Raw genomic sequence first — 67229 nt, 5'->3', positions numbered from 1 at the left:
TAAGATGTTGTATGTCTTCATTGCTGTGTTGATGATGTTATGTGTGGTCAGTGGATGCAACATTTGTTCCTCCCAGTTGGAGGTGGACTGAGGCCTTATGAGGCCTTCCATGCTTTTCTAACCTGTATCCTCAAACCTGAAGGACTTGAACTCCAACCTGAAGGTGCTTCTCCTATATGTGGGCTCTTGCCTACTGCACTGGTCTGCATGAGTACAGGTCAGTGCAGGATCCTGCAGGTGGACCAGGAGGGGGAAAAGTGTCTGTGGAGGTTGCTGCTCTAAGTTCCTGATTACTATGCTTCATTTCAATGCCAGGCTCCTGGTGGTACAGCCTGGACCCTTTTGACTCAGTTCAAGGTGGGGGCATGAAACCTGTGCTGATCTGCCCTTTTCCACGCAACACCATACATGCTGAGGATGCCACTCCATGAGCATCTGTGCATTGCAGATACATGCAAATTTGCCCCCTGGAAGCATCAGAGATGTGCAAATATATCCTATACTACAGCCAAAACGTCCTAGAGAAAGTGAGAACAAAAACCCATCCCCAGCAATTGTTGCTTCTGGCCGTAAGCTACTCAGCGACAGCCTTGTGGGATTGTGCTCGCCCTCCGATTCTTCTGTGAGGCAAACAGATGCCAGAACAGATTAGTGATTAACTTGGCATTGTTGCCATATCATAGCTAATTTACAGCTTTGCTTTACAGTTTGAAAGGAACTGAGCAATGAAACAGGAAGCCTGAAAGAGCTGCTCCACCCACCTCTGAAGAATGCTGAGGCCAGATTCTCGGGAGAGCAAACATCTGGGCATAATAACTATATTATTCTTGTGGCATTTACAACTGGGCAATTTTCCACTAATAAGCTCAATTCATAGTTTACATTGGCAATACAATAGCTGCCAAATATGAAACTTGGGCAAATCCCATATGGGGTTCCATTTTTCATAAGTCTGCTATAAATATCGGACCTTCCTCGAGGCACAGAAATAAGGATTTTATTAGAAAGGAGGACAATAACATTCCATCGGTGTGCTTGAAGTATATGTAATAGAGTGAACTGTTATAATAAAGACCATTGCCTTAAGAAGACTTGTGCACTTAGTGCTTGAAAAAAGATGGATTATGAGAAATCGCTAAGCATAACTTATGAAATGCCTGCCTATAAGAAAATGTTGAGGACATACTGGCAGAGGTTGTTCAGTATGTTAAAGCATGTCCGAAGAGTAGCTTTTGCATTTCAGATAACAAGATTTGGGTTCAAGCTGTGAAGGGCAAAGAAAGCAGACTCAGCTATCAAGTCTGTGAAGCAATTTCCTCGCTAAGTGACATGAATGTCTGTCTGAGCAGAAGAGGCTTGAGAGGATGGGTATTTTCAAATACTGAGTTGACTGTCCAAGTTGTCACAGTGGAAACCAACAGCTGCACAACATCTGTATGTGTTAGTTTCCTTTTCCAGATTTTCTTCTACAGATTCCCTGAAAGTGTGCACAGAGGAATGGAATGCAGCCCACTGGCCCTGCTACTCCTTGGCTTCCAGTAGAAGGTCTGAAGGAGATGTCTACAGTTACATGCGTATAAGGTCTTCCAGGAAATTGGCTTTACTTATACAGGATTCCCAAACGCGTGGACAACGCTTGCAGCTTTCAGATGTACATGCTTGATAGCCTCTAACTGACTGCTACAGGGGAGCAGGGAGGAGCAGTGTGGATGGAATTACACCTCTTCCACATGTTCAGTATATATCTAAAAAGGGCTTGTACCTAGGATCTTGGAATGCTGATTAATACTGTCAGGTTATTCCATGTGGATGGGGATGGATGTGCATCCATGTGTGCATATGTGTGTGTGAATGCACATAAATAGTCTTTGGAAAACTGACCTTTTGACAGATCAATTAATTTGCTGGACTGTATTAAAGATTTTACAGTGTTAACAAGTTAGCATTGTCTTAGATAGATGAGGTATTTAAGGAAAATGTCTCATGAAAAACATTTTGGGTTCACAGAAGAAACTGTCTACATGGAAAATATTGTAGATTCAAGATCTAGGGAAGCCAGAATCTAAGAAATCAGCCACCAGGTTGGGGAAAGATACTTTAAGAAGCAGGTATATAGGACATGATCTTCTCTAAGGACATTTTTGAAAAAATGCAGGATGGTGCTATTCATATGACTTGATCCTAGATATGTAAATGCTGTATTGTACCAGACATATGGATAGGTCCTTACATGCCTATAACATACCAAACACTATGGCAGCCTTCCTCAACCAGTCATTTTGACTTCGGCATCAGCCCCAGTTAGCATAACTAGTAGCAGGAATTTGGGGAGTTGTAGTTAAAAACTGGAAGGCTTCAGGTTGGAGAAGGCTTCTCCTAGCTTACACACAGAACACACTGTAAAACCCATTGTCTGCAACTTAAGTTTTATAGTACAACTGTATCCTAGACCTACCAGACAAAGATAATAATCAGGCATTTCTTAGACTACACTATCCACACGGTGAAACAAAATAAACAATAATGTTTATTGTTTATTTAGTACCGGTGAAGAATGTGTCTACTACAATACAGATGCAAAATAGAAAAGAACAGAATTTGTTGCCACCGCAGTTTTCAGCTAAAACTACTCAAACATTTTGCCAGTGATCTACAGCTCATCCTGGAAAATACCACTTCCCTTTCACAGGCCTGGGTGATAATTCTGGACTTGCTTAAAGACCAAGTCCAGAACAGTGACTTCCAGCAGCAGATCATGTAACAGGTATGGAGGTACAGGAACCAGACTCTATTCAGAGTCAGATGCCTGCACTGTTTCCATATCAATTCTATCTACTCTACTCTATCAACACTATTACAAGGATCTAATAACATTACCCAGAACAACAGGGGTTCATCTTCCAATGACAACTGGTGATCACAATATAAGAATTACTAACATATCCTTCTGTACTCTACATATAACAAAGACACCAGTCTCTACATTATAAATGAATGAACACAAATCTGACCTGAGACATAGCAGTATTTTAAAACCATAAGGAATATTTTAGCTTCCCAGGATAATACCACTGACATGTTGGAGACCTAAACAAGAATTCACTAGGAATCTTATCTTCTGGTCTTGAATAGGGACAAAGGCTTTTTTTAATCACACTACATGAGTTACTCTAAGCAATGCAAGGATATCAGTGGTGCCACCTAATGCTGTTAAAGTAATCATCACTGTTTTTACTCTCTGGACAGTGTTTGTGTTTCCAGAAATGTGGATCAGCCATTGCTTCTTCGTCTGAGAATGCAAGATGTTTTCTGAAAACTGCAATCCCAACCAGTGATTAATTCAGACTGCAGTTGATTTAGCATGTGTTAATCCATCACATAACAAAAGCTATATGAGCAAATTACAAAAACTAGAAGAATAAAATACAATGCAAAACAACAAACAGCCCATTCATACAGCATATACAAGAACAGCCATAAAATCTAAAATGCCCGAGAGAAAAGAAGCCCTTTTCATGCACTGAAATATACAAATGCAGATGGCGAGTGAGTTTACCTAAGGGTTAGAGTGACCCTAAATGAAATGCCACAACTGAAAAGACGGCCTCTCATAGGCACCTGCCAAACTCCCTATGGTTGTAGCATCCCTGAAGGGGCTAGGCAGATACATGAGGGAGGAGACACCCCATTAGAACAGGAATGGGCAACATCAGAAGACCAGGGTACCAAAAATGGGTAAACATTTCAATTCCCTCTGCCTTCCCTAAAATCACCACCATATACCTGTATTGGCCACTGAGGGTAACACTGCATGGCTCTGATGAAGTGGGTAGGGTCACCTCTCTGGAAGACATCTGAAAAGCTGTCTGGGAAGGCCAAATGTTTGAACTCATCATGCATCTAGAATGTACATTCTCCCAAATGTACATTCGCCAGAGAATGAGAATGATTTGAGGTGCATGAACTTAAAACTGAGCAGGTGTCAGGCAAGCACGTGCCTGGATAGAAAATGATTAAGCCGTCCTGAGAAATAGTGGGATATAAGCATATTAAGTAAATAAAATAAAACAGAATGCCCACAGCTGCTCTAACTGTGGCTGTAATTCCCAAGCTAGTACAGCAGCATAACTCCATTTATTCAGTAACGTTGCTGCTAGCAGAGCACTTTGATGAGCCTACTAGCTTTTATTTCTCCAAAGATATATTTCATAGTTTTAATATATTTCACTCATGTATAAACATACAAAAGAAATATAGAGCAATTTGCTTTCCGCCAGTCTACAGCTAGACAGCTCTAGAGTGCCATCACCTGCTAAACACCAGCATCAGCATCTCAGAAATAAATGACAGACACCGCCATGACATGCAGGCGTATTTGTGCTCAACAGGATTTGCTCACAGGGAAGTTTGTATGGGTTGCAGTCACAGTCAAGCTAGGCTGATTCAGTACAGACTGCTGCTTTTCCAAATGGCAAATCCATCTTATGCCTCTTGCATGAATGTATATTGAACTAAAATAAGTTAGATTTACATCCCAGTAACTATGTTTAGGATGCAGCAATGAAGATACAACAATAAAAACAATTTGTTAGTTCTTAAAAATTCTAAAGTTGGCTTCATGACATTTTGGAGAGCTTGCGACCAGCTTGGTATGGTTAGTGATATAGATTTTGTCACTCTTGTTCCAAGGTCTAAAACAGGCAATGCCAAATCTTTTATACTACTTCCTAATAGGGAACAGGGAATATACAAATTGTGCTATATAAGGCGGGACATATTTCCAAGTTAGATAACTATAGGACAGGGCCACATGCTCCCAGTTATTAACAATGATCTTGTCTACTCAGCTGGAGGAAAAGTCACATCAATCATGATTAAGAAGCATTTAGCCAATATAAGAAAGTTTGTAGAAGGAATTACAGGGCATGGGTGATGTTTTGGCATCTTTGACAATACCATTTCTGCCTGAAAGATACAAGCAATAGTACATATCTGAAGAACACAGAATCCTGAAACTGAAAAAGGAATAAAAAAGTCTGGTGTATTTCCTGCAACATGTCTTTCCAGACCTGGGAGTTTAAAGACAAAGATAGGCATGCTTTGTACCTATGTGCATGGGATATATGAACTTTTTTGCTAGGTCAGACAGATTGCCATTAAATATTCAAAGTATAAATTTCAAAGAATAGCTCCTAAGAGTTACTCTGCTGCAGCAAAAGCAAAAGTGACCATTTTAGTCATTGGGTCCTCCCCATTCCGGAACAAAACACTGCTGGGTTCAGACAACACATTAAACCATCATAGCTTCTGAATCCAGTACTTTTCCATTGGAGTGGTTTATAAGCCACCCCAGCATGGTTTATATACCACCCCAGTTACCCATAGCTTGTAGGTTTTAACAAGTCCAGCATGGCTTAACGTGTCATCAAGATTCAGACAACTGCTAAGCCATAGTCAAGGAAAGTTAAGGAGTCCCTGGGCCAGGAGCAGAAAAAGGTGTTGCTGGTTGACGTTCCTGGGCTCCTATCAATACCAGAGGGATTGGCATCGGCAATCAGCAGAAGCCCAGCAGAAATTCCTGGGTTCTCTTCAGTGCCTGGGGAGGTGGCATTCAGTGGAAGCAGCAGTTGCTTGTTGAATTCCCTTGTGCGGAAGTGAAGCCAAGGAACTGGATCCCAGCTACTGCCCCTGCAGTAGCAGTGATAGGAAGAAACGAGCTGCTTTGCTTGTCTTCCTTGAGAGCATCCCTTGCCCAATTTCCCCTTCTCTCCAGTAGATCAAATTCCCCTTCTTTTCCCTCCTTCCTCCTAATCATCTGTGAGGCACATGGGGATTGTTTCCCGCAATGCACAAACAGAATACCCTGGACTGGGGACAGTTAACTTTCTTGGAGGCAAACCTCCCAGTCTGAACTGATACTTATGCTACTGCAAGACTTATAGCCATCTGTGGTTTTCAATTTTTACTTGACTTTTTCAGGTTATACATCATCCACAGAGATCAGTTTTCAATTCTTTAATCTCACCTGCCTGCATCAACTTATCTAGCGTGGAATTGAGAAAAGTCCATAGAAATCAGCGGGCAAATCCAAGACTAGAACATGAGAAGGGGCATGATAGATCAGATGAAGGGTTCACCTAGTCCAGCTTTCTGTTTTCATAGGCTCTCACAAGCAGGACATGAGTGAGACATGCCCAAGTTGCCCAGCACTTGGTGTACACAGAGATAATTCCCCTGATACTAAAGGTAGTATATAGTAATCAAGACTATCAAGAAATTGATAGCCATATTCTCTACAAATTTGTTCAATCCCCTTTTAAAGTCATCCAGACTGGTGGCCATCACTACATCTTGTAGAAGTCAATTCTATCGTCTAATGAAGTAAAAAAAGTATTTCCTTTTCTCTGTTCTGAAGCTCCTTCTAATCAGCTTCATGGAATAGTTCCAAGATCTAGAATTATAGCAGAGGAAGAAAAATGTATTCCATTTTCTCCACACCATGCATAAATTTGTACACCTCTATCATGTCTCATTTTACTTGCCTTTTTTCTAAGCCAAAGAATCCCAGATATTGCAACCTTTCCTCAAAGGGAAGTTGTTGTTGTTATCAGTATTACACTGCATGTAATTCCAGCTGTTTTTCCTCTTGTGAAGGCTAGAGAAGACAATGCTAGAAAGGTTGAAGGTAGAAGAAGAGGAAGACCAACTATGAAATTCATTGATTCCATAAAGAAAGTCACAGCCTTGGGTTTACAAGGGCTGAACAGGGCTGTGAAGGTCAAGATATTTTGGAGGACATTCCTCCATAGGGTCAACCTAAGATGGAGAGAACTTGTGACATATAACATAAAATCCCTTTCCACATGTTTATTGAAACTTTCAAAAAATGTCTAAGGGAACAGTGAGACAAGACTTACCTTTGCAGAAGCTATGTTGATGTTTCCTGTAAGTTTGCCCTATTATGTACTTATTAATTTTATCTTTAATAATACTTTCTGCCTACTTACCTAGAACAAACAATAAACTAACCAGGCTGTAGTCTCCCCAATTCCCACCCTCATCCCTTTTAAAAAAAGGATTATACCCTGTCATGATGTCCATTAGCAAAAGATAACAAAAAAAAATAGGACTTCCTGCTCTTCTTGACTCAGTTTTTATTGTGTGAAGGGGGGGGGTGTCTGATTTTTAAACATTTAAAAGAGCAGTTGCTTCTGAATGCAACTGATCTTTGGCTTTGGATTGGAAGTGGATGGCAGAGAGTGGGGAGATTTTAATTTTTTGCTGCACAATTACTTTCCTCTGATACTTTTGGGCTGGAAACTTGAATCCACTCTAGTTTTATTGCTAACCTGAAATATTCACAGCAAACTCTCACTTTGGGCTGTTGGAAGTTGCATCTCCCAGTGAAAGTCCATTCTCCACTCACTACTTTGTTGGGATTGTTGGGATTAGTAAGGCATTAGAAAGAACAAAACCAACAAAGAAAACAAGATCTGAATTAGAAAGAGTACAAACAGCTTCAGCACCCTTGCTGGTACCTTTTGTTTCTGGGTAGGGATGTTATCAGACCTGGGCTACATGAATATTTCTCCATGTATTTCTAGAGAGCCTCCACCTCCACTTCGGACAACAAACTTGTGGCTTGCAGTGCTACTAGGTTCTATTTGGTTATCATTTCTATTTTTATACTGTAGTTGTGAACTTGTAATTCATATATGTATCTTATATTGTTTTATTGTTTGAATCGTTGTGAAAGGCCCAGAAAACTGGCAGTTAGGCAAGATAGCAATGCAAAATCAGATACAAAGGTTCCCTGTCCATCTGATTTAACGGTTTAACTTCAGTTTCTCTAAAAAGCAAAGGAGGCCTGGCAGATCCCACAGGTTGTGGCACTGGGGATTTGATTGCCAATGTGGTGTAGTGCTTAAGGCGTTGGACTGGGGCTGCAGAGATCCGTGATCGAGATCCCGCTCAGTCATGAAGCTCCCCAGCTGACTTTGGGATAGTCGCTCTCAGCCTAACCTACTTCGCAGGACTGTTGTTGCGAGGAATCGAGACGGGAAGAAAGGCAGGATACAAATCCCGAATAAAAATAGGTTTGGGATGGGCCTAAGAAAAGTCCTGACTGTAGATTTCAACCGTCCCCTCTGTAGTGCCATCCCTACCGCTCTTGCCACGTTCTCGCTACTAGCCTGTTTCTCTGAAGGCGCTCTCACGTGATCGCCTGGGAGTGGGAAAGGTGTGGGTGAATGACACATCACGTGATCACTCATGTGACCGCTTGCTCGCTTTCGCTATTCCGGGAAAGGGGCCAGGAGAGCCCGTCAAGATGGCGGTGCTGGACGCGGACGAGGCGGCGGCTTTGCTGGACGAAGGCGCGCCTGCGGAGGAGCATGGCCGTCCCGCGCGGAAGCCGCTGTCGGCGTGCTGCGACCCGGAGCACCTGGCTCATCGGCTGCTGGTGCTGGCGCTCATGTGCTTCCTGGGCTTCGGTGAGCGAGCGCGGAAGGAGCGGATCCCGCCCTGGACTCATTCGCAGCTGTCATAGGCGGACTCGGGAGATAGAGTGGGGAAGCACTGCGCTGTCCTGCCCCCGATAGCTTTGCGGCTGTGTGGCCCGAGGAGGGGGCGGTGCAGACGTGCTTCGGGATTAATTGTCCTGGCTGTTCAGTGGTCGGGGGATTATGCCAGAAAAGATGTGCTCTCCCCTTCTGTGTTTGCTCTCGGTGGTTTCAGGGCTCTATTGAACTCTCTTCAGGCAGTGCTCCAACCAGTGCGATGCTTTTCATTTTCGATGAAGGAAAGATGCGCTCCTATGCAAGTTTAAGCAGAAAAAAGGCCTGCAATTCCGATCATAGAATGCTGCAGGGTGCGCATACAAGTCCTTCAGATTCCATCATTAAGGAGAAGTCAAATGGCAGCCCCAAATGAACTTTAAAAAAACTTTCCAGCTTTTAAATGTATTTGGGTGCAATTATGGACATATAGAGATGGAACAAAGCCTGGGTGGCTGAGCATTTTGGCCCTTTCTTCTGTCTAAACTTGCATGGGATTGTGCCCTAAGCTGTGCTTTTGTGAGGTTTGGGGGTTTATGTATTTCATTTCTACACCATCCCATAGCCAGAGCTCTTTCACACAGTTCTTTCTCTCTGGGGAAGAGGAATTAAGTTGCTGTGAAAGTATTAGAATGGAGAAGCATCAAAATGTGGGTGGGGAGTCAAACCGGGAAGTAAAACTGAATGATGCTGACTTACTGGTTAATGGAATTAGAACTTTTCTTCCTTTCCCTCTTGCAAATCAAGACTTGTACAGCATTTACAAAGGAAGTGGTGCTGTAAAGTGCACCAGTAGGCTGTGGAAAGCTGCCTTATACTATACCAGATCTGTCTGCATGCAGACCTGTCTGGTTCCTTATTAGCTGATGTTACAGTGCGTGGCACCTGCATTCCAGGGTTTTGGTTGCTGTTTATTTTTTTCTTTGCCATACCTGCCTGTCTGGATCTGAGATCCTGGGACCTTCTCATGCTAAACATACGTTCTACCAATGGGCTTCTCCGGTGAGAATCAGTAACTACTCTGTATACATTCATGGATATGGGGAGTGGTTTTCAAGTGAAGTGACTTCTGGTAGGTCTATGCACTTGGTTAGATCCTGTTGTCAACAGGCTACACTGGAAAGAGCTGCTACTGCGGCAAGGTTGTAAGGGTTTGGGTTGATTGGGGAAGGAAAGAGACAGATGGAGCCTATAGATTCTCCTTCTGTCCATCTGACTCTATTTCCTTATGGTCAGATAATGAGACTGGCAGGTGTCTTTCTCTTGCCTATTTTAACTCTCTAGATGTGGTGTTTTTGTAAAATCTGAATTGTTATTAGCGATACTATAAGCATTTTCAGAACACATGTTTGTTTGTTTGTTTTTACAGTTCCTGATGTATTTCTTAATGTTTTTGTGTAGGCAGCTGTTTTTGCTATGACAATCCAGCTGCTCTGCAGACTCAAGTTCAAAGGGTGAGTGAATGCTATCATCTTTTCCCACTAAAGGGATTATCTTTTAATACGATTAACTTTTCAATAACTTGGTTCATAATCAATGATAATCTAGAATATCAGTTATTGACTCCATAGCCATGACTGTGTGCAAACCTGGAACCATGGATTTTAAAGCAAAAACTACCAAGAAAGGGAACCACTGGTTTGTTGTGGTTGTAAATTATGGATTGTTTTAATATGGGTTGTCATTATGCATTAATCCACAACCGTGGCTTATGCATGGATTGTTTTGCCAGTCTACAGAGGTAGAAGGCAAGAGTGGTTAAAAAAAACAAAACCCTGACTGCTCTTGTATGCCTGTACTGTAGCATCGCAAAGGTATTTGGAATACAGGCAAAAGCAGAGAGACACAAGCAACCCAGGAATTGGAAGAGCAACCTGTATTTTGTATGATCACATGACTGCCATCTTCAGAGGCACATATGGTGGTGAGAGAGGGCCTTTTTCATGGTTGCTACCAGGCTGTGGCAGTCCCAAGGTTTGCTCCCTCTCTGCTGGCCTTCTGCGGACAAGCAAATCCCACTTTATTCAAGAAGGTCTTTGGCATGAACATGACTCTGTTGGGTTGGGAGCTGGATTTTTTTTCTGTGTTAAATCTGTGTTAACTGTATTTGTATTGTTTTAATGAACTATAATTGTGTTTGCAAGTACATTGAGTGCCATGTTCTGGTTAGAAAGGTGGGGTAAAAATGAAGTAAATAAATACTGAAACATATTGTATTCTGTGAAGATTTCATCCATGTCTCCTGGGGGTGTTTAAAGCTGATGTTCCCATGTTCAATCTCTCAGAAATTCCTAATGGTTTAATGCGGAAATCAACCTGGCTCTTTACTGACAACTAGGGAAAGACAATCTTGTCCAGGAATCTTCTTTCTGGTCCCAGTGCCATCACTTCAGGGGCAAGCGATACACCTTTGAGAATGTTTGTCTGCTGTTGTAATGAGAGGCATTTCATTGGATGGATGCTTCTGCTTATGGGTTTGATAACTACAGTAGCACTAAAAGACTGTGGTTCTTAGAAGTGTGTGCTCTTCCTTTTCAGGATATGAAAATAAACACAGCTAATTTCATGCAACTGTATGCCTGGTATTCCTGGCCAAATGTGGTTCTCTGTTTCTTTGGAGGCTTTATGATAGACAGAGTATTTGGAATAAGGTAAATTGATCTGTCTTGAAAATAACTTGATTAAATGTTTTACTTGATTAAATGTTTTATTAATGACTGAACAGTTATGAAATCTGCTTGATACTTCCCCTCTTGTCAAGTAATATGTTCTTGTTAATGTCCATTTAGTTGACTTGGAAAATATACTGGGACAAATGGGACCTCTGCAACAAAATCTTGCAATATAGACTGATTCTATCGAGGTTCCAAGCTGCGTTCTGTCCCTGCTGTTTTTATGCCTCTTACCCCAGCAGTCAGACTTTTTTTTTCCCTCAGAGGCGAGGTGAAGTGAATATTCTGGTGTGTCTTAGTTACTTAAAGATCTCAGAATTTCTGCATAGATTTCTCTGGTTAGCCTTTATTCTTGGGACATATAAAAATAGCTTTTCAATGTGAAATAAGTCATGACCTATCCAGTCAATAAGATTATCTCTAACTTATCTGTGCATCTCTTCCTCCTTTTCTAGCTATTTGATTTTCTTCCCCTCCATTCCAGTTTTCCTGGTGTCTTTGGATTCATTATTGCATTGTCATGAAGCACATTTAGTCCTCATTAGACTATTTTGCTTGGTTGTCCCCCTCATTATAATGCTTGCAAAGGTGTTCTGGGTTTTCTACAAATCTCTTCTACAAGTCCCCTTTGTGAATTGATTATATACACAATAGTGCTCAGAACTGAATCAGAAATGCACTATTGGATTTTCAATCTAGTCTGCTTGAATCCAAAGGAGAATTTCATTTTAGTCAATTTTTATAGTGGGTTTTTTGCAAATTGGCTATTCTTTATCATCTTGGCTATTCTTTATTATTGGCTTCAAGTCTAAACTTTCTTGCAGGTTGGGCACAATAATATTCAGCAGTTTCGTCTGTGTTGGACAGGTAAGTGAAGTAGGTTATATATAAGTAGTTAAAGAAACAATCCTGTGAGTTGTGCCTTGGACAATTTTTTGCACCTGAACTCAGAGTTTTATGGACATCCTATGCATGCTGTAATGAGCAGTAGCGTGAATCTTTGCCTACTTGGCCTAACTTCCCACATTTTTTGTGGTACAGCCTTTTTTGCTATCTTGAACATTGGAATACAGAATCTGGTGGCCCCTCAGATGCTGTCTATGAGTTTTAGGGTTGTTTGTACCATGTGCAAACTCCTGAGAACATTCAGATCAATCTGCTTTAATCAAACAACTATCTAAAATACTTGCCTGTGATATGGCTACAATACTTAAATGTGATGCATATTCTTTTGCAGGTGATTTTTGCAGTGGGAGCAATATGTAATACTTTTTGGTTGATGGAATTTGGCAGATTTGTATTTGGGTAAGTTCCTGTTAATTATACGTATAGATTTGCAACCTTCTCTCTTCTTTAAGAAAGCACAATCCAAATGAGGTCCTTATGGTAAAAAAGGAAGTATTGCAGTTCTTTTATATTTCAATTGGAGTAAGCAGTTTTCATTTGATTTTGTAGAGTCTCTCTTAAGGTAAAGCATGCATCCCGACACACTAAAGTCCAAGTCAAGGTTGTGTTGTTTCAAATACTTCTGTTGTGTCTTGGTTCATTTAGGATTGGTGGAGAATCCTTAGCAGTGGCACAAAATACATATGCTGTCAGTTGGTTTAAAGGGAAAGAATTAAACCTTGTGTTTGGACTACAGCTCAGCATGGCTAGAATCGTAAGTCTAGCAATCCACTTTTGTTTTTCATATAACTAGTAGCACAGATGTAGTGGAGATATTTCCCCCTATTTATTCCTGCTGTGCACATTAAAATGGAAAGAACAATTATTAATTAAATGCAACTGATAACTTTCCCTCATAGTTTTCTTTACAACAGCACTGCACTATATTACAAACAGGTGTTTAATAAGGAATAAATCTAACATTTATATGCTGCCTTTAAAGGGTAGAACTCTCATATCTTGAATAAGGTATGTGCTTTAAAGTTCATGCCTAGGTAGGAGTAACTCCACAAAGGAAGCAACAGCTTTGGATTTACAGGAGCTGGGAACAGCTGTCATGGATAGGAATTTTATATAAACTGAATATTAAATGTAAATCTTATTTAGAAGAGATCTTGTGGATCAGTTGTTCATCTATATCAGGAACAGGCAGTGTGTGACACGCAGGCAATATTATGTCCTCAGACATTGCCCTTGGTACCAGCCAAGGTGTCCTACTCTCCTGCTTATAGAAACATGGTTATTTTGTTTTAATGACAGCTGAGATCACTTTAGAGCAAATTGAGGGCCTCAAAGTGCTTCAGTCTTTTCCCACGAATGAGATCTGGTCCATGCTTGGGACTCAGAGGTGGTACTAAGACACGAAGATGCCAGGTGGCTAGAGGCAGATGTTCTCATCTGCATCATGTCTAACCACCAAAACGTGGTACCCAGGATAGTTTGTTAAATTTCCAAATAAGCCTAGGAGCCCCAACAGGTTGCTTACCCCATTCTATTGAAAATATATTGTTACAATTTTAGATAATCTCTCTTCCTAGGGGAGCACTGTGAATATGAATATTATGGGATGGGTGTACTCCAGAGTTCAAGATCTTCTTGGTTCGGCAGGTTACACCACTCTTGGTATAGCACTGTTGATAGGTCAGTAAATGCTTTCACAATTAACATTACATGAATATTTTAGGATTTCTTATGACATTGGAAGGTTATGGTGAGAGGTTCAGTCTCTAGCTCTGTTGGAACTCAAACTGTAGCTGAATGATGTGGGAAAGCAAAGTGGAGACTTTTACTTGAGACTTCATTCTTGTCACTGATTTGCTGTGATTCACTGTGGACTTATATTGTTGCTATCAGAAGAGTTGCCACCTTGGAACTATTTGAATCATTGTTCTTTCAGTGCAAGAATGTACTTTCTCTGTTTGTCCAAGATAACAGGGCAGGGCAAAATATGTCTTAAGAAAAATATTGCATATGCAAATCTGACCACCATGCACAAACTAGGTATCTGACAGTGTCTGACTTGCACATAGTACAAATTGATTGTGGGCTTTCGAATCTTGTGTCATTACTCCACGTGAACCCTGCATGCAGAGCATGCAGTTAAATTGTAGAGCACAGTTCTCGTGTACCAAGGACCCACAATACAACAGCAGGCTCTAATTCTAATTACTGTCACATGCAAAATGTCCAGAAGAACAAATTAGCTGTAGGACAGCGGCATATTTATAGTCTATGCAAATATAACACATGCAATGACCATTCTGAAGTCCGTTTTAACATTAACAAGTCACTGTTAAAACACAAAAACTGAAGCAGGGTAATGCTAAGAGGAGGGACTGTGTCAAACAATATTGTACTATACTCCCGCCCCCCCCCCCCAATATTCCAGTATGGAAATTCTGGAATGGTGACTTAAGTGCAATAATCTTTTATATGCACTTAACTCCAGAGCAGTGCACACTCCATATCTTTCTTAGCTCAGCCTTCGCCAACCTGAACCCCTTGAGATGTTTCGGTCTGCAGCTTCAGTCAGCCTCAGGCACCATGACCTGCGGACAGAGATGATGGGGAGTTGTAGGCCAAAGCATCTGGAGGGATTCAGGTTGGAGACGGCTGCTCTAAGCTGTTTCCATATCCAGCAACTTGCCACTGTGCCAGTTTTGAACAATTAATACATAAACCCAACATTGAATTGCATGACATTTTAGTAAAACTGAACCTCTAATTAGTGCCTCTAATTTGGCAAAAGCCTGCTTTGGTATGCACAATAACACTGAATGATGTCATTGCTCATCCTGAGAATGGATTTATTTCTATGCCACCATTATAATAGAGAGTTGTCACTGTTGTATTCTCTAGCAAAAGACTGATTCACGCTTACATGGATATAGCTCAGTGGCAGAATAGCAGAATTTCTGTACTCTCTTTATTTTCTAAAAAACCATGTTGAAATCCTTCTTGGATGATAGTAAGTGATCAGCAGTTAATGGTATTGGAAGCTGACTGTGTTCCCCATATATGTACTCATATAATACAGTGAATGGGAAATTTGTGAAATTATGAATTAAGTTTTGCTAATGGAATAGCTTTTGCTATTACACAGACCTTTTCCTTCCGCACTTGCAGGTGGTGTGACGTGTATCTTTTCACTAGTGAGTGCTCTTATTCTTGGGTATCTGGATAAAAGAGCAGAGAAGATTCTTTGCAAAGAGCAGAAGAAAACTGGTAAGTGGGTGATAGTTTTCACTAATAGTACCTCTGATTCTGAAAGTGCACACTGAAAGAGAGAGACTTCAAACTATCCGTCATCATCTTTCTTTGCCAGGATACATGTAAAAGTTTCTCATATTTTAGTAGGAAAGCTAATTATATTGAAATTACCTAATCTTGTTTCTCTCATGGTCCTAGAACTGTCCTAGGACTGTTTCCTGTTACATTAGATGAGAAATTGTAGAACCTGCTTCTTTTTAATAAGACATGCTTAGACTGAGCTAGTGACTTCACTTACATGACACTGTGGGTTGACCTCCTTGTTTGTTTTGGGGTGTCTTGTTGTATCGTCCAAGTTTTGTAGGATGGCTTAAGTGTGGGTTGTTAACTCACACAAGCCACCCTGAAAGGCCATGGCTTATTGTTGGGCTGTTCAGGGTGCCATGTTTTCATGATGGCTTGTTGTGATGTGCCAACCTGTGTGTGGTTCTGCACAGCTTGTTAGAAAACCTGTTCACTGTCCTCCTGCAGCTTAGTGATTCATTTGACAGTGAGTGGCTTTATCTCCCTCTGAGTTGGATTAGCATGTATGCATGATTGAGTTACCTCTGTGTAAATGTGTATGGGCTCAATTTGGGATCATGACGTCAGGTTTCTCCTCTGATGATTTCATGATAAAATTCCTCCTCCCCAGTATCAGGGAGATGCGTGAAAAAAGTTGTCTCAGTTTTTTGCTTTTCATTGCTACGCCCCCACTCCTGCCCCACCATTTCAGTAGGAAAACATGAGGGGATAATGCTTAAATTTTCCCAACTGAATTTCCATGGTTCCAAATTAAAACTGCATATGAGGTATGTCACTCATGCATACACGCACATCAGATCCTTCTCTGCAAGGGGCAGGTGAGGAAACTTTTTAAGTGTGAAAGAAAACAGAAAAGTCCCTCAGCCTCATCATCCCAAAAAGTACAGTAAGCCCATCCTTTCCACTCTGAAGAAATGCCAAGCACATGGTACTGTACATGGTTTGCAGGGCAAGAGGACGGGTGGAGAATCGCATCCCTGCAGGAGGTAGAAGCAGAGAAGTTGTGCTTCAAAGGCCCCTGGGATACATGCATGACAACCTGGCAAGGGCTTGATTCCATCAGAATTTTATGTTGTGAGCCGCCCCAAGGCTTCGGCGAATGGGGCGGCATAGAAATGTTTTAAATAAATAAATAAATAAATAAATAAATAAATAAATAAATAAATAATCAGCGTGGCTTTGTGAACAATCGACTAATCTGGCTTGTTTTCATCATGGCCTTTCATGATATGTGAATCAGCCTAATGACTCAGTTCAGACAGTGTAATATTTCACAGTTAACAAACTGTGGATTCAGAAGAGTGTTTTAGCCATGGGTTAAAACTCTGGGTTTTTTGTTCTTCAGCAACCCAGAATTCCAGATTTGGAAATCATGGTAGATGAAATCATGGTAAACAAACGAGGGGCAGAGCATCCCTGAGTTGTTTATAGCAGTGGAAGTTGGCATGCACTCAGGAACTATCTTGTTCACATTTTTCAACAGCATGGTTAACAGACATTGTGACAACTCAGATTTGAACTGTGGATTGTCTTTACATGTGAACCCTAGAGCATAGTTTAACTATGGGATTTTAGCCTTAACTCAGAATTCAGAACCCAACAACAAATGACCTTTCTTCCTGGGTTGTTCATGCTTAATGAGCCATAGTTAAACCATAGTGCAAGGTTTGCATGTAGTAGCAAACAACAGTTCTATAACAACCTGAACTGAGCCCATACTCCTGGTGTTTATGTGCAAGCCAGTTCAATGGGTAATTGACTATATGTGAATTGGCTTACTGATAGGGCTGTTCTTGGGAGTGGGAATCTCTGTATAAAGTTGAACTTTGTGACAATCTTCTCTGAATCAGTCTTTTTAAAAATGTAGCTTGTAGAAACTGATGCTGATGTTTCTCTTTTCTCAAGGTGAAGTGATTAAATTAACTGATGTGAAAGACTTCTCATTGTCCTTATGGCTGATATTTATTATCTGTGTTTGTTACTATGTGGCCATCTTCCCTTTCATTGGACTTGGAAAGTAAGTGCATGTTTAATAGAGTTGTCACTTTATATCAAAATATTTGATTCACCTGCTGTTTGGCAAAATGTTCTCCATTGTCCATTATGCAAGCAAGTTTGTCAGTTGGCATGGATACAGTAAAGAATCGTTGCATGGAGAAAGTGTAAAGCATCTTTCTCCAACCTGCTGATTCTCCCCGATGGATACCATAGCCTTAGGCGGTACATGCGACATTCAGAACTCCATTATTGCTTTGAAGCCTGCAGGATCTCCCTTATTTTGGACTGCAGTGCCCATTGTAGTGTGATGATGGCTGTGGAACATGGTACTCCACCATTTTAGTAAGTTATGTCATGACTTGGTTTCTAAAGCAGTAGATGCTCGCAGGACACCTTTTAACAGAAAAAAAATCCCACAATTGCAAAATGCCCCAGTTAGCCATGCATGTTGGGAGTTGTTGGACTCTCTCTCACTTTTGGTCTAAATATGCAGAGGACTGTGTCCTTAAGTACAGTGCTCTGTGGCATGCTGACATCCTTATTGCTTTCTGAAATGGTTCATCCCATTAATCAGTACCATGATAGCTGAATATTGCTGGACTTCAGGATATGCCCTAATACAAGTTCATAAGAAGCAATGTAGGTCAAGTTAGTGACTACCTAACTATATGACTGTGCAGGTACCTTTTTAAGGTAAGTTTTCTAATATGTCTCCTGGGGTGTGTTCTTACATTTGTGTACTCTTGCTATGAAAACCTTGAGTTGCCTATGTTTGCTCTTATTGCATCATAGATTTAGCCAACCATAAGTTGGGAATGGCTTTCCAAATCATGGCATTTAAACAAATGATTTCAGACTGTATTTCTGCCTAGCAACAGCCCTAGAGCGGTCCCTGTGCTGTGAATCTTACAGAGCTTTTGCCCAAAGAGAAGTCTGGCAGTGTCTGAATGCTATGTGATCAAGCAAAACTAAAATACATGCAGAGCTCAGTTCTGTAACTGGCATTAATTTTGCTGATGCGCGCTTTTAGTGGCAGCTCCCCTCCAACAGACTCAGAGGTCATCTTACCAAGACTGTGTAATCAGGGTACAGAGTTTGTTGTATAGCTGTTACTATTACCAAGATCCACATTTTCTCCAGGCAATGTTTGACACTTTGGGGTTAAGCTTGTGAAGACTAAAAGATGCGATCCATCTTGCCAGAATTTGTATCCTGTCTTCCCCCTGCCCCACCAACACATACTTCTGTGCCTCTTGACTCTGTAAGAGGTCAAAATGATACCCTGGTTTGCCTGACCAGAGTATCTTTTTCTACCAGAGCTCTCTGCATATCCAGCTACATTGCAATCACATCCTAATTACTTTCTTGCTTCCTTCTCTGGAGGTCATTAGCCTGTGTTAGTTGTATACAGTACAGAATGGATTCTTCTTGCACCTTACTTTAATTGGCAGTCTTCTTCAATAGCGTCTCATTGAACTTTCCCTCTATTATGAGCTAATGACAGGCTAGTACTATTATTGTCAAAGACTAGTTGTTCTATTTTTATTTTTGAAGTAATTCTAAGCTGGTATTGGATTATAAAACTTCATGTATATTTTTGACAGGGTTTTCTTCATTGAGAAATTCAAGTTTTCTTCTCAAGAAGCAAGTGCAATCAACAGGTAAGCATTGCAGCTCTTTGTGTTTTGTCTTGGCCCTTGACCATGATGTCTTCCTGAGAATAATGTGCCTGAAATATGCACCAAATAGAAGAACTATTCCAAAGGGAACTTTCAAACACTCTTTGAGACACATTTATGCAGTGTGTTAGATACTTGCAGCCTCTTTTTTGTAACCTTCATCCTCTCGCCTTTCTTTAAGAAGGTAGACCTCTAGCTGAGCCACCCTCAGACTGGCGCCTTCCATAGCTTTTGGGACTGCAACTCTCATAATTCTCAACTAGTACACTAATTGCTGGGAATTGATGTCCAAATCTGGAAGGCAAACATGTTGGAGTGTTCTAGTTCTAGCTTCCTTGTAGACTCCTAGACTGGGATCCAAAGAAACACACGATGGCTCCGCATGTGTGAAGAGGGATTGGGCTTGTTTCTTGAATAGTAGCTGCTGGTTCCACATGTGGTACTATTTTGAAATCCAGGGAGCTGATCTCTCAAAACCAGTCTGGTGTGGAAGTGGGCTTTGTGGTTCAGAGGTGGTGGAATGTGGGGTAGATTAAAATCCAGCCGGGGCCATACACAGAGTCCGTCTTCAAAGAGGAGTCACATGTCAATCCCAAGTACACTTTAAAGCTGTTTCCCTGTTTTTAAGCCTCTTGGGGCACAATCATATGCATGTTTGCCAGAGTAAAGTTCCTGGCTTTTAGCTGGATTCAGCTGGGAGTTATAGGACTTTTCTGTGTAAACATGCATGAGATTGTTCCCTTAAGTCTTTTTTGGTGCTGGAAGTTTTCTTATAGAGGATAAGCAATGTTGGAGCCCCGTGAGTGTGTTACAGTCTCTGACCACTGCTTAATACCATAGATTCAAAAAAAAGGTATGCTGATTATATTAGTTGCATATGGTACAACCTTTCAGATTAACTACTGCCTTCTGGTGAATGGCCTGTTTGTGGTGTGATCTTCATTCAGAAAGACCACATATAATCCTGAGCTGCTTCTGCATTATTCTGCCAAGACTACATCTTTAACTACCTGAAAATGGTGGCTATATTTCAAAGTTACCATTGCTAGAATCCAGCCATCACTGTAACATGCACTTGCTTTGTCAGTTGTGGATTTTTAGACCTGGGTTTCTGAGTATGATTTGCATGATTATTCAAAGGTAACAAAAGTAAGGGAAAGCCTCCTCTAAGAGCTATTTATTTATTTATCAATTTATATCCTGCCTTTTTCCTACAAAGGGCTCAAGGCAGCTTACATTCTCCTCCTCCTCCATCTTATCCCCACAACCACAACCCTGTGAGGTAGGTTGGGCTGAGAGTCTGTGACTGGCCCAAAGTTGGCTCCATGGCTGATTGGGGTCAAGAACCCAGATCGTCTGAGTCCCAGTCCCATGCTCTTAACCACTACACCACACTGGCTCTCACTTATCCAGCTACAGCATCATCAGTTGAATGGCAAGGGGATGCAATGATTATACCTGCTATCATAATGTATAGCATCTGAGATCAAGAATAATTAAAGAACTGAATTTGATGGGGGTAGGCCAAGCAAAGAAGTTAAGTTGGTTCATGATGGGAAACCTAAAGCAGTTAACCTCATTGTATCTTGATTGCTCAGCTATTTTGAAATAACTGTTTTATTTGTATTCTTCCAGCATTGTGTACGTCATATCAGCACCCATGTCCCCTGTCTTTGGATTGCTAGTAGACAAAGTTGGAAGGAATATTACCTGGGTTCTATGTGCTGTGGTGACCACTCTCGTTTCTCACAACATGCTGGCCTTTACTTACTGGAACCCTTGGGTTGCCATGGTAGGTCTTTCCCCCCAGCTTTATTTCCCCCAGTGCATATTCAGTTAATTGTCTCACACAATAGGCTTTGTTTTATGGCGTAAAGCTTTTTGTATGAATGAGGTTGAGAAGCAGAATAATGGATGCGTACATAGAACCCCGGTTTCTGTCCTTTCCGATATCCAGCAGATATCCGGAAACAAGGTCTAAAGAGGGTTTCCCCCTATAGACTAGGCTACTTCGGGTCATTGATGTCAGTGTGAATAGCAGGGCTTCTCGGCTGGGCGTCTGTACTTGGTGTTCTCTTATCTCAGTTAACCAGCCGGTTTACATGTGTGCGTTTTATTTCAATATCAGAACAAACAAGTCAGAATGGCTTCTTATCATTTGGCAACTGAGTAGAAATGTGACAAAGTGTGTTAATCCCATATGATGTGCTCTCTCTCGGGCTGTTGGCAAGTAATACTTAACTGTGTTTTATTTTAAATCTGTTTTCCACAGTCTTTGCTGGGAGTATCGTATTCTTTGCTTGCCTGTGCCTTATGGCCCATGGTAGCTTTTGTTGTCCCTGAACACCAGCTGGGAACTGCTTATGGCTTGTAAGTAACTGATATTTGTATCTTGGTGCTTTGTGGTGTGCATTTGTCTTTACATGGCAGGATTACTAGCACCATCACTGCTCACGGTTTCCTTGTTGTTCTTTTAAAAATGTTTCTTATCCTTTGGTTGCAAGAGATTAATTTAGCTACATTTCTTTAAAAAAAATAAATCTCATTTTGTTTCATCTAGGGGACTACACTGTGCATGTTTAGACAGAAAAAAGGCCTACATCTTCCAGCATGCCTTAGCCTGCCATGCTGGAACTTGCAGGACCTTATTTCTTGAACATACATAAGATTGCACCTTAAATGAGGAGAGTCTTGATGTACAATATGCTCAAGATAGATGACCTCTTGACCTGTATGAACAATCCACCCATAAGTGAAATCTAAAAAACATTTTCCCTTACATGGGTTACACTATTTGCACTATCCTCCACCTTTTTAGTGATGCTCCCAAAAATAATTTCAATCATTGAAATCAGTCATTTCAATGATTTTTAATCTTGAACTCTCCTGGGTCCTAAAGGCATTGGACATTGGGCAAAAGGCATTAGACTCTAGCGTCAAACAAGCATTATGTATTTCAGAGGTTTTATTTGTTTATACAACTCTTTTTTCCATAACTTTCATTACTCCTTGCCCTCCAAAATGTCTTTTCCTGGACAGCTGAGCTGAGCTGTTGTAAACCCAAGGTTGCAGCTTCCCTTATGGAATCAATCCATCTCTTATTTGGTCTGCCTTCAACTTTGCTTAGTCTGATCATCTTGTCCAGTGATCATAGACTATACTAAAGGAACAAGCTGCTGTGAAGATTAGCTCCAGATGATCATGGCTTTTCCAGACCTCTGGCCTATGGATTAAAGGAACCATATGTGCATCACACAAACATGTGTGCAGATATGTCAGTTCCTAAGCAAGAGAAGGACAGTGGCTCTGTGGCAGAGCACATGCAGAAGGTCACTGGCTCAGTCCTCAGCATCCCCAGGCAGGATTAGAAAAATTTCTGCTGAAAACCTTGCAGAACTACTGCCAGTTCATGGTGACAGTACTGGGCTAGATAGATGGGCTAGACTGGTGGTCTGACTCAGCATATGGCAGCTTCCTACATTCCTAAGTTACATTCCTCTTCTCTGCATCTATTGCCACCATGCCTCCCGGCCCATCACAAAAGGCTTTTAACCCAGCCCTGGCACAGACATAGCAGAGAGTATGTTGCCTGGCCCATGTACCTCTCACTCCTGCTCTTTATGTACCTTCTTGAGAGTGATTCTTGCTACCCTTGTGCTGATAATTGGGCTGTAAATCACTCTGCTTCAAAATACTATTGCCTGGAAGGTCTGTGATGGCCTTTCTGTCTTTAAAGGTAGAGCTTCTCTTTATTTGTTTATTCCTATTTGATAAATGAGTTGAGCTTTATAACCAAATGATCCTAATGTTTTTCAGCATGCAGTCAATCCAGAACTTGGGTCTAGGAGTCATTTCTATTGCAGCTGGTATGATACTGGATTCCCGAGGATACCTAATTCTAGAAATCTTCTTCAGTGCTTGTGTGTGTTGTAAGTATCTGTGCCTTACATGGGCATTTTTCTAACGAGACAAATTCTGGGCTCAGAGAAAAGAGTACTCACATGCAAGGCCTGAGTATGCATTGGGTGCATGTTTTAGTTAAACAGTGGATTGCTGAAATGAGGGTAATCGTTTTGTCTGAATCCAGCCACACTAACAGACCATGGTTTATTAAGTATGAGCAACCCCTGTAAGAAACAGAGGCTTTGCACATTCTGGTATCCTTTGCTTGCATGAAGAGAGTTTTCATATAAGATAAATATCTTATTTCAAACTCTGTGACTTGTTTTTTATCTATTTCCAATAAGATGTTTCTTTTATGCCCAAATGTTCTGTAACTCCATACCTTTGCCTTTTAGTGTCACTCATAGCTGTAGTCATGCTGTACTTTGTGAATTTGCTCAGAGGTAAGCATCTTCATTTTTTACTCCCTTTAGTTGACATGTCAGTTTGAGCTAGTGATATGTACAGATGATAATCTCAGTTTGAACCAACATCACACAAGTGGCAAAACTTGCATCCAGAATTAACTTTGCACTTCTTAATAGTCTAATTGTAAATCCCCTTTGTTACTCTTATCTATTCTTAGTTTCATGTTGTTAGACTGTACACTGCATCCAATACATTTATTTAAAATGTATAGATAACTATGTTCTCCACTACCAAATGGCTCCTGAAATGGTGTTCACTCATCTTAAAGTCTATAAATCTGCAAAGGTTTAGTAGGTAAAAACTTCATAATAAGGTGGGGTTAAAAACCAGCATAGCTAAATTGAAAGTGAGCAAAGAATCAGAAGAAACATAGGGACAGAGCGAGTCAGAAGCGGCCTCCCGAGCCATCTAGTCTGACCTCTGGCACCAGCCAGCTCTGCTCTCGACATGCCTACCAATTTTTAAGTACAAAATTAAGTTCGATGCGCTGGCTGTACTGCAGCTGGGAATACAAGAAGCTAGTGCCATGTGGATTGGGCCAGACCCTTATGTCAAGAGAAGTAGCCATAGACGGCTCATGCACCGTCCTCTGTACTTCTGATCAGAAGTAAATCTCATTGGATTTAATGTAGGAGGGTACAGCATTGCAGCATCAGCTAGTGAGAGACATTCAGTTAGTGGTTGCTACTTTGGCATCCAGCGGTACATGGGAGCACACTTGGGGTTGTAGCCACTGTTTCCACAGCACGAATCCTGATGCTGTAGTGCTGACAGCACCATTAGAACTTGCAAGGCAAAGGGGACAAGCAGCGACTTGCCCCCAGAATTCAGTGCTGATGCACTGCTGTTTCCCATTAAATGAGTAGTAATAATGATGCTGCACTAGTGTTGTGCTAAAAAGTCAGAACCACTAGTTTGGATTGTGACAGTTTGGATTCTGCCCACTCGCTCCATGTCTTGTGCTTCCTGTGGAGTCTAGCCCCACCCAGGGTAGGCAGAGCATACAGACTTCCAGCCACGTGTTTACCCACCACCATAAACTTTGTCTTTCTAAGAAGTTGCTCTTGTCAAGGTGTGTGTTGGAGCTGGTCAAGAAAGTGCTGAGTAGAATGTTGACATTGATGATATTGTCCCAGGGGATTAGATTAAATTAAAGTTGCAAAGCTTTGCTTCATGTTGAATTATGAAGATACTCACCTTGTGGTTCACATTGAACATCCACCTACTTCTAACAGCTGTTGCCAGCAATGATTGGCTATGTGATTTTAGAAGCTAGTAAGAAGGATGTGAAGGCTTGTGCCTACCTTTGCTGAGCTCCATCATCATTCAGAAGTTTTACTTTATCTGAACCTGGAGGTGCAAAGGACACTTATCCTTTTGCGAAATGGCATTTGGTGAACTAGGCATTACTTGCAAAGTAATATTTCTGGTAGTTGTCTTGACTTCTGAAATGTAGTAGTCAGGATTTATTTTGAAATCTGATTTAATCTAAATTATGAAATACTTTTACACTTCAAAAACTACTTGTAATTCTTAAATTGTATGATTGTGATTAATTATAGATTTGTTAATTCCCAAGAAAAACTGGATTTTCTAAAAGTAACTGATAGGTGGTGCAGAAGAGCTAATTTTAGTAAGCAAAATTTCAGGCTAATGCCAAGGAGTACATGACAAGATACCAGATTGGAGACATTTTGTTACTAATTTCTAAATCATTAAACTTGAATATTGTACATAATACATTATGTTTAACCTTGGCCAAAGGTAGACTGAAAGTAAATCCCCAGTTATATTTGACTTCTGCCCCCAGCATTCTGGACCACTACCCATGCTTGGCAGTCTTCTGGGAGTTAGTCCAAAACACATGGAGAGCCATCTTCTGCCTAACTCTTGCCTAGGCAATAGGAAATATATTGGGTTATGTGCATGTGTGTGTATTCAGTTGTCTACTGGCTTGATTTTCATTACATCCATAGATGTAGTTTCTATTGTTTTGCATTTGTTGTCTTTGTGCTGCTGCTGGCTGACCTAGCACCTAAACAGACTGAGGCCCACACAAGCTTGTGCCAGTCTTTAAAGCGCTCCTTGTAAAATATTTCTGTGATCTATTAAAAAGATGCGTATTTTCTCCACCATAGGAGGTGACCTTAACTGGTCTGCAAAGAAAAGAAATAAACTTCAGAAGCTGGCTCTGGCTGAGTAAGTATGTAGCATGATGTGCTAACCTAGAGCATGGGTTATGTATCACGTAATTGGCGCATCAGTTCCCTTGTTTGCTTCAGCAGTCAAAACTGCATATGGGCTGATTTGCTCACAGTTGCCAGCACCCCTTTCCTTAGCTGTAAATTTGTAATTGAGGAAAAGAGGAATATAGGAACACCAAAATAGGTGGCAACTGCATAGCAAGGTAATCTTCTTGATTTTAATTGTACTGACAGTTTTTAGTAAGCTCCATCATCTTAATGGTTTTCCACATCTCTGGCTGTACCAGGAAGGAGAGTAGGTGGTCACTGTTTAGAAGGCTCCCTTTTAGAGCTCTTCCTGCTGCAGTTACTGTGGTTCCCTGACAGTTCTAAAAAGCCCTGCAGCAGTATTGGCCAACTCAATGGTTGGGAAATAAATGGAAGAGAAATGTGTGCACCCGCAGTAAACAGGGACAGTAGAGGAAGTTAGCATTTCCCCTTTGTTAGAGTAGCTGCAGAATTGGGAAGTGTCAAAAAGGTGGAGGCTACTGAGAACTGTCGGTTCAAATTTAAAACCAAGAGGATTACATTGCCAAGGGGTGATAATGTTCCAACTGTCTTTTAACGCACCTTTTAATGCACCTTCTTTCTCTGCTTTTTGGCTGTTCACATTTTCATTGACAGCTAGACACTTGGTCCCTGGCAACTTGTACAAGTTAGCCTATATAAGTATGTAAAGTGCTTTCTGTTTTAAAGTATAACTTCCTTGTTAAAGGCGAAGTTTAAAGTCTGGCCATGATGAAATTCACAGTTTTGCTTTGGAATGTTGGTTTGTATAAATAAACACTGGAGAAGGGTGTCCGTCTTTACTGTTTGGCACATTTGTTTGTCTTAACATGTCTTCCTATAGCTAACAAGTGCATCCAACATTATTTAGAAAGAAGAAACAATTAATGTACAGCTTGCAGGGGGCTGAATGCCCTGCCCTGCCCTGCCCTGCAGGCAAATTTGGTCTCTCCCTCTCTCCCTCTCTCCCTCTCTCCCTCTCTCTCTCTCTCTCTCTGGGAGGCTCAAAAGAACAAAAACAGAGAAATGAGAGATGGTCCTTCTAAACTTGCAAAAACAAGCAACGGTGGTAGGAAAGGGTTGCTACTTTTGGCAGGCGGCTCCATAGCCATTCTCAGGAACCCATAATAAAATCACTGTACTAGGTTAGGGCAACAAATAATCCATTGTGGACTGAATGTATCACAGATTATTAGTTTGAATTTTTGTGAAAATTATGCCACCCTGCAGCAACTGTGCCAGATTCTGACAGCACAGCAACCCACTGCAGCTGTTACCCATGCTGGGTTGTGTCATGTGAACCAGGCCAGTGACTCAAGGCCCTTCCCAGCTTGAGAAGTTTAACATTTATTAGCTTAATTAGTCCTGTGTGTAGACCAGAGTATTCTTCAGAAAGAAAGAAGAGAGAAGGAAGAGGGTCGAGCAGCTCAAAGCCAGAGCCCTGCTTCTCTCCAGCCAGCTGCTAAAACTGTTTTGGGGTGGGGAAGAGGGGGAAAAGAGGATGTTACGGCCCAGTAAGCATGAGGAACTGGGGAGAGCAATGGGGAGTGTGTTTGAGGCACAGTTGGGAGGCGTTGTGGAAGTTTCCAGAGGGGGCCGTGCTGCATTGGGTGATGGAGAACATGTGCATGTGAGTAGACGTGTCTGCAGAAAAGTGGTGTATACGTATACTCAACAAATACATAAATGTTGTGTAGTGCTGTGATATCCAGTGAAAAATGAAAAAGATGAATAACTGGTGTATGAGTGTCTGGTGTGCTGGCTTTGTGGGGTCTGAGTCACTTTGGGTTGGTGGGTGAACCTGCTTGAAAGATGTGTGTGTGTGTGTGTGTGTGTGTGTGTACGCTTTGGAGCTCAGCCCCCATTTCTCACATGTTCAGGTTCTTGGGCGGGTTGTGTACTCTAGCAATGCTAATTTGCTTTTCTGTGAAATGTGTGTTTCGTGCATGGCCTTGCCCACCACTTTAACCATTTTGTGTTGGCATCCATGACGCTTCCACAAGATTTCAAATGTACTCTCAGCCTGTTAAGAATGAATACTGTTAAGACTCACCTGGATACCCACTGAATTGCTTGTAAACTGATCAGTTTCTTCATAGATTCACATATAAACCTATGCCCTGATATGGTAACATTCAGTGACTTTCAGTGTTCTTCAAGGAAGCCTTTCTCAGAAATGTTTCATCAGCTGTCCTGGTCCTCACCATTGTTCCACATGAACCGTAACAGCAGTCCATAATATCAGACATGTATGGCAGAATTTGCAGATGAGGCTAAGCTCTCTTTCAAGGAAACCTCTCAGATATTGAAGATATCCTGAAAAATTTCTGAGGAAGTCTGGGGGTCTTCAGAACAGTAAGAAAATCTGAGAAATCAAGCTGACATAAAGGTTACTTCAAATGAGACAAGATTCCCATACAGAAAACACTTTCATAAAGGACATAATCCAGATGTAACTAAATATACCTTGAGAGGAAATATTTTCAGCTGGGATGGCTTAACCCTGAATCACCCAGAGCAGCAACAGTCCTATGACTCTTTTTACATGTATCCCCATGTGATTCCTTCTCAAAGCAATGGCAGCCATGTGCCCCATTTGTTGCAAACGTTTCTTTTGGGTGCATGGGGTTGTGGAAGGCACACTTTGGTGGAAACAGCCAAATGCATGTGTTTGGCTTCACTGCAGTGAAATGTCTTGCCACATGGAGCACTCTCTCCTACTCTGTATAAAAACAAGCTTTGGTGCACTTAAATATATTATTATTATTATTATTATTATTATTATTATTATTATTATTATTATTATAACATTTCTACAATTATCATTTGTCTGCTGAAGTCATTTTATAACTCCAAAATGTAGAGGAAAGGGGAACCATGTAACATTTGACATTTCCAAGCAATGGGAAATCAGTCTTTTATTATTTTTTTACAAGTCAAATCTTGCAAACAGACACATAGAATTCAGGTTAGTTCAAGTCATTTCAAGTCACTAGTCATTTCCTTAGAGACTGACATGAAGTGCAATCTCATGTCTACTCAGACTCAAGTTCCATTGAGTTCAATGGACCTTGCTTGGTAAGTGTATATAAGATTGCAGCCTTAAACTCTGTCCTAAATATACCCTTCTTGAAGGCTGTGCACTATTTATATTTTTGGGGTTTTTATACTTTCTGATGAACTTCTGGGAAATCCTTATCTTGCTTTGAAAATGTGTTGAATAAAATGCATATTTGCTTTCTTGCCCGAACTTCTTTCCCTGGACTTGTTGGCAGTGTAAGCAGAGGCTCTGCTGAGTGGAATTCTAGCTTTCTGTTCAGTGCTATACAGGCATAATAGTGCGTACATGCAAATGTTTCTTTGAATGTGTAATAAGGAGTTACCATCAGCAGGGGGTGGTGCTGCACCCCCTCACGATGGCTCTAAAGCGAAAGCCACTGGCCATGTCTCTCACACAGGCGCCCCTGAAAGGAACTGTGTGTGTACAACCACGCAGTTCATTTCAGCATTTATTTCTGAGGGCTTCCCATTAATTTCAGTGGACTGTGGTATGGGAAAGGTTCCTCGTGCATTATGCCTTATGCCAGAATGAACATCCCAGTCTAAAAGCAGTGTCTTGTTTACATCTGAAGCTTAAATGCTGCTTTCTCAATTTAGCACATCACCTCTGTGATACTGCTTAGCATGCCCTTAGTATCCCAGTAATTGCTCAGTACGGCACTGTGACATTTCTGAGAAGCAGAAAAGAACTTGTGAACAACCTGTTAGAATAACCTATCACTACAATATTTTTTACAGAAAAGAAACCTGAATAGGAAATATCTTCCAGAAGTGGGGAGCACTTGATCAACATGTCCAGTTGAAGAATGTTCTGTGTCTTCCCCAAGTGATAAGCAGCAAGCTGTTCAAAGTAGTTGATTTGGAAAACGTAGGATCAGGCCTTGAACTTCTTAAATGACTCTAACTTATATCCATAGTCAAACCCTCATCTTTATCAAAGCATTTGGACTGCAATCTGAACAAAGCTGTGGTGTTTGTGTATCTACACATCAATGAAGAGTTTATTCCGATTGAACTGAAGTCAGCTTCTTCAACTTGTTGGTGCAGATCTTTTTTGGTTATGGGCAGCTCATTAATCTGTTTCATCTTTCTGTTGTAGAAAAATGGTGCTTCACCTGACCATAACTGTATAACTTATCTTGTGTTCAGAAGGGACAGCTGTTTTACAAAATGTGGTGTTATTGTTGCTTAGTTTCTCATTGCGAATTATGGCTTCCTAATAAAAACCATGTTATGACTGGGGATCATGAGACTTTAAATGAAATCCTGGTGAGATATCTGGTTGAGTGATTGGGCTACTCCTGTGTAATCACAAGCCATGTCTCTAGGATAGCCAAATTTTTCTAACAGGCTGCTAAGTAGTCTCTTGGGTTAGGGAAGTTTATCTCCCCCCACTGTTTTTTTACTGGAACTGTATTCCAGAGGTCAGACTAGATGGCCTGGGAGGTCTCTTCTGACTTGCTCTGTTTCTATTCTCTTTTAAAGCATACATTTCTGGTTAAAAGCCTAGTTTAAACTTTGTGATAAAACTCGCACCTTACACTAGAATTTTGTCCTTTATGAATAAATCCTGGAGAAGAGTGCTTTTCTTTATTGTTTATCACATTTGTTTGCCTTAATCCACCTTCCTGACAGCTACATTCAGTCAATCTTGATCTAGGAATAACATCCAACAGAGACTCTAGCACATCTTATTATCACATATGTTTTAATAGCATTCCCTTTGTTTTTACAGAGCGAAAAGACGGGAAATGATCAGACGTCAGAATGAAGATGACTTAGCCAAATTACAACCAAACAGTGACTTTAGTTTGAGGAATAGGTATCTCTCCAGATTAGGTGCTCAGGTACTGCTAACCAAAATGCTTCTTTCTAAAAGACTGCAATATGAAAAAGACTTTTTATAGTGGACTTAAATACTCTTAAGCGATTAAAAGCTATAGGCTACTATTCCAGCACATGATTTGCATGCAGAAGTTTCCAGTAAAAAGGTTTTTGGTAGCAGGGACAAAGTCAACATTTGATAGTGCCAGTCAAAGCAGACAGAATTGGACTAGACAGATTAGTGGCCTGATACCATTTGATGCAAAAACTTACGTTCAGAGGTCACTGTAATGTAGCAGTCCACACAGAGTAAAAAGGAAGTATGCCAAAGTTGCATCGTTTTGTTTGAGAAGTGGGCTAGTACCGTTCCCATATCACTCCTGCACTCTTGAATATTGTTGATTTTCCTGATGTACTGATTAGCCTCTGCTGAAAAGTATTATAGCTGAATGGGTCTGAAAGTCTGTTTGTGGCAGATCTGTATTGGCACGTGCAAGGTACAGCTTTTTTATGCAGTAGTTACTTTCTGGCAAATATGCATGTGTGAACCTGTCTGTCATACCTGAACTTAGCTGAAACACTGGTAATATTTGTTCATGACATGCTTTGCCTTTTCTTACTTTTGCAGCTGCCAGACAACTGTGTTTCCCACTTACCTGCACTGGCACACAGAAGTGTGCTGAAATAGCAAACTTGTGTCAAAGCGTGGACTTGCAATGTGTGGAATATTATGCAACACAGGACCTCAATTGTCCATAGCAGAGAGCGGCATTATAGAATGAGAATGGAACAATATTCAAAAGACTTCTGCCAACCAAAGCAGTAGCTGGTCTCTTGAAAAGTTTTAAGATGCTACATTGAGCTCTGTGCCAAAGTGGGTGGGTAGGAATGACTCAGAAGATGCCATGGATTTGTGTCTCTGTGCTGCTGTTGCAGCCTTCTGCTTTCTTCAAAATCCATATCTGTTTATAATTATTGGCAGTTTGGATTTGGAGTAGAATTATATGAATCAATTTAAATTTACAACATTAGCTGTGGGTTGATCTAGGCATCAATATAACAGTGCTCTAATCTGTGGACAACTTTATTCTTTTGTTAGATTTCTTTCCATGGAAGAAAGGGAAGCAACAGTGCTCAGTCCATCAGACTGTTAATTTCTGTGAAATTTTTACTTTTATCAAAAACTATTGGAACTTTTAAACGCTTAAAAAGTAGCTGTCTTGAAAATAGCATTAAAGTATTTTCATTTTTTGTCTTGATGAAAAGCAGAAGGTTGACATTTCCTATGGAAATAGCTCAGTATGTATTTTTTTTATTAAAGCAAATGTAGCGATTTTATGAAAACTAAAGCTAACTAGATCCCATTCATTGCAACAAGAAATACTGATATTGCTTTTGTGTCTATAAATGCAATGGATTAAAATTCAATGAGAAAAAGATCTAGGGAGTCTACTTAAGGTTTCATAGCAGCAGCAATTTTTTAATAGAAAGCTGACCTTATTAAACTTGAATCCAAACCTGCCCTTCCACAGCTGGCACATTCTCTCTGTGGAAGGACTGAGATCCAGTGAAAATAGGAGCTTCTTACAGTCTGCCTCCTCATCTCCCATGTGGTTCTGGAGTATTCCCTAAGTCCTTGGAGCAGGTTTTCACTAGGCATACAGCTCCAGAGGAAAGAAGAAACTGGCAAAAAGTATCTCTTCCATTCAGTTTCTTCAGAAAGAGGGTTTGTAAGTGGCACTCCACTTAAATCCTTTCAGGATCCAACCCACAGTGGTACACTATTAATACAGTAATCTGCATTCAGTTCACATTGACTCTTGCTGGTGTTTTTAACTTACATATTTTGAACCAAGATAATGCACAAATACAGTACTGGGGTGGAATCTTCAATTTTTCTGAGAGTTCTAATGCTGCCTAAATTGTGAATAAGCAGCAGTATTCTCAGGGTTTTGAACATGTGTCTCTGTTCAGTGCTCCTCAACAGAGAAGTGTTTGATACCCATATAGGAAGACTGTGTGTGCTAAAGTCAGTTATATACCCCAAACCAATAGAATGCTGTTGGTTACCAGCAAGAATTTCATTGGAAAAGTAAAGTGAAAAATGATAGGGGTGGGCTATCAATTATAAATTGATGGGCTATTCACTTATTTGTAAATGTAATTTTCCCCCCATTCCCATTAATAAAGCCAGAAAAGTTCAGTAAAATGTTGCTTTTTAATACTGATTCTCTCTTATTTATAACTGGTATTGCTCTGGGGAGCTGGGAGATCTAGGTTGTAGATTATGAAGCCTACTGAATGATTTCAGAATAGTCAAGGACTCTCAGTCTGACCTGCCTCGCAGGGTTCTTGTTGTGAAATAAAATGGGGTGGAGCAGAACTATGTAAGCTGCTTTGGATTATTCACAAAGGAAAAAAAGGCAGAGTATACATGTGAAGTAAAGCATTGCAGCATCCTTCATTGCAAGGACCCACTGGTAGCTTCCTGTTACCTCAAATATGGTTCTCTACCCTTCCCCCTTCTCTGCTTGCTTCCTCTCAACAAACCAAGGTGTGTGTTACTCTAACTTGGATTTAGGAGACTTAGTACATCATTAGTTCTCTATATTTCATGAGCATGTTCCCCCCACCACCAATTTTTTTTCTTTTCCAACAGATGAAAACCAAAAGCTTATAAAATGCAGTCCTTTATTGGAGCTTAAGAGGTTTTGCTTAATACGGGGGTGGTTTCTATGAGAGCTGTTAACAAATTGCATAAAACACAGTAATGATCGCTCTGCTCGGTGGTGGTAGCTTCTGCCCATGTGCACAGTTAATTCCAAACTGGATTGGCTCCCTCCTCCCTCCCTTTTCCCCAGAATCCTGACTTTGCCTTCAGGGTCAGTCATACTGCTTGTAGGACAAATGGTGGGAATGCCTGATTTTATGTGATTGGTCTACCTGCTTGGCCTGGCAGTGCCTCACCAGGTCTGGGAATTCACTCTCCTCCTCCTCCCCTTGTTCTTCAGTGTCTTTCACCATGCCCAGTAGAGTTTGATTCTCAGTCACAGCCTGATGAACCTCCCTGGTCAGCTGTGACTGTGCAGTCAGCTGCCAACTTCTCTGCCCCTCCTCGCCCATGTACGTATCTCACATGATGAATCTGAACTTTCAAGCTGGGAATGCTGCCTGGTGAGAAAGCTGAGCCCCTTCTACACACTGTGTGTGCTGACTTGGTGAGATCAGGGTGGAGATTATGAAGGAGTGATGTGTGTTTGTGTGTGTGTGCCAGCTTGATGAGCTGTGATCTTTGGACTGCAACCTCCCCGTTTCTTTTCCAGTGCCTTTCTGTTTGTGCTGTTTAGAAACTACCATCACAGAGCTGGTTATTAAGGCTATGCTATTGCACACAGCAGAAGCAAATGGGAAAACATTCTGCTCAATACAAATTACTCAATATGAATGTTATTGTTTCATTCTTTCTCAATGAACCATTTATCCTTCAACTCTGGCTTGAGTTGAAAGGCATTTATCTGAAACCCCTTCAGTGCCTTGCATAGAATTGTTCTGTTCCATTTGTTTTATGCATTTTTACACCGCCTTTCCATAACAATTGCAGTGCACAACATTGTTATTTTCCCAGAGTAACAGGTTTACATCCTGGGCTAAAGACTCAGTCATAAAATGTATGACTCGGCCTCTTGGATTTTGATTTGCAAAACTAATGAGCCAGATACTGCTAGGAAGCTCCCAAAGCAGGCGTGATGGTAGGTCATTTGTCCTCCAGTGCATGGTATTCACAGGTCAATTACCCCTGAACGTGGATGTTATATTTAGCTGTTATGGTTCACAGCTTATCAGCCCCTTGCCCCACCATTTTGCAGTGGGCAATGTTGTGATCTTTGCCTGCTCAAAGAGTTTTTGAAGTTTCCACATGGCCTCATCTCTTGCTTCCTGGATGCCCTGCTCAGTTTGTGCAATTAATTCTGTCTTCACTCTGAAATGCTCAAAGAAGTATGTATGCCAGCCTCCCTTAGCCTGATGCCCTCTGGACTGCAACTCCCATTAGCCCCAGTCAGCATTAGGCAGTGCTGAAGAATCCAGAGAGTTGTAGTGAGAAACATCGGGAGGGCACCAGGGTGAGGTATGCTGGCTTACACGCTAATGCTATGTCCCGTCTGAAGGCTGACTTCCATGGAGTAACTAAGCAACTAAGCATCCTACAAGAGAACATGTTTTGTCCCAACTCTCATTCTGACATTGGTCAACCTAAATTGTGGAGCAGGATCTTTGGATACTTATGTGCGCATGTGCAAGACTATATGTATACATATATATTATCTATCAGTAATATTCTCTACACCAGTTCAATGTACCTCTGATCATTATTGTGTGACTAGATGATGTTTTGTTGTGCTTTGTTAAATGTATATTTTTTTAAAACACAAAAGCCAGCATCTTGGCATTCTGACACAATGCAGCAACAGCAGCTAGTTTGGTAAACAAAGGTCTTCTTTTAAACTGCTAGAATAGGCATGTGTCCTAATTTCCATTGACATAATGCAGCTTTCTTTATACCTTCTCCAAAGCAGCTGATAAAAATCTGTTTTCAGAGTTGTGGGCCCCTCTTAAACAGGATAGTGTAAAGTGCCAGGAACTGTTACTCAATGAAAGCTCAAGATACCCCCTTGCTGGTAAATAAGAAAGGGCTGATTTGGTAACTCCAGGTGGAAGTATTTCTCAACCTGTAAATAGGATTCAATTACTAAACGGGGGAGATTTTCCTGTGGCACAGAGGCATTGGTTTGCTCCAGCCTAGGGAGATGGAGAGCAGAAGCTTTGTGCATACAGTCAAAGAGGCACCTTACGAATTTCTGTTTCTGAACTTCCTTTCTGCACACCACCTTCTTCATAAGTGTTCAGGTCTAGTTAAGGAAGATTATAGAAGATGTATTTAGCGCTCAGGTCCTTCATGTCATATTGTAGCAAGTAGGACTCCTAATGATCCAGGAGACAAAAGATGTTAATCTTCATAGGTTCATTTTTTAAAAAACAAAATCAAGCCAGGCCATAACATAGCAAATGAATCATGGGGGAATTAATCATCTTACAAGTTTGGGGGTACATTAAGGTGCAGCAGAACTTCTTAAGTTTGGCTATTTTATATATAGGAAGCACACTGGTGAGTTTGCTAAGTACTTTGGGGATAAAGTTGCTCAGATCCATTGTGGATTGGACTGTACATTGGATATGGTCTTGGAGGTGGAGTTGTCCAGTGCACCATCTTGTTCTGTTTCTCTGGATGAGTTTTGATCGTTGCAGCCTGAAGGTATGGACAAAGTGCTTGGAAGGGTCTGTTCAACCACCTGTGTCCTTGACACTTGCCCTTCATTGGTCATTAAACAAATCAGGGAAGGAATGTGCCTCTGGATCTTGGAAACTCTCAACACCTCTCTGAAGGAGGGAATGATCAGACCTCTTCTGAAGAAGGCACACCTTGATTTGGGGGGATGTTGGTAACTTGAGTGGTGGCCAATTTCATTTTTTGGACAAGTTACTCAAACTGTTTTAAACTGTTGATCATTATTGATTGACCCATTTTTATTTAGATTTTTTCTTTTTTAATGACCCTGTGCAGCAGGTTCAGTTACAGTTATGGTTACAGTTATGGTTATGGTGATGGTTGTTGTTTTGACTGTGCTATGACTATAGCTGTTACAAGTATTATTTTATTTTGAGTAAATAATTATTACTCTTGCTTTTTGTTTATCATAATTTAGTATACATTTATTTTTGTTGATTTATTATTAAATTTATTTATAAACATTTTAGCATTGTAAGCCACCCAGAGAACCTTTGGGTTATGAGGTGGCATAGAAATGGACTTAAACAATGCATGCATAATATTATTTTTGCTATTATAGTACTTAGTCAACATGTTATATTTATTGGCGAAGGTGATGAGATGATGGATTATGTTGGAGGGGTCCCTGGGTACATTCTCTGCGGCCTGTGCTAATGTTTTTGTGTTTTTATGTTGTAAATCATTCAAAAAGCTCATGATATGTGGACTGTATATAAAACTTGTTAAATAAATAATTAAAGTGTGTACTATTTGAGTTTGTGGAATGGCCCCATTGGATACTATAGAACAGTGTGAAAATTAACCCTTTTAACCATCCAAAAATAGGAACATAATGATGCAGACAGCAGTCTACCCTTACAACTTGGTATTATCCAGATATTCCGGATTGCAACTCTCATTAGCCAGAATGGAGAATGGTCAGGACTGTTGGGAACTGTAGTTCTAACAGTTGGACTTTCCTGGGCTGCAGGAAGCTGCCTATGGTTGAAAGAACCGCATTAAGCAGTTATGAACATAGACAGTATTACAACCTTGGCCAGAACACCAACAATTTTTAACCAGGATTGCCAACTTTGTTCCCTTTCATGCTCCGGTGTCTTTCACGGTGCATGGCAGGAAACAACCCATCAGGGGACCAGCTCCCCATCATTGCAACTGCATGCTGTGGAGCATGCTAGGAACCTGGCTGAATTTCTTCTCATTTCCCAGCAGCTAAAAATACAGTAACCCTCCCAGGAAAATTGCTGGGAACCCTATAAATAATATGGTTTCCTTATATTCTAGCTGTAGGGCAATAAAGAATGTCAATGTACTTGCTTTTCAAAGAACAGTATTGTTATTATCAGCTGCTTAATACCCTAATAAATAGATGCCTGCACAATAAAGTGTGTAATGGAAATCAATATTGCATACTCCAGTTCTGACACCCTCGTGAGAGTCCTCTCAAACTTGTTTCAATAATCCCGGAGATTGAAAGTGTGCGCACTGCTTCATCTTTCATCTGTTGGATCAATGCTTTGCAGTGGCCAGTTCTAAGAGCCTGATTCATCATGAAATACTTTCTGGATAATCACAAAATTCCCTTGCTGCCATCTCTGTCAATGCAGCACCAAACCAGTAGTTTGGGCTGCGGATCAGATGGAGCACATTGCCTCCACCTGCACAGTAAAGATTTTCTTCCTTCACTAGCAGATTTAAGACGTCTATAAATCTTTTAAGCAGTCTCCTGTTTTGTTTTTTTAAATATTGTTAGGGTCCCCTTGGTGCATAGCTGTAGCTTCGTGCAAACTGCTTCTCTATGGCATTACGATATGTGACCATGGAATGTGTACAAATATCTGTTACGCAGCTGAGTGTGATTGCACATGTGAGTTCTGTAGCTGCATTATAATTTAATATGTCTTTACTGATCTTCAATAGAAATTTCCAAGGTAATTTTCATAGTAAGAAAGTACAAAACAGTTAAGATGCAGATAAAATAATCTGGAGCAACCCCAAGACACAATGGCTTGGTCCAGGCAATCATATCTAGCCATGTTAAGCTGTGATATGCCTGAGCTTTCTGCCTGCACGTGCCACCTTTACGCCTCTCTGTGTAGCATGCTGAAATCAGACCCCAAAATATCTAATGAACTGTGGTTTTCCAATGTAGTCCAAAGAGGGAAATTTAGGAACGGACTTTGGAACGAATCAAGACCTTAAGTCACAGTCCAAAGTTTTACATTCCTGGCATGTCGTGAAATTGAGAGAGTTTTGCAGTTATGGGAAACTCTGGATTTTACCCAATGTTAGTCCGACTTAAGAGCAACTCATTTGGAATGAATGGGGCTTCAGTTAGACTGACATTGGATGCAACTTTCTGGCTTATTAGAGATTGCCTGAGGTTACTGCTGATCTTCATGCATGGGTTACATGTGCAAGCAAAAGGCACGTGCTCATCTCAATCTTCCAGCGTGCTCCTGGGTACAGCCAAAGACTAAATGCAAAGTCTTAATGTAAACATGAAAGAATGGCTCTCAAAGTATAGTAGTGTGTATTGCTGGTATTACCACTTATATGTTGCTCTGCGCAACAGTGGGCCTTTTGGTAGGCAAAAAGTTGCATTTCTATATTTGTCCCCCGCATCTTCCCATCACAGTTTCTGCATACCACCAGTTAACATCAAAATGATAGCATTCCTCCAGAATCGCCAGGTGTTTCTTCTTTAACAGGGGTTAAAGTGGGGTAGGCAAACTCTTGGACCCAGGAGAACATTTGGAAATTAGAGAATTCTTTGTGGACAAAGCTAGAAAATGGCAGCCAGGCACACGGTTAGTCACAAAGGACATGGAAGCTGCTTAGTGGCATTAATGGGAAATTAAGATGGCAGCAGCTGGGGGCTACCACTCTGCCTTGAAGCAATCCTCTCTGCCAGTAAGAAAACATGGAAATGCTTTAAAAAGTAAAAATTAGGAAGAGCCAGATGTCTCAGAGGGCACCATGAGAGATATTTGGGTGTGCCTGTGAGCACTGCATTGCCTCCCATCTTAAGGCATAACTTGTATTTTCAACGGCACATCCTTTCCTCAGTACATACTTTCTCTTCTCTGTATTGAGTAAAAATACACACTTTTGGCTTACACGGTCTACTAATTTGCCTTAAGATTATTGCTTGATCAAAAGTTGAAATGTGAATGGGCCTTTATGTCAAAAATATCGCTTCAATGCTGTTAAAATTGGGTTGCCATAAGTCGGAGACAACTTGATGGCGCATAACAACAACAAATAGTTAAAATTATCCAGAGTTTTATTAATTTATTATTATGTATTATTGAGCTTATGTACTGCACTAATAGTCTCATAGGACTCTCTAGGCAATTTACAACATACCAAATAACCACAAGGAAATAACAAAATAAAAATCACACTATACCAATAAAATGGCAACTATAAACAACAGTAATGTACTGCAATATAGCAACTATAAAACAACAATATACAGCTGAGAGTTAAAGCATGATAAATTAAAACATAAGTTAAAATCCTGTAACTACATACAATTAATTTCTTTAAAATCACACACAATAAAATCAATTATTAAAAAGTCTGGAAAATAAGGGTATTGTTATGAAGACGGAAGCCACCTTGGGTTTACAAGAAGAAAATTATAGGATATAAATGCAATGTAATATGATGATGATGATGATGATGATGATGATGATGGTATAGAGGTAAAACCCCAGCAATTCTTGCACTAGAAATATGTAATTAATCTAACACTATGTGTTATCAGCTAACCACTAGATGCCACCAGTGATCCATTAATATAATTCAGCTAAGCTGGGTTTTGTACAGAGAAGTGACAGCTTGCATAACAATTCCTGCAGATGTAATCACTGCGGTGGATAGCATCTCCTGGGTTTACTTCAGATTATCACTTTATTTAGTCAGTATCAGAGTTGGCTCCAAAGCTTAAAGCTGAATATGGCAACATCTTTTCCCTCAGGAAATAAGAGCAGTTAAAAAGAAATCAACAAGTGAGGTTTAAATCAACTTTTTTCTCCAGTAAAGCGAAAGCTGCCTGTGCAATATGCGATGTAATTAGTGATGAATTCTTCTAACTTCTGAGGAGTTAATCCATTCTCACTGCATTCAAATCTCAAACAAATCCAGCAATTTGAGTCCAATTTAAATTATTTCTCCCATATCTGATGTTGAGAGCGGAGTGCCAGTGCTCAGATCGTCAAAATGACTCCATTCATGTTTCTGATGAGGGAAAGTATCATTAGGATCAAGGAAATGTCAAGGTTTGCAGGAATACAAAATAATCCTTAGATAGAAACTGTTCTTGGCAATGCCAAAATAGCCCATGAGGACTGAGCATACTTATTGGCTACAGCATATGGCTTGACTGGGAGGAAGAAATGAGAAACTAGGAATGGAGCTGATTGTGGATGAAGGCAGAGTTGCTGGCCAGAACTGTGAATGGGAGCAGTCCACACTGCAACATTTTGCTGCAGGGCTCAAGTCAGAAGTCTCCAATTCTGTTTCATGTCTAGTTTGAGATATTGCAGCTCAGTGACTTTGGAAATAAAGCAAAGCCAAAAAACATGGCCAGCATTTTAAAGTTTGCATATCCATATAATCATTCTCAAACAATTTGAAGAGGAGGAGGAAGAAGAGTTATCTGCGCAGACTGGCTGCGAGCCCTGCATCAGATGCCTGAAACCACAAATAACAGCAAGCACTATACAATAGCAAGCAAACACCTGCAGGTGGCAAGCTACAAAATAAGCTCAAATAAACTATACACTCAAAATGAACTCAAACTATATATATTCCTTTCCCTCCAGTTTTGTTAATTCCTGCGTCAGTGCTTTAAGACTTCCTTTGCCACTTTACGGCACTTTAAGTCCTCTTTTTTGGGCCGAGGTCAACCGCAGTCAACTGAAAATGCAGTAACCGAGCCAGCAGATACAGGAGTCTTGCTGCATTTGCCCAACTGCTTTTCCTTTTGCAGCAGAGCAAAGCTGTTTAGAAGATCCCATGTACTCTCTAAATTAAAAACAAAAAACAAACTTGCTGAATTTGAGCTTCAGACCATAGCTTAGGACTTAAGGAGGTACGCATGCTTTGAAATGTGAAAGGAACCCACGGGGGCGGGGGGGAGATTAGCACTCCTCCCAAGCTGATGTCCGAGATGAGTCCTGGACTGGGATTGGAAAGAGTGGTGCCTCCATCTCATGATGTCTGTGCTATCAAAAGCCAGAGGATGATCCAAATCTAGCTTGCAACTTGATTTTAAATACTCGCCCTTCTTCTTTATAAAGGCCAAGATTAAATAAGCATAATTATCGATCTGTCTGTGCCTTGGCCCAAAGCCAGATGGTCAGTTAATTTGGCTCACATGGACAGGGGCAAAGCAGTGGCTGATACTATGTTCAGTGCTCTGCTGTGCTTGTTTGTTCTGCCAGTTGCTGCAACGGCATGGTCTGGGTTTTCACGGCATGGAGAGAACCATCTCTTTAAATGGTGTGCCTGGCCTTCATCCCTAGAGGCCTAAATCATCTTTCTTTCCAGCAGGGTCAAGGAGAAATGATGTCTGAATGAAATTCTGGCCATATTGCAACTAGCACTTTTATGAAATTCAAAGTGTGAAGGATTTCATCGTCTTAAGTTTTCTTGATGAAGAGACAATTGAAGCCTAAATTAAATATATTTAATTTTCTGATGTGCCTCAAGTTCTGTAAACATGGAGCTACAATGTGCTCCAAATTACTGAAATGTTCTATTTTCCAAAAGCATAATCACTGCAATTAATTGTGCTGTTTACATGTTTACAAAGCTTGCTCATGGAGCTATTATGCAGCTGTTGATGTCAGCAGTGGGAAAGCCATTTAGTTACTATTTTGCATTTGCCCTATTTGGGCACTTTGAATTAAATCTACAAGAGACCCTTAGTATTGAGTGAATTCTGCAAAGATATCCCGAGCACATAACATTGCCAGCATGAATAATGTCAGTGAAATCAATGAGGCTGTTGCTTGACTTATTATTGTCAGATTGTCCCAGAGCTACAGTCAATTAGATCAGGATTTAATTGTCCTAGATAGTGATGCTGTCCAAACATGTGATGTACTGATGTACTGGTCCCAAGCATCTCACTCATGGTCTAAAATATAGCCGATATATCCAATCTACCTGTTTATTAGTTGTACCTAATATCATGAGACTTGACTGCATAATGGAAGAGGCCTTGGTAGCAGTACCAAAGCTTGCAATATATTCTGCATTGCCTATTATCAGAGAAGGAATGAAGGGGGCTAACAAATAGCTGAAACGGAAATGATTCCCTGCCCACTTCAGTAGCTCTGTAAAATGGTCTCTTAGGTAGACATGCGGAATAGGTAGTTGTTTGGAGAATACTATCTTCTAGATGCATTGTATATATTGTCTAAGGCCATCTAGCAAAGATACCTTGGGTCCATAATGAACATCTTGCTGAACACATCAAATTGATGAAAAGGGCAAGTACATTGCTAGATAAGAGGTGTAAATTAAAATAGTAACTATTGCCCCAGTTCAGTCACAAGGATCTCAGGCCCATAAACCATAAACTTTTGTACTTCTCTCCTCATCTGTGTGCTCAGCTTCAACATTTCTAGTTTGTCTTCTTAAACCACAGTTTCCTGTGCTGTCTGAAATAGGAAATGGATTTATTCACGGCTCACAAACCAGAATATGTAACAAATATCTGATCTGCTAGAATGTGTCAGCTGCTGTTAAACAATAGTTTTGTTCTTCAGGCTTCGTGTAAAATTGGTTTCATAACCACTGCAAAGTGTGAGAAGGGAGGAATAAGCATGTTGGCTGATGGCTTGCTCTGGGGCCAACAAACCATGGTTTATTGACACAAGATTACTGTATCTAGATCATGCCAGGCAATGTTCATTACAGCCATGGAAGACCATGTACAAATGTAAAAAAGGATATGCTGCAGCTGAAATTAAAACAAACAGAGAAAGAAAGAGAGAGGGTGGTGGGGGGAGAGGATGACAGCTAAGGTGATCAAGTTGAATTACCTTTTCCATGAGAAACAACAAAGGAGGGGACAGAATCTTTTTATTTCAGAAGAAAATATGGCAAAATGGAGGAAAATTGGATAGGATTGACCAATTACTAATTCATTAAAAAGATCTCCTCGCCCTGCCCCCACATTCATACTGTCAGATGTTGGGGGTCTACACAAGGTTGGGTGGAAATAAGAACTGACAAAAGGAAACGGTTTTTTACAGAATGTGTAACTTAGAATTTGCCATCACAAAATACAGTGATAGCTACTACTGTTGAAGCTGTGTAGACATGTCTGTAGCTAGGTATGTAGTTCAGACAACTCAGAGACTTCTTCCAGATACGTGATTTGTACAAATTACAATCTGATGCAAAATGGCTGATTCTGTACAAATCATGCTAGATCTGCATCATTTTTCAGTACCTATTCATAAAAATTTTATTAACCATTTGGATAAATTGCACAGATTGTGATCCATCTTAGAGATGACTCACTAGACCCAAAGGAGACAGGAAATTTGTTTAGCTCAAATGAGCCAGATTTCAGTGTTTTGGTGCCTTAACCATAACCTGAAAATTGTTGCTGTTGTTAGTCGCGAAGGCATGTCCAACCCATCACAACCCCATGGACAACACTCCTCCAGGCCTTCCTGTCCTCCACCATCCCCCGGAGTCCACTTAAGCTCACACCAACTGCTCCAGTGACTCCATCTAGCCACCTCATCCTCTGCCGTTCCCTTCTTCTTTTGCCATCTGTTGTTCCCAGCATTAGGCTGTTCTCCAGGGAGTCCTTGCTTCTCATTAGGTGGCCAAAGTATTTGAGTTTCATCTTCAGTATCTGGTCTTCTAAGGAGCAGTCAGGGTTGATCTCCTCTAGGACTGACCGGGCTGATCACCTTGCTGTCTAAGGGACTCGCAGGAGTCTCCGCCAATTCAAAGGCCTCAATTCTTTGACTTTCAGCCTTCCTTATGGTCCAACTTTTACAGCCATAAACCTGAAAATTAAGCCTAAGTTTAACACGTATAACGTGTAATGTAATCTTTTTACATTCAGAAAGCATGCCCAAAGGAAAACTTCTGGGTGTTCTTAGTAAGCACTCACTCTTCCTACCTTACTGGGACTTGCCCATTCAAGGATGGTTCCACGTCCTTGGGCCTGCTCAGGAATTCTGGTTTTCTTCACCTTAACCTAAAGCTTAACTCCAATTGCCAATGCCCAAGCATATTTTCTTTACATTCAGACAATATTCAGAAAAGTTGCACTGATTATGTTCTTGTTGGTTGCTCATTCTTTTTGCTTAATTGAAGCTATTTCCAGGCTGCTTCACATGAACAGGAATCCTGCTTTTCCTAACCCCAATCCAAAATGTAACCTCAGACCTATCAAGCAGATATAATCCCAATGCATTCAGACAACATGAAGAAAAGCAGAACTCTGGATGTTGTGGTTGACTTTTGCTGTGTTTGCCCAATCTAGGCTATATCCAGATCCACAAATGTTAGAGTTAAGTTTCTTCTAACTCTAACCTGAAGTTTAATCCCGTCCTAACAACCTGTTTTTATGTGTATCCATTCTCACAACATGTAGAAAGGTAGCACTTAGGATGTTCTGACTGTTCACTCTTCCTGCCCAAGTTCATGCCAGGTCCCTGGACATGCAAGTGGGGCCCAGGTGTCCCTAAACTTAACTCTAACCCTATACATTCAAAAATTACATTGGAAGACAGCAATCAGCACTTGTCAACCACTACTTCTTTCTGCCAGAGCACAAGCGTGTTGAAATTCTTTCAGTCTGAGGGCTGACCTTCATCTGGAGAAGCTCTTGAGAGCTGAATTCCAGTGGCAGTTGGAGGAGGCTGAAGGGAAAACAGACAGGCCCAAATGCCAGCCTACTGCAAGCTTAAAACTCTTAGTTACCAATTGTAGTAGTTATAGGGGAAGTATTTCAAGCTTTTAGAAGGGTGCCCCAAACCAGCAAGCAAAAGGTTTACCTATCCACTTTATAGATGTTTCCATAAATTTAAATTTTATTTTTTTGTTAAAATCAAAAAATTAAATCCTTAAGCACATTATAAAATTATGCACACACACACAAATAGATTTTTGAAATGTGAAAATTGCAGTATAAAACTCCAGCTTCACTCAGAAAGAAGCATACACTGCAGTCTAACTGCAGTGAACCAGGACCAAACCTCAACATGGGTTAACACTCCACATCTGTATTCCATAGGCAATCAGGCCGGATTAATGTACATTATGGCTTGTTTTATCTTGTATTTTATGCTGATATCAGGTTTCAGCTGATCAATGAACATTGCTTCTTTAATTGTTCTCTTTCGGAGGCTTAGCTCAACTGCTAGCACAGAGATCTTCACCACAGCTACTCTGCCAGCAAGTTTCTCCCTCGCATGTTTGGCACATGTTTTGTTATATTGCATATCAGTGCAATGCCCCTTACATCATTTTAGGAAAGGTCATCCTATCTCCCCACAGTAAAAGAAATAGCATTCCAAAAGTTCAGTTTTATAAGTCGCACCCTTGGCTGTACAATCCCCCTTGCCTTCCACTCAGATCAAGCGTCCCCATAGCCAGCATTTGTTGTGTCTCAGCCTGGACTTTCGCAGAATGTTGTTTTAGTGCTATGAGAGCTGTACGGGCAACATTTGCCTTAAGTGGACAGTGGACAAGGATCTTTCAGGTTTCCCATGTAAGTCAGTCACAAATGGAGTTTTCAAAACAGGAGGTTGTCTGGCACACTCTTAGCCGCTGGACCTTGCAGTCCGTAACCATTAGCTCCTACGAGTTTACTGCCTTTTGTTTGCATTCCTCCACTTAATTAATCGTGGACACCCAAACAGCTTTCTGAATCATATTCTTTACCATCTGTCTTTTCAGTAGTGCAGGGTGGGCTGAGCTGCAGTCCAATTACATATCCTTTTCATAGGTTTCTTCTACAAGCTGCCCATTGTAAGTTTTTAATTTCACATCCAGAAAGGGAAGTCAACCATCTGAATTTGACTTTTAAAATGGGGAAAAATCTTTGCAAAAGCTGGGAAACCCTCAAACTACTGGGGAAGGAGAAAGGGGAAAGGGGACCTAATCTTTTTGTTCAAAAGAGACCTCCAAGCTTCCAGAACAGCTCTGGGGCAGCTGCGCTAGGGTCTTAGGGTGTTTGATGTAAAGATGGTGCCTGGATTCATGTGAGCTGTAATGCTTTCCACTAAGGCGCTTCTAACTGCCATGGGCAAAGTTATAATATGGCTATTTATTACAAATATATAGAATGTGTGAACAAAAAACTGACTTCCATTTTTCCTGTGTGAAGACTTATCTAACAACAGTAGTTTTAGTTGCTGGCTAAAATACATGTTGAAATCATTATCTGTGCAAGCTGTCATCAAAGATACATTTAAGAGCAACAGAGCAAAATATGAGGAAGGAGCATGGTGTTGTAAGGTTTAATTTAAATATAAGACTTATCCTTAAATATTTCATATTATTGATGCATTCTTGTGCCAATATGTTCTGACATAAATATGGCAATCCATAGTGTATTGACTGCAATGTCAACATTATTTTTAAGCTGACTCAAGAAGAAAACCTCATTGTTACTGCTGATATATAAATGCCAAGTTTTATGAGGGCTGTGTGTGAAAGGATTTTAAAACCATTGGAAATACATGCTAAATTTAACCCTTTTCTTTCCACTCAGTGTGAACTTTTTCTAAGGTTAGCTAAAATGACCCTGCATAATTTATACAATGATCTTTTATGTATTTCTTTGAATTTATCAAACCATTGTCCATATTGCTGGGCATGATGGGAGTTGTAGTCCAACACATCTGTGGGGCACAAGGCTGGAGAATACTGAACTAAGGAATCTGGGACAATTTGCTTGTATGGGTAACGTTTTTGAGCAAGACCTGGATTTCTTCATCAAGACGGTTTCTTTTGGCTCCCTTACAAATGGAGGAAATGTTTTAAAAGTAATAATGACTACCAGTTCTGAGACATCCCCAAGCCTGGATGGATTTCCAGCTGAATGGTATAAAGCTTTTACCAGCCTCTGAGTTCCAAAACAACATCTTGTCTACCACCACATTTTAGAATCTGGCTCTTTCCCTTCCCCACTGAATGATGTTTCTATCACTGTGATCAATAAGCTTGGCCAAGATTTAAATCATCATACTAATTTATATCCTATTTCGTTTATTAAGGTAAGGATTAAAATATTGACTGCTATTGTAGCTGATAAACTTCAAGAAGTTATTGCGTCCTTGGTTCGGGTGGCATTTAGAGAAGTCATAGGTCTGGTAGCTTAAATAGTGATAGAACAAACCAGCCCGCTGTTCTCTCTCTGAACATTGAAAAAGCCTTTGATAAACTTTATTGGCAATTTATTTTAGTCATTTTGGCTAAATTTGGCTTTCCCACAAAATTTTTGAAGTGGGTTAGAAGTTTATATTTATCCAAGAACTGGAGCTACAACTAAGTTTTTTTCTCCATTTTCCCACTTGAAAGAGGAATCAGATGGGGATGTTCACATTCTCTTTGACATTTTGGAACTTCTGGCTTGTGCTAGAATAATAGTGGTGAATGATTTCAGAATTTAAATGTATTCTTTATACTGATGAACTTTTACTATATATTTATGAATTCCAGTGATTTGTGCTCACATTGATACAGCTGATTAATATGTTTGATAATTTGTCTGTTTATTCAATCAATTGGTCAAATTCCAAACTAATGCCAGTTAGAGATTCTTGATTTTGTAATGTATAAATAAACCAGCAATGTCAATGGCACCTGAATATTATTATTATAATTATTAATAATGCTATATTAATATTATATAATAATATTTTCCTAAGTGATATATTTCAAATGAGCATCTTTAAACCTAAATTTGTCAGGTATGATAAATATACTTGATGGACACTATACCTTGGATTTTTTATATTAGGTATGGGGAATTCTCTTTTCTATTCTTGGCAAATATTTTCAGAAAATCCGTGCTTTTTTTTTCAGTGTGTGTGTGCATATTCATTCATATCTGCTTAGATTGCCTCCAAAAAGAATGCAACCTTGGTCTTTCCCATTTTCATTAGATCTTAAACCTTGAGGAGTTTTTGATTTTCCTTATCAGGTTCCTCTATCTTAATGAATGGCATTAGGTTCTAGACATACAAGAATGCATATGGTTCTTCATACACTTTCTATAGTTAGAGACTGTATGTATAACTCATATTTGAGTATTTTCAAAAACTCAGTACTCTGTCTTGTAAATTTTTGGGTGGGGAAGGCATGCATATCCTTGAGAAGTATATCATTCCCAATTTGAAAAGATGGATTTGGCTTCCTGGATCTTGCATTATATCATCAGGCCTATTTCTTGACCTATAGTACATTTTGGTCTTTTCTGCTTGGATTTTCTATCTTGGTCAGTTTTAGAATCTTCTTATTTGGATCCTTTAAATAAATGGCATTTTGAGGTTCTTGGCACACTAAACTGGATAGGAATCTTATAGTTACAGCTGTTTGAGATATGTGGGATATAATATCATCCCAATTACATTTGACCCATATTCTCATTCTAAACTAACTCCATGGGGAAACCCAGTTTTAAAAATTAACAAGATGTTTTCATAACAGACTTGAGTGGATCACTTGATCATCACCATGGATCAACTAGTGGGTATTGATGACACATTTTTGTCAATCTCAGCTTGGCATGCCAAATACAATTTGCCTGCTACAGCTGAATGTCAATACCCACAATTGCAACATTTGTTAGAATCTTAGTTTGGCCCTACTGCTTTTACAGCTTTGGTGCTTCCCTCACTGTTAGGAATACTTACTGAGGCTGATCAGTCATATTTAAAAATTTGTATTATTGGTCCTAGATGATGATAATAATAATAATAATAATAATAATAATAATAATAATAATAATAATACATCATTATAAGGTCATAAGTAGGGATACACTAGGGAACTGCATTGTCCTATTTGGCTGTTCTCATAGCTTTAGTGTCCGTATATAAAACATCCATTGAGTGCAGGTTAAAGCATACCCAGCAAAAACTCTCGCTTCAGGGCTACTGGATGCCACAATATCTCTTGGATAAGCATGTGCCTAAGTTGGGTAATTAGTGAAGCTGTAACACAGCCAGTTCTTTTAGTCATCTGTTTTACAATGCCAAATAGTTGCCTCATTTTGGGAGGTGGTTATTATACAGATAAACTTTTCACTGGAATATTCTTAACAATTACTGAGGTACATGTTCTCCTAACTTCTCTACCTGCTTCCTGGGAGGCTAATGCATGATTAGTACAAATGGATTCATTTATTTTATTTATAAAATTTGTATGCCATCCAATTACTAACGTCTCTTCATTGCACCATTTTGATGACTTCAAGACTGAAAGCACTGGAAGGATAAATGATAATGGACCAAGGATTTCGGTATTTGAATGGGTGCTATTTAAACTCCATTTCTGGACAAATACCTATGTAGATATTTCATCAGCTCTTATTGAAATTTATGGATAATTCTCAGAAAGTTTTATCATAATTTGTATGCATGCATTGAAATTGATAAATTTACATGTAGCTACATTTTTCCTTTTAGTTTTGTTGAAATTTTACAATAAAATTAGTTAAAACAATCCCAAGTGAAGAAATATGATAGCAGCACTCACTTTGCAAACTGTACCATTAGAATTAGAAAAAAATAGCTGATATTTAGGTGAAATTCTAGAATCACTTTATGTCATTGAAAATTGAAGCACTGCTTGGTTGACAAAAAGGAAACCAGAAAATTTGTATGAAGGATAAGATGCCCATAATGTAATTCTTAGGCTATTGAAGGTCTTTTCAATGAATAAGCCTTTTCTCTCCCTTTCTAAATTCAACCCAGTTAATGGTGAGAAAAGCAACAAATCAAACTCATGAGAAGGAAACTGTCTGAGTTGCAGACTCTAATTCACTTGAGGCACTTGCTTATTTAGAGCAAGGAATACAGGGAAAGAGTCAACAAAAATCTTAAGTTAGAATTCAAACAAACTGTATACAATATAAATTATGGTCACTGATTATGCTTAGAAATGAGCACCAGATACTATGATTCTGCTTCAGTCTTTTCTGTGTTGATTGGCAGATCAACATTCACAGCGAAAGCAGCTTGTCCCAGACATGGATCCTGCACACATGAAGTGTAGGATAGGATGAGGCAATTGATGTGCAGAGGTACAGCATGAATCGCTGTGGAAAGTACTACTGAAACAGAAGTAGAGCACATCCTAACATAGTGGAGAAGACTGCCTGGGCACCCTGCTCATTCTACTTTTCAGGTGCTACCTGTTAATGGAAAAATTTAAACTGACATGGACTGGTCACCCCTTCAAACAGAGATCCAACTAAAGTAAATATCTTCAAATTTGGGACATTCCTCTGTAACTAGGATAAATGGTCACCTTAGTGCCAAAGCATAACTGGCATGGGGGGTGGCGGGTGCGATTGGATCTCCCTTAGGAATCAATCAATGCATCAATCAATCCTCTATGGAGTTAGACTTGAGCCAGTAGCATTGGGAAAAAGCGTGTCTACACTTTCCCCTATGCTATTATTCCTATAAAGGTTATTTTCCAAACAGGATAGCAGGCCTGTTAGGGAAAATGTAGGTGCCAGTGTCTTGTGATCAACTTAATTCTCCAATGGGCCAATGCATCCTTGGTGAGAAGGATGGTATATTTGTAGCATGATGACAGGGGAAAAGTATTAAATACCTTCTGCCTAACACTCTGTTCCAATCAAAATCTTCTACCAGTGTATGTTAGATGGAGATGCAGCTCTGTTCCTAACTGCTAAACAAGTTCTCATGAAAAACATATTGAAATAAACCGGGAACTGGATATAAGGTGGCTTTTCCTCTTTGTGTAGTTCTTGCAACTTTTCCATCACAAAAATCCTCTGCTGTAGTCTGGCAGAAAGAGAGGGTTTTGTTTAGAGGCTGTTGTAAGTGCACTTGTTTGCTTATGCATACAGGAGGTGATATTTTCAGTGTGCATGTTTTCATTGCATTGGTACGTTTATGTATACTGATGTAAACCAGTTCCAACTTGATATCACATGGATGAGGGTTGAAACAGTTGACTTGCCTTTGATAAAACTTATGCACAACTACTTTTACTGACAGCAGCGTATTTCCATATATACATGTAATATGTAGCAGTATAAATGCCATATGTACTGATTGCAACTGGTATGCTAATCTTTATGCAATGTAAACTAGTTCTTTTCATTGTAATGCTTTCTTTAATATTTTTCTTTTGGCTTTGATTTAACTTTTTGAAATGCAAATTAAAGCATTATTAAAAACAACAACAGTCCAGATAAGATCTGCAAAATGCTACAAAATGCTAATTCTCAGTAGTATATGCTGGAAAGACAAATCATTCCCTGCCACCCCACCCCCCAAAAATTTTGTCATCAGACAACTGGACAAGTGAGCTCTTGATGGCTACACTGGCTTTATTTGGGTTTCTTGTATGTGTAGATTTTGGGTATGGAAGTGCACGTACTAATTCTTACATGCATAGTATCTTCACATGGAGAGTGGCTGGCCCATGGTGAGTTTGACAAATGGTTTCATGGCTTGAGGTCCAATAGCTCAGTGGCAGAAGACGTGCTTACTATGTGGGAGATACTAGGTCCCATCCTCATCATCTCCAAGCAGGGCTGGAAAAGACCCTTTCTGAAAACCCGAAAAGGGGCTGCCAGCCATAGCAGATCAATCGTTTAGATCCTGTGTCCCTTCTCTAAGGTCCCACCTGGTCTCCCAACTGTTGGGAAAGGCAATCTTCCTCTAGGTAACATTGTGCAAATCAGCAAAACACAAGCTTGCCAAAGTTCTCCAAACCCTACCCTGAAGATGAGATTACAAGCTTTGTTCCCCCCACTTTGTGTATGAAAATCTATGCAGAATTTTTCCAAAGCTATGCAATAATTGTGTGTATCCTTGCAATGTAAGCACCCTATCCCATTGAACAAACTATTTTCGTGCACATTTTTCAAAAGTACACATTTTTAAAATGTAAACAAGCTGGCAAGTGCATTCTTTTGGATCCACGTATCACATTGCAAGTTCAGAAGTGTGTGAGCTTTGATGGCAGCTGAATCTTGGTCTTTGTCTAGTCCAGAAGGTGCAAATTGGTTTAATCCTGATCAAAACCATACTGAAATAAGTTCCGTATAATACCTTTTTCTGTGCAGAGATTGCTCTGTGCCTCTCTCCACATGGAGAAAATATCTCTATGTGGGGATGCTTTTGCGTACTTGGGATCTAGGGATAGGTCTACTTCTGGAAACATCCAATTCCCAGTGGATGGTGAGAACAGTCCCCAGTCCCGAAGGTGGGCAATAATGAAGTAGGCGGGTTCAGAACTTGGTATAATACAGCATCTGATGAGTGGGATTTCAGCCTGAGTCCCTGCGCAGAGTACTTTCCATGGTCATAACACCAGTGCAACATCTAAATGCAGCACCATAATTTGTGGAAGAGTGCATATATATGTGAGGGACATTGCAAGACAATAGGTTTGATGTGTCTGAAGACCAGAATCCGAAACCAGTCTGCAAAATCAACTACTAATGAATTTCTTTACTAATCTACCTAAATTTGCTGACTTTTGTGTAATATACTTGTGAAGCTGCACTTATCTATCTCTCATGTCAATAAAGCACTGTAAATGTTCTATTACTATGAACCCAAGCAGTGGCACTCTTGGGTCTGAAATTCAAATTAGCTCATCATTAAAGGAATGAGTGGAGGATTTAAAACCAATCTCCTATTGGTAAGGAAGCACATTCATTACTGAAATAGAAGAAGTAATTTTTGCTCATTTGGAAGCTATTTACAAACTTTATTAGGCAATATTCAAGTGATGGATTTCAAAAGATGTACATCGTACAAGTGGCTATAGTTCAGAAGACTATAGCTAGGTTAAAATAATGAAAGCACTTTCCTCATCAATAGCTTGTGTAAAGCAAAAAAACAAAAAACAAAACACACACTTGGGACCAATTTATATACAGGCCCAGTCGCCCGGAATGTAGATAAACATTTCTCAACCTGGTGCCTTCCAGATGCATTGGACTATATTGCTATAATCCTCAGCAGGTGTGGCGATTCAGCTGTGTGTAGATCAGAGGGCTGACCTGATGGGAGTTGTAGTCCAACACATCTGTAGGGCACTAGGATTATAGGTGGGTGACAGGGCAAAATGGGGAACAAGCAGAGGTGGATGTACAGTCTCTGCTTGAATGCCTCCCATGACAGGGAGTTCACCACCTGTCTAGACAGTTGGATCCACCAGCTGACTGCTCTGTCTATTAGGAAGTTGTTCCTGATGTTCAACTGAAATCTGCCTTCCTGAAGCTTAAATCTGGTATTTTGTGTTCTGTATTCTTTAGTGATAAAGAACAAATTGTAGCCTTCTTCCCTGTAAAAACCATTCAGTTGCTTGAAAACGGCTAGCATACTCTTCTCCCAGTCTTCTCTTCTTGATGCTAAGCATATCCAGCTCCTTTCTTTTTTCACAGAGCTTAGTTTGCTAGTCTTCTGATCATCTTTGTTGCCCTCCTTTGATTTTTTCCCAATGTATCTGACTCCTTAAAGTGTGATGTCCAGAACAGGGTAGAATATTCAAGGGGAAGTCTAACGCAGGCGGAATAGAGTGGAAGATCACTTTTGAAACCATACTTCTGTCGATGCATGCTAAACTTGCATTTGCCTTTTCTGCAGCCACTTTGCACTATTGTCTCATAGTCAGCACATTACCAATTACAATTCCACGATCCTTTTAACCTGTCCTATTATCAAGCCATAGATCTGCCACCTTATACTTGTGTATTTGATTTCTCTTTTCTACATAAAGCACTTCGAACTTGTCTCTATTAAATTTCATTGTTATTTTCTGTCCAATCTTCTAAGCTATCAAGAACACATTTGAATTTCCCCCCTGTCTTTTAAGGTATTAACTGTTTCACCCGATTTTGTGTCATCTGAAGATCTGAGGTGATTTTGTCTCACCTTTTCCTTGAAGGCATTAATCAGAATGGGGAAGAGTGCAGGGCTTAGGACCAAACCTTGCAGCACCCCACACAGCAACTCTCTCCAGTCTGAGCCATTGATATGCACTCTGAGTACTCACTCTGAGTACAGATCTCCTGCCAGCTGTGAATTTACCTATGCCATCCAACCCATATTTAACTAGCTTGCTGAAATCATGCTTGCTGATCATAATCTATTGCGGAAGTAATCCAGTCAGAAGATAAAATAAGTCTGGTAGGACATGTTCTCACAGTCTTCTCATGCTGGCTTCTAGTGATGACTCCATTGGTATCCAGATGCCAATGGATCAGGCACTGCATAATTTTCCATGTACTGATGTCCAACTGACTGGTCTATAATTTCCCAAATCTTACTTTCCCATCATTAGAAAACAGAGAACCTCTTCCAGTCCTCTGGTACTTCATCCATTCTTCAGGATTTATCAAACATTAAATGGTAGGCACCATTGTTATTGCCTGATTATATTTTTAGGCTGTCTTTAAGTAGTGCCAAAACACTTTTCCAGCTGCTTTTTAAAAGTAGCTATTAAACTGTAGTGATATACAATTTAAATGAAATAGTGTTACACGGTTAGGCTCCCATAATGTGCTCTCTCTGTCTCTCCAGGTATTGTGATGACTGGGAAACAAGACACCATTTCCAATCGCCACCAGGCGAAGGTGGTTTTAAAGTTGGTGATTGCAAAGGGTTTATAAAAACGATTATACTGTTATAGCAGTCTACCCATATGATGCTATAATAATCTTTTCTTTAAAAATGGATTATAAAATTATAGGGAGATAGCACTATAACACTGTATTACTGTTTTTTAGAGTCATTAAAAATTCTTTAAAAGTTACTGCCATTAACCACTTGCTTAAAAATGGTAGCACATGCTAAAAGTTCCCCCTTTAGTGGTATAGCTGCAAAAGAGTTATAAAAGCAATTAGGAAAAGAAAAAACAAGTAATAAAATGGCACCCACAGCATAGGTTATATTGAATATGTTTTGAGCTATGATAGAGATTCACCTGTCTGATAGATTGCACTACCCTTACCAACATGTCAAAGTCATGCTTATTGAAAAAGATGAAAGGATAGTGCTGAAGATATTAGAACCTATAAATATTGCGACAATGTTAAGCACGTCTGAAAACAAAAAGTAGGACTTTCAGAGCTTAAAAGATAGAAGAAGAAACAAGAAACATGGGAAGATTATAAATGAATGATGATGTTGGTTGAACCCCTATAAAATGCAAGTAAATGAGCCATGGCAATAAACTCCTCATCTGGAAATAGCTGTCGTTTCCTTTCCATAGGGAAATTGGTGGTGGATGGCAGGCAAGTCCAGATTAACTAGGCTTCACTTCTCTCTTCCTCACTTTACTTCCCCCTTTTATTCTTGTATTCTGATATTTGTACTTCCTGCTTGGGCTAGAGAAGTTGGGATACAGTTGAAGTTTAGCACTTTGATGACCACCACATAGGCTTGCCCAAGATAGTTTCTGCTTGAACAAAAGAACAATGTGACATCTGTGTACCATTCTTCTACAATGGTAACGAAACATCAATTTCCATTGCACCTGGAGGACACTGGAAGTTTGTGGAGCGGGAACACAGGACAAGCTCCTTGGCACACAGCTCTTTCTCCCACACCTTGCTCCTGAATTCTAGCATCTGCCACCTGAGGTGACCACCTCACCCTGCCTCATGGTAGGGCTGGCCCTGCCACTCTGTCTAATTTAAAGCTATGCTTTTGAGTAAGAGGTGGTATGGGCCTTAGGCCTATCTTGCTAACTATTATGACTCTATCACTTAAATGCAACTCCACTGCAGTTAAAATGAACTCCAGTTTATTAACAGCCCTTTAAAAAGCAGCTTTGTCTGAAGTGGGCTATATAATGAATGAATACCTGTGCATCTTTTTACTCTGAAGCAAATTCATCAAATTGTCATGCAAGCCTGGCAAAATGAAATGTCAGTGATTAATCCAAGTCATTCTTTTCTCATGTATTAGAATATGGCAACCATTTCTTGGGCTATGAACAGTATACCTAGACAGAGGCACAGTGGGCTTCCTCCCAAGCCCAGGTTAGACCTTTGGCTAGTGAATCAAGGTATTTCCTCCCTTTTCCCTCACACACAGCACAAGTGAATTGCCCCTTTGAAGTGCAGCCAACAGATTTCTGAGTGGCTCTTCCTACTTCTTTCACTACGTAACACCTGCTTTGTTTTCATGCACGTTCAGAATTGCTACCAAAAGACATACAACGTATGATATTAGGTAGGGGTGAATCTCCTAGCTAATTCTTAAATGTCAGTATTGATAAATTGCTGCCACCGTGCCTGCTGCTTTACCAAAACTAAGAGGACAGGGCTGGCTCAAGGCTGAGGAGTGCTCTTGAGCAAGGCACCCTCACTGGGTCCCTTGCTCAGTGAGTCTACAGTCTCACCATCATGGTCACCAGCTGCTCCTGGTTCTCCTCCTTTTTGCCACCACCATCACTAAGCTACAACTGGTGGGATAGGCAGTGGTGTCTGTTGTCCCTCCTTCTCAAATTAACATTATCTGGACAAAAGGGAGAGGCAGGTAGGCAAGTGGGTTGTAATGGTGAAGAGGGGGAACAAGTCTGGGGGGAGGGTTGCCAGTGGTTCTCGACAGATGGATTCCTGGAGATGACAACTCTTGATACTGGCCCTTCCAGCATTGAACAGTTTGCGGTTTTTAAAAAATCAACCCAGTGGAAACAGTTGAAGGTGAGATAAAGAAGGAAGCAATATATGGTCTTCTTTCAGTTAACAAGCTGCATTACATGAGGACAGGAAGTAGCTCTCCAGATGTTGTTGGGCTACAATGCTCATTGCATCTTACTTTTTACCAGACTGGTTGGAGCAGATGCATTTAGAGCCCAACAAGACCTACTGGCTCTCCTCTCTTGCAGTAGGGCATGGGAACCAGGGTGTGGAGCCCAAGGCTTCACAGGAAGGATAACTTTTGAGGATGGATTTGAAGGAGGTAAAAGAGGCATCGGACAAGCACTCTGCAAGGCAACTATAAGTGTACAGCGAGCAAGGGTGAAAAGGTGGAGCCTTCCGAGAAAGCAGGAGACCTTTGAGCCACAGTGGCGCTCAAGCAGTAAATAATCATTCTGCAGGATGAACCTGGATGTAAGAACAGAGAGAGAAGTTGGGGGCAAAGCTATGGGGGATTTTAATGTTGTGACAAACCTGGAATTTCCCCCTTACATTTAGCACATGTCTATAAAAAGACATGCACAGACCTGTCAGACATTTGTGGGTGCTGGTCTTTTCACTGCTCCATACCTGAGGCTTGTTTTCTTCTTTCCAACACTCAGATTTATGTTAAATGGGTATCAAGGTCACTTTGCTTGCTCAGTTTGCACCCTTCATAGAAATAGCTTTTATTGTGAAATTTTGATTTGTCTCTGAGTAGCTGGAAAATAATAAAAACTATACTTGATCACTCCCAGGTGTTTCTCTACCACTACCTGCAAGCTACTTTAGATGCTGAGGATTTAGGTTCCTCATAAGTCAAGCTAGTTAATTCTATGTTTCATTTTATTTTAAACACACAACACATCATTTCTGAATTTCTGCTTGAATCTTAAATACACACTTTCAGCTGGAAACTGGCATTAATTTCGTTCTTTAATCTAGAGAGGATTAGCTGTATATATCACTTGGTGCATTCGTCCATATTTCAAGGAGAAGAAAAGGTACCCTGGGGAAAGGGCCAATACTTCCCCCATAGGTACGAGCTATAAGCATGGATTCTGAGTTGTCTAGGCTAAGAATCATGTGGCTGGTGGCAGCTCTGCCTCTGAAATATACAACAAAGAGTATATCCCAACCTGTTCTACTTCAAGGGTTAGATGTGCAGACGTAAGGGAAAATTGTGTACTGTTGTTGTGCATTCAGTGTGTCATTGCCAGGCTCAAACCTTCTTGTTCATTCATTGATAATAAGCATTGCTCCAGACATCAAGATTCTTGACTAAATGCCAAGCAAATGTGTATTATGACCAAACTGTCTATGGTAACATCTCCTGTGGGCTGTGAAGGAGTTGTCAGAAACAGCCCAGAGATCTTCAGTTATTGAGCACTGTAAATTAATAAGCTGGACTATAGATTGCCTATACTGGAAGAATTCTTATTGTCATCAAACTAACAGGAAGGCTTGGACTTAGCAACAATGTATTCAAAATGCAATAAGAACAATTAAGAATCTTGTTGCTTGTTACTTGTTGCGAAGTCATGTCCAACCCATCGCGACCCCATGACCAACATTCCTCCAGGCCTTCCTGTCCTCCACCATTCCCCGGAGTCCACTTAAGCTCACGCTGACTGCTTCAGTGACTCCATCTAGCCACCTCATTCCTTCTTCTTTTGCCGTCAATTGTTCCCAGCATTAGGGTCTTTTTCAGTGAGTCCTTTGCCCTAGATGGGCAAAGTATTTGAGCTTCATCTTCATGATCTGGCCTTCTAAAGAGCAGTCCGGGTTGATCTCCTCTAGGACTGGCCGGTTTGATCGTCTTGCAGTCCAAGGGACTCGCAGGAGTCTCCTCCAGCACCACAATTCAAAGGCCTCAATTCTTTGGTGCTCAGCCTTCCTTATGGTCCAGCTTTCACAGCCACACATTGCAATTAAGAATCTTAGCACATATGAATTCAACAAAGGTTTTGTGGAGTCTTAATGGACATTGACCAATATTCTGGAGAGTACTTTGATATGTGTCCTCAATAGTGCATTGCTGTCCAGTATATGGACATGTATGTAGATAAGTCCATATGTTATATCAGAGTGAATTCTGTGCTCATGTCTATGGATTTGGTTATAGTGTTATTTGACTCTGGATCCTAGGAATTAGAAGTAGACAAAAGCTCAGTGTAGGTAATTTTCTCACAAGAGAGAAAATTACTTGGTAGCACAGTGCAAGATAGAGATGGAGGTGCAGGGTTAAAGAGCAGAAGATCAGAGAGAGGAAGGCTCCAATGGTCTAGGCAAGAGATGACTAGGGTTGCTGCTGCTGCTTTTGCCAGGGGGAGAGTTGGCTGGGATTGATGGGAATTACAGAATAAGGGATCTAATAGGCCACGACTTTCACACCTTGCTATAAAGGCACTGTGGAATTATGCACCTTGCTGAATCCTTCTTAGAGTTGCCCACTATAACTTAGGCTGAGAGAATAAGCTAGAGACTAGGGTAAAGGGTTGCATAATCTTGTTTTAGGCAAGGATACGGTACATTAACATAAAAGGAAAGAGGATTTACATTGCTTCAAGCTGGCAAAAAGCCAGTGTGAAGGAGCTTCCCAAAGTTGGAGTCTTATATGTATGTGGGACCTGCTAATGGCTGTGTGCCTGAGGGCAGAACTCAATAGTGTTGCAGTGCAGCTGTATATGATGGAAGCCCGAAACAGAGTATAGAGTAGGAATAGAATTTTATGGCCATCAGACATCAAACCCATCCTGGTAACTTGTAGGCTTCGACAGGAACCAAAGAGCCATGAACCAAGAAGATTAAAATGTGAAGACCCTTCCTGACCCATTGTTTACTTCACGCCCGTGAGTGCCTATGTTCATGTGCTTCCTTCTGAAGAGACAGACCAAAAATTATGAGGTCAGGTGAGGTTCTAAAGGAAAAGCTGTTGCCCTGCCTTCAAGGTCAGAACAACAAGCTGTAGCACTTCCATTTCAGTAATCCATGCACAGTGTGTCTCACAGCTAGAGACTGAGTAGGCACAAATCTTTTGCATACACAATTGGATTAGTTATCTAATCTTCCAGTCAATGAAGGCACAAGTAATTTCCAGAATAAAGAAGGATGTCTATAAAAGCTGCATGGCAAAACACACTTTCACTGCCTCTGCAGTGTTGCTTTTTCTGTCCCATGGCGGGAGGGATCATCTAAGATTTAACAGAATGCTTGATTTGTGGATGGCAAAATGGTCACGTTAGTTACTTTTCAGCAGTTGCCTGGCTGTAGAGGGAGCTAAATTAATAGAAAATTGGACATCATTGCATATTACCTTAGTCCATCTGATGTATTGGTTTTGGTTTTGGCAATAAGTAGCTTGTCACAGTGTGTTATATGACACGTAATGAGGCTGTCCCCACCTCAAATATTGCATGCTAAACTGTAATACTTTAAGCCAATGAAAGAGTATATATCCCAGCATAATAGGATCGTGTGTTGTTTTAATGGTGAGTTATGGACTGTCGTGAGGCATATTTGGGCCCAATATATTTCAGCTGACAAGTATAGAAGTATAAACAAAAGTACATGTAGTCATTGAGCTGCTCGGGAAGCTGGCTTCTACTCCAGCAGAATGCCACAGCGCTGTGTGTGTTTTTCTTGTGTATTTTTATGTAATTATAAACTTCTTTCCAGCTTCAAAGACTTCTATAGTGAATCGATCCAACTGAATCATAGCACTGAATGTTATGGTGAACAGTATTTATTTGCAAATGTCACATTGGGGTGCCTAATTTGTTCCCAAGAGAAAGGCTTTCTGCTCAGACTGCAAAATATGGCACTAAAATTTCTTGATTGATGCTGATTATCAGATTAAATGGCTTAGCTCTGGGGACAAAAGTTATAAATTACAGCCACCCTGAAGTCGTGATTGGTGAACAGAGATCTTTCCAAGTGCCAGCAAATTTTTTAATGAGATCATATATTTTCATGTCTCTATGGTATATCAATTTTTGAGGCTTATCGAAACAGTGTTTAATATAACACTGCGTCAGCTCTTAGAACATTCAGATACATTCTTCATTTATTTGGTTAAACATTCAAACACAACAAACAAAAAAAAGCCACAGACACTTTGCCTCAAGAGCTGCATGGCTTTCTGTGTGAATACAAACCTTGCAGTTGTGGTTCCATATAGGACTTGTCCAAACAGAAGTTTGATCACTAGAGTGCTTCCAGTTGGAGGCTCCCATTCGACTGGCATTTAGCAGTTATTAAGTCTTTTCTTCCTAAATGGATCTCTTCTGCCAAATATGAAGGAAAACACTGCCCAGAAAAGGGCAAACATAGATAGAACGTGCATATGATTCTTTATATGTACAGATGCAAATTTTGAAATAATATTATCTTACTAGAAATGGTTGATCGCATTCTACTGGGGAAGACAGCTGCTCAACTTGTTGTCCAGGTGCTACCTGTGGATTGGCAATTTCAATCCCTTCTCGGTTCTGCCTTCTTATAATTCTCTATCTTTAAATTTGACCTGGACTGGGCAACTGTTCAACTAGAGGTTACCTCGAAACAGAGAAATGTTCCCTGTAAAACAGGGCACAGAGCCACCTTATGGAAGAAACAGTGGGAAAAATGTGAAGGCCACACACGGGAGAAGGTGTAGTTGGGTGGCCCTGCATCCTTTTTTTATTTTGAAAGGCTGCTGGAGGGCCATCTTCTGCTTAAAGCTGACCGTATAAGGACCACATGCCACATCAGATTAGAAGGAAAAGTGGCACAATAAATGCTGTGGCACCTGCCCATCTTACAGGTGTCAAATGCCTCCTGTCACATCGCATTAGAGTCCTTTTCGAATAAAGACTGGAGAATTCCTCCTGGAATGACTGCATCTCCTTTTTTGACCATTTACTGGGTTCCAAGAAACCTTACTTCCCAGTGATCTTCCATGATCCGGAAACAAGTTACGTCTGCTGGTGTCTGGGGTTCCTTAACTTCTTATTGTATAACCAGTGGGTCTGCTGGCACAACACAATCAATGGGAGCACAGCAGCTCTATTGGGACTGCTCTAAAATTAGAAAAGCAAAGAAAATGCTGTAATCTGCCGTGGAGTACAAAAGATTCACAGTTTAGTAATATGTTTGCAGTCTTAAGACCAAGGAAACTGAGTGGCAATGTGCATGTCTTCTGGTCATCAAAACCCCAACCAGCTTCCTTCCACAGTGCTGTTTTTGGTTTTTTGATTTTGCTCCTTTTAATGCTAGGACATTAGCCATGGCTCCTTGTGACATGATTAAATGGACTAAACTGTTCTTTTCCTAAGATTTCCTACTCTTTGCCCTAGATGGGAGAAGAGAAGCTGCAGTGTTAGTGCTCAGCACAATTCCTATGCATCATCAAGACTGTTCATGCTAAAGCAGCACACTCTTTCTTTATTCCTGATCCATAAACTAAACAATGACTAAATCCCGTGTATGGGACAAAATGTGCGCCAAATCTCACTGCCAATGAAACAGTGCTTTTATATTAAAGTACTTGAGGAATACAAGTTCCCAACATGTTGGCATGCTTTCTAGAAATTAAACATGCAGAACAGTTTGTCTGAGGGTGATAACCAACAGGGGTGCATTGCACACAATAGCTGCTTCTCCAGTATTGCCCGTTTAAAAATATGTTATTATGATCCTGCCACTTTCCTTGTAATTGGAGGATGGGGCATAGCACAGAAGTTAGAGGGCAGATCATGCATTTATTGATGAGGAAAAACAGAAGATTGCTGGGGAAATTTTGTGCAAAAGAAATTTTACAATTTTTGAAATAAAATACTTATTAGAATGCCTTTGCATTTAATGTGACCCTTAAAAAATTAAAATAGCAGCTGAACAACAGGAAAGTCCAGGGGTTACCCTGTCACAGGCTTATGTACTATTTTGAAATTGCATTTCTATTTAATAATAGTTGCTCATAAATTTACATATATAAATATAAATTAGTGTATATATAAAAGGAGCCTCCCTATGGGGACACTCTTGCTGTTATAAGATTTGGGTGTAGGTTCTGAAATTGATGGTGCAAATGAAGGGCTGTTTTTATGCTGCATCAAATTAATTGCTATTCCTTTTAGTTCCTATGATGTAAAAGGAGAAAGGTCGCTTGTCCAAGATTACATCAGAAGGAAACAAAACTTCTGCAATTATTATAATGAATTATAATAATTGTGCCTGACAACATGCGGCAATTTTAAGGAAATTAAATTAGCATCCTTTAAATATGAATAAGTAATAAACACTATCATGCACTGGGACTCTTGCTTCAATTCTGCACATATATTAGCAGCTTTTTGCAAATTTACAGAAACAATACCCTCTAACTATATAAAAAGTGAAACATAAATTGAAGCAACTGCACTATAGCACAGTTTTACCCAGTAGTAAAGGGTGTTGGAATAGAAGTTCCATTAAAAGATGGTCTACATTTTCAGTTAGGATTTTGTGTCTTGTTTGGAATTTAGGTTTGCTGACTTGGCTATGTCTGGAGCAGAACATTAAGAAGCTCACAGCAGAGGCATGATGGAAGCATCACCAGGTAAAGAGTGCAGGGAAGTGTAGAATTGATATCAGAACACTTTTCAGTTGTTCTCATAATGAATACTATGGGATAAATAAATTAGATCCACCATGCATTATTATGGGTTCTGCACACTCAAAATTTGGTAAATATCTGACCAAGGGTAAGATTTTGGATGAATCTCCTAACTAACCTATTTAACCTAACCTACTTTACAGTGTTGTAAGGCTAAACTCTGCATATGCTGCCATATACTCCTAGTGCAAAAGGTAGAATATAGGTATGACTAATTCTTTCCTCTCTTGCATATTTACCAGCTTTCTACGGTCTACTGGCTAATGATTTTATTCCCCTTGGCACTGACCTCTGGAGATGTGCAATGCTTATTTTTTTCCCTTCACAAAAAATCATGCTGATGTACCTGTAAGAAGTCAATAGGATTTGGGATTACATGAGGGCTATTCATGGCTTCATTATATGGAAAAAGGATGTTTTCTTCTCCTGAGATAATCTTATCAACAGACTTAATTGCGCTGGTGAACAGAAATCTGGGACTCTGTTAGCTTCATGATCCCGCTTTTCCGCCAAAGGATGTACAAGTTGTAGGTAGCCATGTGCCCTACTTTATAGAAGCCAGTCCTCTGTTTAATGATGGCCTCAGTTAGAGGGGCTGAGGTTCAAGTTAGGATAAAGAATGATTCTTTAAAGAACCATAAGAAGGCAGAGCAGGAGGGGCTATGGAGTTGCCCATCAATAATTAGTGCTTGGAAAGTGCACAGAGGAGCAGGCACATGGGTCACAGCGTTCCCCACTATGGCATGGCATGGCATTGCAATAAATATAAATTAGCACCTGCAAAATATAAGCACACCTATGCCATCCTTTCTATTAATTTTGTTGCTGCATTTCCTCTCTGTCAGCCTTACAAGAGGTCATGAGCCTCATGTTCTAGAGTTGGGACGAAAGATACCCAAGGTATTGAAGATGAGCTGCTGTCAGCCAGCAATGGACGGGACCTATTAAGGACGCCTCGCCAAATAGCCTTCAAACATCTACCGCCAGCACTGGTTGTATACAGGCAGCAAACACCATCTTGCTCTGCACTGCATAGGACTGTGAAAGCAATTAATACTCACATCAGGCAAAGCAAACAGTTTGAAGTTCATTCCAAGTAGGCAAATGCTGCTAACAGTTAATTAAAGGTCAATTGGTGAAGTGGGTTTTGTTTTGTTTATTCATTCTTAAGATTATTCATTTAATCTTAAGAATGCCTCTTCCCGTATACACCTACCCAGACCCTAAGATCTTCAATGGAGGTCCTTCTCTGAGAGTTACCTTTGAAGGAAACAAGAAAAGCAGCTACTTTTCAGTAGTGGTGCCCCATTTACACTCCTCCCTGGGAGGTGTACCTGGTGCCAACATTATAGATGTTTTGATGCCAGGTTAAATCCCTTTAATTTTTCCATTATTATAACTGTTGATTAGAGGTTTGTTTTTATATTAGTTTTTATTATAATAATTGGTTGCACTGGCTCAATATGTTATTATTTTATTCTTCATTATGGATGTTCAATTGTTGGTATTTGTTTGTATTTTTGTATAGATTTTATAGAAACTTGTTGTGTTTTAGTGTTTTAACCATTTGTAAAATGTTCTGAGAGCAATGCGCTGGGAGAACAGTATATAAAAAAGTTTGATAAACAAACAAACAATAATTTAAAAGATACTTTTCAATGTTGCAGTTATCAAAGTAGCCTACAATAAAAATTGCAACACCATCATCAAACAAACAATAACAATAAAACTAGAAGGGCAAAATTAAATACGTAAAGAAACAGAAAAAGTAGCAGCTACAACAGCTTAAAAGGGTATCAGCAAGAACAGTTCATTTCCCTATATTATAGCCTCCTTATTAGATTTTAATTCTTGGGAATTCTCATATAGGAAGAGTTACCTTACATATGATTTGTTTCCAGTGGCATTTCAAAATAGGTTTTCTGTGGCATGTGAAAAGAAAGCCTTGAAATAATGATTGTGGATGGCCTTTGGCTTCCATTTCAAATTTTGGTTGGTCTTTTAACCTGGAAGCAATTTTGTGTGGTTGAGATTTGCTGATACTGTAGTTAGGTGAGTTTGAAAGCTGTTTCTTTAACCTGAGGGAGATTTCTTTTAAGATCTTTACGAGTAGAAATGTCTCATCGTACTTTGTATGAAAAAGGTCCTCATTTCAGGCTGAATGCCTGCAAACAAATTCTACCTCACAAAATGAAATGACACTGGCAAAAGACATTTGTCTAAGAACCAGAAAAATGAATTGTGCAAGGGAAGGACAATTGAAACGAAGGGCAGAAGAGCAGAGGGGAAGCAATTCCTCATTTTCTTGTGGCTTGCTCTGCTTGCAAGCTGGCGGAATTATATTTATATTGATTCGGTGAAGATGTCAGAAAGAACAAATAAACTGCTTCAGTGCAGTACGTAAAGCATCTGATTATTGCATGAAAGATATTTTAGTGCTTAGCAAGTTGGTCAGTCGGCAGAAGACTATCTGCAATTCTGTCTGTGGTCCAAGGGGAACCTGACCGAGTTGAATACTTCAAACTTCAGTTTTGTGTCTTAGCCACCATTTTGGGATCAATTATTCCACTGAAAAAGAAAGTAGAAAGTTATGTGCCATTTGTCTGAGGCTCTACTTGAGGTTTTCAGTGCTTCAGAATCTTGTACTTTCACCTGAAAGTATAAGTGAGTTGCCACTACACTTTTCTCCCTTCTTCTTAAAAATCAAAAGCAGCATGGAAAAATGGTAAGGCTTTTTCCTGTCTAAACATGCCTAGCATAGCAGCCTTTCACCCACAAGCTGTTCTCCATAACTCACATAATGTGGAAAATATACACAAGCACCAGCTGATTAATCCTCTTCCTCAACCTTGTGCCCTGTTCATCTGAAAATGAAACACAAATTAGGTACTACTACAGATTTCTGACATGCTCATCATTTTGTGAACAGTTTGCCAGTACAGAAAATATACAGACAATATACAACAAAAGTGACAAGAGGCACGAACAGACCAGAAAGCAACAGCTTAAATACTGAGTATGAAATAAACTGGTGCGGTTACCATGAAAACATATTGCTGAGAGCAAGTTTGTCCAACAAGCAGATACAGTCCAGAATTTGGGACTTCTTGCTAAAATTTTTGAATAAAATCTAGCAGAGACGTTTTCATATACTTGACCTTCATAAACCATCCATGTGCAAGATTGCTGGGCTCAGAATCATTACAGCATTTCACAGGTTGCTGTGGAGAAATTGTGGCATGTGTATGTTGCGTATATTAAGGCTTGTGTGAAAATGTCTCCTATTTGCCACTAGATTTGTAGGTAGTATATTTGGGTTGGTGGGCTTTGGGTAATTGTTCAGAGAGAAGGGAAATTTTGCAAAAGCTTCAGGAGCTATGACAGCTTCTTAGCTTGTATTTTCTTGGTAAGGACAACATTTTACAGTCTGAAAATTTCCCTGAAGTGATGCTATTTTGTAATTTAGCTCCAGTCCAAGGGGCACTCTGGGAGAAAAATGGAGGCTGCCAGTGAGAGAGGAAGTTTCTTAAAAAAGGAAAGACTTTAACATGCTGCCTCCTGACTGTAGGAGATCCAGTCAAAATACAAGCCAAAATCTGGCAGAGCTTACAGAGGGGGGACGGGAAAGCCAGAGAGTACACAAACATAAAATCACCTATTTTCTTTGTGCAGACAACTCAAAGGGAAAGCAACCTTCAAACAGCC

At 40.2% G+C, this 67229-nt stretch overlaps 1 protein-coding gene across 2 annotated transcripts; it reads left to right on the top strand.

Moving 5' to 3' along the window:
- The first annotated feature begins 8311 nt into the window (after positions 1 to 8311).
- On the top strand, positions 8312 to 36740 carry MFSD1 (major facilitator superfamily domain containing 1). 2 transcript variants are annotated; one of them, XM_044434437.1, is made up of 17 exons: positions 8312 to 8492; positions 9957 to 10009; positions 11094 to 11206; positions 12052 to 12094; positions 12465 to 12532; positions 12779 to 12887; positions 13711 to 13813; positions 15299 to 15397; positions 17372 to 17483; positions 19069 to 19125; positions 20779 to 20935; positions 21416 to 21513; positions 22960 to 23072; positions 23442 to 23489; positions 25653 to 25713; positions 30559 to 30670; positions 31276 to 36740. In XM_044434437.1, exons 1-17 carry the CDS (start codon positions 8330 to 8332, stop codon positions 31333 to 31335), a joined length of 1569 nt encoding a protein of 522 aa, XP_044290372.1. In that variant the 5' UTR covers positions 8312 to 8329; the 3' UTR covers positions 31336 to 36740. The 2 variants fall into 2 exon arrangements, with proteins under 2 accessions (XP_044290372.1, XP_044290373.1); XM_044434438.1 differs by lacking the exons at positions 30559 to 30670; positions 31276 to 36740 and adding an exon at positions 29562 to 30406 and having other exon boundaries at positions 8313 to 8492.
- The last annotated feature ends 30489 nt before the right edge of the window (positions 36741 to 67229 follow it).

The sequence above is a fragment of the Varanus komodoensis genome, unplaced genomic scaffold (assembly GCF_004798865.1).
Source record: "Varanus komodoensis strain SLA01 unplaced genomic scaffold, ASM479886v1 scaffold28, whole genome shotgun sequence".
Lineage (NCBI taxonomy): Eukaryota > Metazoa > Chordata > Lepidosauria > Squamata > Varanidae > Varanus > Varanus komodoensis.
The sequence above is the reverse complement of the archived record's forward strand: the minus strand, read 5'-3'. Positions and strand labels throughout refer to the sequence as shown.

What these genes read in the sequence shown, in the direction of transcription:
- MFSD1 (XM_044434437.1), top strand. Translation starts at nt 8,330, where the DNA reads ATGGCGGTGCTGGACGCGGACGAGGCGGCGGCTTTGCTGGACGAAGGC. An exon ending in GGAACCCTTGGGTTGCCATG is followed by an intron (nt 20,936 to 21,415) that starts GTAGGTCTTTCC and finishes TGTTTTCCACAG; the next exon opens with TCTTTGCTGGGAGTATCGTA. An exon ending in TCTCCAGATTAGGTGCTCAG is followed by an intron (nt 30,671 to 31,275) that starts GTACTGCTAACC and finishes TTACTTTTGCAG; the next exon opens with CTGCCAGACAACTGTGTTTC.